This window comes from Sinohyriopsis cumingii, chromosome 8, assembly GCF_028554795.1.
Source record: "Sinohyriopsis cumingii isolate HCF-2022 chromosome 8, ASM2855479v2, whole genome shotgun sequence".
In the NCBI taxonomy this organism is placed as follows: Eukaryota; Metazoa; Mollusca; class Bivalvia; order Unionida; family Unionidae; genus Sinohyriopsis; species Sinohyriopsis cumingii.
This window is the reverse complement of record NC_142968.1, coordinates 64,260,543-64,318,149: the sequence shown is the minus strand read 5'-3', so window position 1 is coordinate 64,318,149 and position 57,607 is coordinate 64,260,543. Positions and strand designations below refer to the sequence as shown.

At 35.9% G+C, this 57,607-nt stretch overlaps 1 protein-coding gene across 5 annotated transcripts; it reads right to left on the bottom strand.

Moving 5' to 3' along the window:
* Positions 1 to 953: 953 nt before the first annotated feature.
* On the bottom strand, positions 954 to 52,310 carry LOC149793689 (uncharacterized). Of its 5 annotated transcripts, none has more exons than XM_089967665.1 (4): positions 52,204 to 52,310; positions 40,037 to 40,215; positions 7,006 to 7,235; positions 954 to 5,442 (listed from the first exon to the last, which is right to left on the bottom strand). In XM_089967665.1, exons 3-4 carry the CDS (start codon positions 7,150 to 7,152, stop codon positions 3,862 to 3,864), a joined length of 1,728 nt encoding a protein of 575 aa, XP_089823791.1. In that variant the 5' UTR covers positions 7,153 to 7,235; positions 40,037 to 40,215; positions 52,204 to 52,310; the 3' UTR covers positions 954 to 3,861. The 5 variants fall into 5 exon arrangements, with proteins under 5 accessions (XP_089823791.1, XP_089823795.1, XP_089823793.1 ...); XM_089967669.1 differs by having other exon boundaries at positions 52,173 to 52,286; XM_089967667.1 differs by lacking the exon at positions 52,204 to 52,310 and adding an exon at positions 51,839 to 52,111.
* Between the last annotated feature and the right edge of the window lie 5,297 nt (positions 52,311 to 57,607).

The window sequence follows — 57,607 nt, the reverse complement described above, 5'->3', positions numbered from 1 at the left end:
AGAATATCAATCTACACTGTATTTTATACTTATACAGACTGTAGAATATCAACCTACACAGATCAATATACACAGTATTTTGTACTTATACAGACTGTATAATATCAATCTACACTGTATTTTATACTTATACAGACTGTAGAATATCAACCTACACAGATCAATCTACACAGTACTTTGTACTTATACAGACTGTAGAATATCAATCTACACTGTATTTTGTACTTATACAGACTGTAGAATATCAACCTACACAGATCAATATACACAGTATTTTGTACTTATACAGACTGTAGAATATCAACCTACACAGATCAATCTACACAGTACTTTGTACTTATACAGACTGTAGAATATCAATCTACACAGATCAATCTACACTGTATTTTATACTTATACAGACTGTAGAATATCAATCTACACAGTATTTTGTACTTGTACAGACTGTAGAATATCAACCTACACAGATCAATCTACACAGTATTTTGTACTTATACAGACTGTATAATATCAATCTACACAGATCAATATACACAGTATTTTGTACTTATACAGACTGTAGAATATCAATCTACACAGTATTTTGTACTTGTACAGACTGTAGAATATCACTCTACACAGTATTTCTGACCTTACAGATCACATAATCTCAATCTATGAAGTATTTTGTAGCTATACAGACTAGAATAACAATCTAGAGAGAGTACTTTGTAGTTATACAAACTCTAGAATATCAATAGGTATTTTGTACCAATACAGACTATAGTACATCAGTCTAAAGAGTATTTTGTAGTTAAACAGACTGTAGAACATCAGTCTAGAGAGTATTTCATAGTTAAACAGACTCTAGAATATGACCATTTTACAGAGTATATTTCTAAAGAAATGGAATAAAATATATTGATACAAGGTAATCAATATTAGTTTTTGGCAAGAAAGGACAAGGATACATATTTGATAGATCTTTCATTTAATAGACTCCCAACAGTCCAAAGCATAAACCTGTATTGACTATTTGTAATGAATACATCTGTAGTCTTGACTATCGTACAATTTTGAAAAAACCTGATATGCCAGCGTTCATCAATTTTTATAACGCCATTCAAAATATTTTTTAAAAGTCATACATTGTCTAATAGAATGAAAACTTGTCGTCCATCTGCCATGCGATCATGAATGTAAGAACGAAGTTCCAAAGTATCTGGAAAAACCCAATGTAAACCCAACATGGCAAAAATTAAGTGTGACTCACTTCTAAACTCAAGGTCACGTCTCTTAACACTGGTACAGTCTCTTAATAATTAAATTCTAAATGTTTTATACCAAAAAATTATAAATAGTGCAGTCTTCATGTATTTACTGATTCATATGTTTACTGAAGAAAATAACATTACATTTTTTAACTTGTTCTGATACATCATAAACTTGGTGATAAGTTGTAAAGTTGGAAACTATAATTTCAAAGAAATTGAATACAGCAAATATGCAGTGGCCTTGCCCTTAGAAAGATGACACTGACTTGTTGGATATACAATCATATTTTTTTTGTCTGGATTACATTCTAACTAACCATCAATCACTCGTACTGTAGCAGGCAGATGATTATCATAAAAACTTGGTAACAAAATAATTCCAGTTGTAAAGATCAACCACATGCCTCATACCACCACCAATGTGATAGTAGTAAATGGAAAACAACTAAATTAATGATTATAAATATCAATCTTATCTCTAAAATAAAGTTCATACTTTAAAGAATTCATGAGGACATTATGTTTGAAAATCTTTTGGCCATAAGCAAAGCCAAGCTCATGCAATGTGTAATAACAATTGGTAAAATCAGTTCAATTAATTACAAAGTTATAAAAATTACAAATCTTGAGAAATGAATAAAAGAACTTTATTATAATTATTGACTATATTAAGAGCTTACAAATATATCAGTAGTTCCTTCCTGATATCATGAGCTAATCACGTAATGCACTTTCAACCATCTAAATACTTGTTGCAAAGGCTTGGTACAAAAAAAAAGTATAAAAATTACATAGGAATGTAGTTTGTGATCTAAATCTTGCAGTCTATTCATGCTTGGTAAACAGAAGTATAAAAATTACATAGGAATGTAGTTTGTGATCTAAATCTTGCAGTCTATTCATGCTTGGTAAATAGAAGTATAACAATTACATAGGATCATAGCTTCTGATATAAATCTTGCAGTCTATTCAGGATTTTACACTGAATCCATGACCTTTCAATATTAAAAATGAATTTAATCAAAACTTGAGATGAAATAACTTTTGAAGTTATTCTGGATACTTGCATCTAATTTTCAGATCTGGCTTCTTTCCTTGTAAAAGTTTGATAGCCTTAGCCAATGTGATTTCTAACACTCCAGTTTTGGGTACAGTTATTAATCTTTTTACTTGAAACATCTTATGAATTCCATGCCAGAAATAATGCAGTACTTGCTCGTTACAAAGCTTTCCATAAAATTCTTAAATTTACCGTAAAGATTAAATATCTAACAATTATACCTCACAATCATGACAAAGAAAATAATGACAAAAACATATCAAGTGCTGTATTAATACATGTGTACAAAGTCATGCAAATCCAATTCCTTCTTTCTCATTTTAGGATAATACCTTCAAACTTGAGGATAGGACTCAGATATTCAGCAGATTTGCATTATAATCATAAATTACCTATTCCCACCTACTTCAGTGAGGGAACAATAGCTTATGGAAAAAAGGTTCAATAAATGTACAATTAAACAAACAAACAAAAAATATAAACTTTATACACATTACACTGAGATAACCAAGGTAACCTGCCAGGAAATACATTTCAAGTTTTATCATACAAAATGCTTGACGATACATTGTTTTGATTGTCTTATCTTTTTAATGCATAGTTTAAACACACTATTTACCAAAGTGAACCCCACAGACACAGGCACAAAACTCTAAGCATTTCTTAACACTTATTCAAATTAGTTTGACCAATACATGAAATCAAACAGAAATGTCATGACAAACTGAGATACAAAAAGACCAAAAGAAGACAAAACTGAAAATTTTTAACAAATTCAAAAACAGTCTTAAATTCACAAAAAAATTAACCCCCAGCTCTGCTTTTAATGCCTAAAACCAATATTTGGAAAATATATATATTTTATCAAATATTTCATGAAAATCCATCAAAATGTCAAGTTCCAACTGCACTGTAAATCTCATCAAATTTATTTGTTATGTTTCCCGTTGGTTGAGGACAATTTGTCACTATGCAATGCAATTATTAGAATTTTTGGAATACTGTAAAGACTGAATGAAAAGCATTAAGCAAAATATTTTAACAAGTCTGACGTTTTATTTTTATCCTCATAAAAAAAAACACTTTTTTCTTCCGAGCGTCATTACAACTTTCCTTTGAGAGAGAATAATAGGTGGTATTCTCTTTTACAATATATTTATAATTATCCAAACCTAGCGAATCAAGAACCTGAATTTCTGGTGTCTGCATAAATTTACTAATGATAAATTATTCCTTGTCATCCGTTTCTACAATGTATAAAAACAATCTATTCAGATTATTGTCATGGTATTGATCAGTGCCTGCTTTGTCCTTCATGGTGATTAAAATAGGACTCCTCTGAATGGAACTACTTTCCACATGACTGACAGAGAAAAACAGTGACTGTGAAGAAACTGATGCAATGATGCATCGGATATGTGCATCTGACCTATGTTTCCTCAATATGTACCTATTCAGGAATTGCTGCCCACAGATTGAACTTCTCAACTTGCTTTACAAGAGCTGAAAGTAGTTCTTGTTTCTAGTGGCAATGTGATAGCTCCACTTTCAGAAGCTAGAATAAGGTTGCACCATTCTACGCAATAACCTAATTGATGTATGAAGTCTCATGTGCATGCGGAGACTAAATGAGAACAAAAATGATTGATTACACCTTCTACACACGTGTCTAGGCAAGCCAGTATGTGAAATCTGATGTAACTGTAACTGATATTTATGATAAAATGCTATGTCACAAATAAGGCATTTGAACCTGGGCTCAGAATGATAAACAGCATGAATCTGCAACTGATGGCGACTGGGAAAGGATTTGGGACATGACAGACACTGTAATCGACCAAAACAGTTCTGGTAAGTGTTGGATGAAACACTTGTATACTGTGGTGAACTAATGTGGTCATTCTTTGCTTGTTTGTCAGTTTCCTTCCTTGTCTTATTTCTGATCCTGCTGATATTGTGATCCAGATAGGACTTGACATGTGAGGTGAAGGCACCACTAAATCCAAAACTCTTATCACAGACATTATGGCTGTTGGGTTTGTCCTCTGAATGCTGCCTCATATGGCAACTCCGGTTACTGAACTCCTTCATACAGATTTTGCACATTCTGGATTGATGGGACTGCAACTGGAATTTACATTCATCACCTCGCTGCAGCCTCTTTCCACAAACTTCACATTCATATATTTTCTTTTCAGCAGAAGATTCGCTGTCAAGTGTGTCCCTGCCTGTGTTAGAATACCTAGCAGTACTTGCGTCTTCAGTTTTGTGCATCTTCATGTGAAGCTTAAGAGCAAAGCTGTGTTGAAACTCTTTTTCACAAACATCACACTTGTAAAGGAGGGGAGTCTTGTGTGATTTAACATGATGACAAAGAGTGCCACGGTCTGCACATTTTTCCCCACGAATTCCACATTTGTATGGAGTGAGGCCACTATGTGACCTGGCTGAGAGGTAGATATCTCTGGTATAGGTGTGACCACTAATAACACGATGAAAGGGATATAGCGTCTGGGATGCTGCATACATTTCTTTCAGGTCAGCGAGTACATACTCCAGAGCTCTGCACATAACTAATCTTTTGCGTTCTTGTACATCTGATAAAGCATTAGAGTCATCCTCATTTACCCCAGTCCCTTCCACATCTGTCTTCTGTTTATTATTCAAAGACTTTATGGAATTAGTTGAAGAGTCTGCATGTTCACTCCTCAAATCTTCACATTTCCTCTTCTGTCTTTTGTGTGATGGTAGCTCAGGCAGCCTTTCCTCCATATCTGAGGACAATTCAGTTTCCCCAGCTGTGATCCCTGTCTTAAGAGACATCAAAATCTCTGCATGTACAAGGTCTTCCACAGAATGCTCCACGAGATGTGATTTGTCCTCAGAGATCATGTTATCGACTTCAAAAGCAGCATTGTTGTCTTCACCACCAGAAATATATTGATTGACTTGAGGAATGAGGGATGGTGTGTGAGTAGGGATGTTTTGAGGGTTGGAAGTATTGGAGCAATTTAAACTCCAGTCTGGAGCATAGTGTTCAGTGTCAACAGTTGGACTTAGACCTCTGTCATTTGCCGGGCCAAGCACTTGTCCATCCTTTATTACTGTCTCCTCTTCAACTGTAGGACTCTACAAAAAAAAAAACAATTAGTTTTTAACTTCCATTTAAATGCAGTTTGTAGGGAAAAACACAAAACTTCATAGAACTATGACCAATCCTTTCAAAAGACACTTAATCCATTATCCTATGCTTAATGTCATCTCTGTCCCAATTCTAAGATGAACAAGAGTCTCTAAAAGAAACTTATGCTTATCAAGCAAAAAATATACTTCAAAAAATGAAGATTGGAACCAGCTTCATTTAGGACCAACAAGACCATCAAAAACTCCTCAGGGGAAACCCATTTTGACACAGCTTTCCATCTGGAGGAGTAACAATATCAAGATTTTCAAGATGGCCAAAAGTGTTCTGGTGAAAGCACAATGGCAATATGAAAAGTCATTCAGAAGAACAAGTGTAAACAAAATTTTCAAGATGGCCATTGTGACAGGATTAGTACACGTCTGAGTAACACCATTTAGGGGAAATACACGTCACAAATTTTTTAGTAAAATTGTTGGATGTGCGAGCGGCACCATTTTTATTCAGGTCCAAATTCATAAGACAACTTCAGGTGAAACAGCTATTACAATATTACTTTTGGCTAGCAACAATAAAAATTTCAAGATGGCCAATGTCATATTGGACATCAGAATGGCACTAAATTTTTAGGACCAACTAGGCATCACAAGTTTTTCAGTGGAAACTGCTATTTGATATTACCATCCATTCAGAAGGAGTAGAGCTAGAAAATTTTGAAAATGGCCACTGTGGTCAAATAGTTTAGTAGCTGATTAGTATCAAACTAGTGCTAATGAACAGATGGACATAGTGCAAAAAATGACAGGAAAAGATCCCATCCCATCAGCTCTTCTTGCTTATGACCAGCACAGCTAAAATATAGTTACTGAGATCAACATTTCTTTGGGAAAAGTAGTATTCCTCAAGGTGAATGCTGTTGTTGTTGAAGGGTTTAATGCCATTTTTCATCACACTATAGGCTATATATGGCAGTCAGTATTAATGGTGGAGGAAGAACCTGAGAAAACCACGGGAAATAACCAATGACCCATGAGAAGCTACTAGCAAGCTTTCTAAAGACAGTAAATGCAGTAATAATGTCTGTGTGATTTGGATTTTAATGTAGATTTAACAATTTTGAAGTCATATTGCTAAGATATCTAATTCTGGAATTGATAGGCTTCTTCCATATTCCAAATGTAAACTGCTACATTTGGTAATGGAAGATGGTCGAGAATTTCCTTTGAGTGGAAATGACACATGGAACAGGTGGCTGGATGGTTGGACATCATAACATGATGTCTACCTAAAAACATTTCTATAAAAAAGGGAGATGATAAAGTGGCATATACAAACAAGGTCAGCAGATGATGTTCATACAATTTCTAAAGTTTAGTTATGTACCCAACTCAATATTTTAACCTGCCATAAAATGTTAGCAAAGTCAAAGTCAGTGACTGTTATTGGTCATAGAAATGGAGTCTGCCTACTCTGAAGCAAGCCTGATACAGGGTCAATGCACTCCAATAAGACAGCAAGCTGGAGTATGGGTGATGGTGGAGACATAATACCTGAATATTTCCTCCAGAGATCCCTAAAACTTGTTCTCCAAGAACTTCAATTTCCTGCTGCAGCATGGACTTGGAATTCTGGCTTGATGTGGTGACATGTGAGACTGAGGCCTGGGCATGGTCACTGGCCTGTGATAATGCCATCATAACTTCATGTAGAAGCAAAGTGTGCTGTAAGATATCTGATTTTGCCAGGAAATGCTTTTCACACAATTGGCACAGGAACACGTCTGAAAGAGATGCATGCAATTTTCATGCTTTAGAAAATCATTAAGTATAATAAGACTGCCTAACGGCAAAAAGTCAACTACACGTATGCTGAAAAATCACCATTTCTTCACGGGCTTAAGCCATACCGATCTTAAATCAAATGAAATACGAGTTAAATGCAACTTGTATCATACATTCAAGGCATCAAAATTGTTGGCAAGATGTCAATAAGGCAGAGAAACTAGACAGCATGGTTGCAGCAGACGCATAATAAACATAGTGGTACAATCAAACAAAACAACCACCAGTAATTAAACCAGTATATTTCTGATATTCATTCTCATCTGACAACAGCAAACAAATCCACGTTGAAAATGCTCAAAATCCATGTTCCCAAATCACAAGTTTGGTTATTAAACCCCTTTTCGATAACATCAAATAATATCTGAACTCTGCTAATTTAAAAATTCTTCAATAAATTCAATGTAGTTGGTACTTCCTGTGATGGCCATATGTTCCTGTATACAAACAGTTGTTAAGAATGAGATAGGTTTCTTCATACAGATGCTTTGAAAGATGGCATCATCATGGGAGCTGCAAGGCCTTTCACCATAGTGGTTCTCCACAAACAAGCTTTGCAACATCAAACCCATCACTGGGGTGTGGTATCCCTCACACAGAAATTACGGAAATGGAGTGACATTATACTCAATGCATCTAAATCACCTATCTGGACAAGAGTGCATATTGAGCCAGTGTCCAATGACAGTGGACCACGTTCTTGTCAAGTGTATTGACTTCCATCCTCGTAGACAAGTTTTATTTATCTGAAATCAGTTTAGAATTGTTTTGATGATTACCACAGGAGAAAAGCTTGGACTTTTTGTGGGAATATTGTTCATATAACAAATTATATAAAGATATATTTTACAGAATATTATCTTGTACATATTTTAATAATTAATGTTTTTACTAAGGCATATGGTGGATTAATCTTTTTTAACTTAAATGCTTGTCGACTTTACCTTAAAATGTCACCACTACTGTTCTGATGCGCTATTAAACAAAACACAGATGTACATACATATATAGATGTCTCAGGCTTGGCCAGTGTGGGTATGTGAGAAAGTTGCCATTGGTCTCTCGCCCCCTTCTTCCACCAGTTATAGTTGCCAGCAATACAGCCTATCTTGCACATAGAAAAGGAGTAAAACCCAAACATACATACATGCATGCATACATACATAACCTGGATCACTGGGTTGATATGGCCTTGAACCAGCTCTTCTATGACTCAGGCCATATCAACAAAGTAACCCAGGACATTTCCCCTCAAGCAGTCCAGGCCCAACTGATATTACCATATACCTACTTCTTATATAATGTAATATGGACACCATTCAATCTATACATGTCTGTCATATATAAACAAAAGCAAGACTTCAGGCAATGGTCAGGGGAATTAAAAGAAGAAAAAAAGGAATTATTCTTGAGCTGTACCCTGATTTTGGAATTATGACCAGGAAGGTATCGTCAGTGAGCAGTGCAGAGAAAGACTCATCACAATATAAACATTTTAGTTTAACCTCAGCCACGAATTACAGGATTTTTCAAGAAAAATAATTTTGATAAATCGCTGGAGTGGAACATCCAAAATAATTTTTCACTGCCATCAATAGCCATTTTTAATATGATCATCAAATTTTAGCAACAATATAAGATGGATGAATAGTTGCCTCACATGCAGGAGAACCATTTTCAAATCTCAAAATATGCATAAACCTTACTTACAATATTATAAGGTGCTATTTTTCCTTTAGGAGAAGAATAATAATACAAATGATAATTTCTGCTTGAATATTAAAAAAACATCAATAGTAAACCACTGACATTGTGTGACTGTAAACAATCAACTTCAGTTTGTGATAATTATTGCTTGACAATATGAAACAAATTTACTTTGAAACAATTGAACAATGGTACATACAAGTGAATGGATTTATTTCATCTCTTGTGTGAAAAGCTCAAGTATTTTCATTTGTAGCTTTGGCACTCATAAAACTTCATTACCCACTTTATCAAATAAATTTGTTAATCACTCATCCCAAGTAAATAATCTTACTGTAATGACATTATATGCATTGGCAATATCTCAGTACAACTTAAGACTCATGATGGCACCACTAATTAAGATAGAGGAATATACTCAGAATATCTGAACTTTGAATCAAGTTATAAAGTGCTTGGATATCAAAGTTCCATTACAGTCAGATTGTTTCAAGCATACAAGCAAAATGGAGTGTGTATAGGATTTAATCTCATTGAACTGAACATTTGGAACAATCTAGAAAAAAAGTGTTTTGCATTTTCAATTTCACTGCAGGAGCAATAGTTCTTATTAAATACATGATTCTGACAAAAGTCATAATTTAAATTACTGCACTTTGTGTTAAGCCTAGCATGCATGATCTGTGACATTCAATCACCAGGGTACTAGTAACATGGAGTGGCTTCTTTATACTGATTCAAGTGGTCTTTAAAATTATGTACTAAGGGTTGTTTCTCACTTCAATGGGTAACACGTTCCATATTCAAACTGCAGAAGGTAGAAATGAATTGAGAACAAGGATATTCTGCACATTTGGGGTTGAAGCTTGTTTGAGAATCAATCGAGTATGTCTCCTGTTCTGTAAATAATGGTTGATTCAAGTCTTAAAGATATGCGCGAGCTAGACTGGTAAATTTGTAAATAATTTAAGCAGTTTATGATTGTAATGGCTAGAGTTTAGGCTCACCCAGCTAGTGTCATGATACAGTTGTGAAGGACATGCACTTTTAGTTGCACCATTCATTATTCTCATTGCCTTTTAAAAACATATTCTAGGCCGTCTTTATCATGTACAATTGTCCCAAATGTGGTCAGCAGTCAAAAATTGGAATAATATAAGATTGTACATTTTTTCCAAAGACAATCAATCTAGTTTGAATCAGACTTTTTAAGCGATTTAATTTCTCCCATGCTTTATTGCAAATGTATTTAATGTGTATGTGCCATCACTACATAATATAATTCCCAGATGTTTGTGTTTAGAAAACATTTGTAGGTTTATTTCAGCCATGCATAATAGGCAAAAGGCCTTTGACAGAGTGTGGCATGAGGCATTGTGGGCCACAATGAATAAGTATAACATGGGTCAAAAGTTAACCAACACCATCAAGCAGCTGTATGCCAAGGCTACCAGTGCAGTAATTGCCCAAGGTTCTGTGGGGGACTGGTTCCAGACAACAGTGGGAGTGCGTCAAGGCTGTCTCCTGTCACTCACACTTTTCAGCATCTACTTAGAGCGCATCATGAGCGAAGCCCTGGAAAACCACTGTGGGACAGTCAGCATTGAAGGGCGTAACATCACCAACCTCCGCTTTGCAGATGACATTGATGGGCTGGCAGGCAGTGAAGACGAGCTTGCCACCTTGGTGAAGAACCTGGATGAAACATCTTCCAGATTTGACATGGAGATAAGCACTGAGAAGACAAAGCTGATGACAAATAGTGGCAAACAAATCTCAGCCAAGACTGAAGTCAGAGGACATGAACTGTAAACAGTGAGCCAGTTCAAATATCTTGGTTCCATAATCACTGAAGAGGGATCAAGAGCAGAAATGTTGTCAAGAGCAGCCCAAACAATGGCAGCTATGTCAAAGCTAAGACCCATCTGGAGAGACAAGAATATCTGTCTGAAAACTAAAATCAGACTATTGCGAGCTCTAGTCATCTCAGTCTTTTTGTACTCGTGTGAGGCATGGACCCTGACAGCAGAATTACAATGAAGAATCCAGTCACTTGAAATGAGATGCTACAGAACCACCCCTGGTATCTCTTACATGGACCACATCACAAATGAAGAAGTGTGTTACACCATCAGGCGCGAAGTAGGCCAATATGAGGACCTCCTCACCACCGCCAAAAAGAGAAAGCTGAAATGGTATGGCCATGTCACTAGAGCTAACAGTCTATCCACAATAGTCCTGCAGGGCAGCATCCAGGGTGGCAGAAGGAGAGGTAGACAGAGAAAAAAGTGGACTGATAACATCACAGAATGGACCAGGAAAAGTTTTGCGGAGACACAGGCATTGGCACATGATCAAGACAAGTGGAGGGAACTGGTCAGATGTTCAGCAGTACAGTGCCTTGATGACCACACTAGGTCATGAGACTGATGATGATGATGATGATGCATAATACAGGATGATGGTTCTGGTTCTGTTTGTGTTATTAGCATAGATTCTGTCTTGTCTGGATTAAATGTAACTAACCAACATATGGATCATTCATGTATCTTTTGAATATCAATGTTTAAGATTCACCAATTGTGACCTGGTTATCAACTATTATATATAATGCAGTATCATCAGCAAATAGTCTTGACTGATGATACTGCATTTTCAACAATATCATTGATGAAAATTACAAATAATAGTGGTCCCAAAATAGACTGCTGAGAGAGTCAACTCTAGCATTAATGCATCAAACTACAGAAGATTAAGAATTTACTTATACTAGCTCATTTTCTTGACAATAAATAGAATTCAAACAATAAGAACAGATTTCCATTAATACCAATAAGTTTTAATTTTGAGAGCAATTAAAGCATTTTAGCCAAACTGTCAAAAGCCTTGCCAATATCAAAGAAAAGTCGTAACCTCGTTTCCTTGGTCTAGCGCAGAACAAATTGTATTGTAAATGGCTGTTAACTGATGTATTGTTGAATCGCCTTGTCAAAAACCTGATTATGTGAAATTATATTGTTAAATTCTCAAAAGCTTTAGATAAAGTACATAGTAAAGATATATTCTTAGTATTGATTAAAGGTAATTGCTTATTCTTTAGAATTTTATTATTATGGCTTGATTGTCAGTGTATTTCTGCAACAGTGCAGTGAGTTAATGAGGCACTGATGAAAAATCTCTTCGTGAAATGTGTCCCAATGCACGATGCTTTATTTATAGTCCAGCCTCTGAACATACTTTAGAATAAGATATGATTTATATTCATGTGGACAACATGTTAAGTTCAGTACTGAGAAACAAGAATACATAGTACAATTAATTCTGACCAGAGGCCATATTGCTAACACCCAAACTCATCCAAGATCTTGATAAAAATTTACATCACTGGTTTGATCAGATTATACAGCTTCTATAGAGTTAATAAGTTCTGCTAACCAGCTGCAATATTACATTGATTATTGCCATACCACTCTACTGATGATGCAATCTTACAGTGCAGTCTAATCAAAATATGGTCTCTTGAGTGTCTGCAAGCTTTGGCAATCTGTTGCGATATAACATCACGAATTCGTGAGAAATTCGCTCTTAACTAGAACTTGCTTTTCTTTCTTTTTTTAAATACAGCACAGTAACCCTCACGAACAACTATTATAAATGGAGCTGATAACATTCGTGACGCGTACGTATTTGCATGTTAATACTTCCATTTCGACTGCAAGAATTTGTTGTAGTCTTGATTTTAAAATCACGAAAGACCGCTTTTCTCGCTCATGTCTTCATGTTCTCACGTTCGTATTTTTGCCGCCTTTTTTTCAAGGTCATTCACCGTGGTCGGGATGGAGCCATTATGACTTATTTTCAACGTCTTTGTCGTTTCCCAATCTTGAATTTTCTTTGTTGTTTTCACGCGTGCTCTTACATTCGTTTATTTTTGCCGTTTGCTAGTATTTATGTTATTTTCATATCCAGCCGAAAAATTAAAACACATTGCTGACCATGGTATTGCTTACCCTCCCGTCTGTATGTATCTGCTACCAATTATAAAACTCGATGGCCATCAATGATACATATGTTAGGCAGTCAACAAACTAAGTAATTTAATCCATCAATTTATCATTTCTAACCTGATTTTCACCTGTGGATCCTCAACGTTTTTTTCTCCTGTGCGTTTGAACCAAACGAATCTTTCTTTGTTAATACGGCGCCATATTAGCGTGGACGCGTCTATCTGTTTCCTCTTCCAATAACAGATGTGGTGTCGTAGCCGTCTTCGATAAGCACTGAATAATTCATTCGGTTACGTAACTGTATGAGTAGCATCAATAGAGCACGTATATGAGATACAGCTTTTTAATTTGTTTATTTCTGAAACAAAAATACTGGATGTAAATCAGCTTGTTTGCTTTTCTTCTTCGGAAAATTAACTGTTCTAGACACCGGAAAAGGGCAATGAGCAGTCTGTCGGATTTGTGACGCAAACGATTCCAACGAATGCTATCGTTTGATCTGAAACAGGTTGTTAATGTTGAGTCCACCTGGCGACAATCACGTCAGTAATTACAGACTGACAAGTTTTGTTATTTTTTTAAAAAATATAGTGTTGAACTTTATATATATATATATATATATATATATATATATATATATATATATATATATATATATATATATATATATATGATCAGTGGGTTGAATGCAAATAAACAAACTAGAGAATGGCGAGTCAAAATACTTTCCTGAACTCTTTTTATTTTGTTAACTACTGGTAGTGCAGTGCTACAGTCTAAAACACACATCTTAAAAGGAATTATTATTACTGACTAGAAAGTACTGCCAAAATAAAAAGTGAGAAATCTCTGATTATTTGCATGATTTGTGTTAGCTATGCTTAAGCTATTTTGAAATATGCATTTCCAATGAATAATCTATACATTTTTAATATACTGGTATTACATATTTATTACTCTTAAACAATAATCATCAAGCTATCACACCAGGATAAAATCAAAAGCTGGATTCAAAATTTCAGAAATTTGGCTATCTACGTTCTTCTTTTCAGGACGGGAGATTGTTGTTGTTGTTTTAGGGTTTAACGCCATTTTCAGCACATGATAGGCTAACAGGATGGGAGAATACCTCCAACTAAATAAATGCTGTGATGTTAATACATATGTATAAGATAATAACAAAACATTTAACCCTAGTTGTGTTTACTAATAATAAATAAAGGCATACTCCAGCAGAATCCAAAAATATAAATGCAGGCTAGTCTGTTAATTACTTTTACAATTTCTTCCTGTACCTGAAAACATAAGTGTATATTAAAAGCTGAAAAAACATCTGACCACATGGCTACAGTACTGAAACTACTCTTCTAAAAGTAGTTAATGACATTCTCTCTGCATTGGATAGCGGAAAGATTACAGTCCTCACCCTCCTTGATTTGTCTGCAGCATTCGACACAATAGACCATGATATATTACTTCACCGTCTCCAGCATGTATTTGGCATTCATGATACAGCCTTACTGTGGTTCAAGTCCTACTTGGTCAACAGGACAGAAATTGTATCTGCAAATGGAATATACTCCAGCCCAGTTGATCTATGTTGTGGTGTTCCACAGGGGTCCGTTGTTGGCCTGTTCTCTTCATTCTGTACACTCAGCTGCTCTCAAGTGTCATAGATCATCATCCAGTGTCTCACCAGTTGTACGCTGATGACACCCAAATATACAAATCTAGCCACCCAAATGAAGTTGATGCTACCATCCAAGGTGTAGAGAGGTGCATTTCTGATGTGAAATCATGGATGACTTGTAACAAGCTGCAGATGAATGATGATAAAACTGAGGCCATTCTGATCACAAAACAAAGACTTTCTCCTTCACATCCTTTACCTCAAACAATAAATATCAGCAACGCCAACATTAAATTCACACAATCAGTACGAAACCTAGGTATTACTCTGGACAGTACTCTCACATTGCACCAACATGTCATGAACATATGCAAGGCTGCATATCTTGAGCTGAGATGCATCAGCTCAATTCGCAAATATCTTTCAGTTGATGCCACTAAAACACTTGTGTGTTCATTAGTACTTTCAAGACTGGACTATTGTAATTCAATTCTGTCTGGTTCATCTCAATATCTACTCCAGAAACTTCAAAAAGTTCAAAACACAGCGGCTCAGATCATACTTAGAGTACCACGATCAGAGCACACCTCCCTGCTGCTCTGTACCCTACACTGGCTATCCATTCAATCCAGAATCAAACACAAAATTTGTTTTGTGTGCTATGTTTCACTGTCGGGCTCTAGTCCAACATACCTATCTGACCTCACCCATGTGTACACACCAACAAGATACTTACGCTCCTCTTCTGACAATTGTATACTCATTATTCCCACTATGAAAACAAAGTCATATGGACAGCGTTATTTTGCATACCAGGGCCCAGCAACGTGGAATGAATTGCCCAATGAACTTAGACACAAAAACAGTGATCACATTCAAGAGGGCTCTCAAAACTCACTTATTTCGACTGCAAGAACAAACTTAAAGACCTAATAATGTTTCCTACCTGAAATATTCTCAGCATGTTTTTTATTTTTTTAATGTTTTTCTAATTTCATGTTGTTTGTTTTTGTAATAATATTATTATGTTTTTTATCTTATAGGTGTTGTCTAATGTTGTAAAGTGCTTAGAGCTTCTGAAGATTAGGCGCTAATCAAAGTCCTCATTATTGTTATTATTATTACATCTGCATTCAAAATTCAAAGAGATTTACAATATTTCTGGTAATGGAACCTACAGATGTACCAGATTACTTTTTTCAACTCTTTTTCTGTTATGATCATCAGTGCTGTACAAAATGCACCTCTTACGACAGCAAGATAAAATGTCAAAAAAAAGTTTTGTTCTCTATTTCAAAAATACCCACACATTCACAGCTTAACAAATGTGAAATAAAATTACACACATTCTGACACTTATTCAGTGCATTCCTTTCCAGGAGAAATTTGCTTACTTTGTCATTTATCATTCAGTTATTTCAACATTTGTTTTCCATTTAAAAAATTTAAAATTTCAACTCTTTTGCTTGATTCCAGCTGTCCCATTTTGTATTATTTATCAAACTAGCCATCTTTCTTAAAAATGCATAAATGATAGCAAAAGTCATCATGGCACAAATAAACTTAAGATGAATGCTTATTCAGAAACCGGTAACCTGTAGGACAACAGGACCTCTCACCCAGCTTTGCTTTCATTGTTACTGAGAAGTTAATTTCTTCAAACTGATTATAAAATACAATATACATGAACAAAGTTACCAGTATTTGAGTGTTTGGTTGATTATATGACACAGAAAAATGACAATACTTACATGTATGTTTCTATGCAATGAAGGCTGGGATGATTACATGACAAAATGTTATGAGTAATGACATGGTTTCAAACATTGCTTTTTAAAAATAAATCTCTGTGTTAAGAGCATACTTTACAGATTAGGAAAATCAAAATACAATGTGGACAGTTCACCAGTATATTTCTCATCTCAATGATGAGGCCAGATATGCATGGTTTGTGGTATATGCTTTCCGTAAATACTGATAAATTCATGCAACCATAAATCTGAGTGCAAATTTTAATTTGTGGAAAAGATAGACCTTTCGTGAAATCCAGATCTAATATTATTTGCAAAAAGGCTTTTTAAAAAGATTCCCCAATAACCATTATAAAATACTTCATCAACAATTTAAACACAAATAAAACAACACAATGCAACATTTGCTGAGCAATTTGTTGGTACTAATATATACAGTCAACAGAACAGCTGTTCTTTCAAGTCATCATGTCAGAGAAGCATTAAGTATTAAAAAGAATCAATGGCTGTGTCATGATGTGTGAACTCCCATACTGCTAATGGTTTTTGTTTATGGTTATCTAGGAGATGATCAACCATGCTGTTATTGCCTGGACTGAGTAAACACATAAACATGTAAAATTACTGGATGAAATAACATAGACCTGAGCAAAGATAAAGAATTCAATAACATAAGCCACCATAGGTAAAAATCAGCAAATTAATCAATTACATAAACAAAATGAAATTGAACATGACGTGAATGATTCACTTTGTCTCAGAAATAGAGTTACAAAAATTTAATTAGCCATTCTATTATACTGATAGAAGAAATGTAATAATATGATCAAGTGACTGATCAAACTCAGATTGCTGGCTGAGAGCATCACCTGGCGCTTCCAGTCTTTTCCAAATCACTGTTGGTTATTTCCATATTTCTTTCCTTGTCACTCTCTAGGTTATTTCCATATTCCTTTTCTTCTCTTTACTAGCCTCTTCAGTCATCAACCTATTGGTTGCAGACTGTGCACTTTTCCCATTATGCAATACAGGCATGGAGTTACTTTCCACTGTGTCTTCCCATGTCATAGCTCACTTATCATCAGATCTCGGAACCCTTCAGACTTTCCCCCTCAACAGAAAAAGTTGGGCTGAATAATATGTGGGTGATTTTATTAAAACCCTGAATTCTATCTGTGAACACACACATCCTTGTTTACCTTAGCTAATCAAGATAACTCATTTAAGATTCAATTTTTGTTTTATCACTCCCAACTAAGAATAAACCTCTCTAGTCCACCTTTACTAATTTACTATTCTGGAAATTATCATTTTATGACAAATGGACCACAACTTCCTAAAATTCAGCTCTTGTCTTCTTACCACAAGTGACCAAGTGTTAACATGGCACTCTTATCTGGCTCTAACCATTAATCAAGCAAGCCCCAATTCAAATTCAATTTATGTCCAAAGCAGAACAGATTCCATCCCTCACAGTCAACAATTTCTGACGAGTCTAATCCATAAATCAAACTTAATGTTTACGTGTCATGCTAGCCCTGACAGAATGTAAAGCGAAATTATCTCTACAAAATTTTGCACCATTACAGGCTTCGTGCCTAGACCTAGACATTACACAAGAGAGTGGACATAACGGACTAAAACTTTGAAAAAGGGAGCATCAATGAGGAACAGGAACTTTCAAAAAACAAATTTAATCATGTTTGAGATTTCTTTATCAGATAGAAAGCAAACTCTTAAATATGCAAAACATTAATACTGCTGATCTTACAAATTGATGGGTTGCTCACAGAATATGGAAAAAAATATTCTATATGGTTGGCCACCTTGTCACGTGTTTGGAGTAATAAAAGGCAGATAAAGCAGCTAAAAGCTGCCATTCCATCATGCATTTTTAAATGGAGGATTCAATATACTGACTTGAAATATTATTGACATGTTTAGCATACTTGGCAAAATTTGTGAATGAAAATTCCATACTAAGCTTTGTTACATCAAACCCATCACTGGGTGTGGCATCCCTCATTAAGAACAATTTACGGAGATGAGGTGACACCATACTCATCATAAATGCATGCATGACATTTTTTGACAGGAATGCATGTTGGGCAAGTGTCAACTGATAGTGAACCACGTCCTTGTTGAGTGTATTGACTTCCATCCTCTAAGAAAAGATTTATATGAACTCATTATAATGATGTACATGAAAAAATATTCAACTTTTAGAGGGAATATGGTATACTTAACAAATTGTATTTTAATGATTTGATTTTGTTAACTTTATGTCTTATCTTTCATATTGTTGTAATTTATGTTTATATGGAAGGATTTATCCCCCTGAAGTATAATGAGGCTGAATTTCTTCATTTTTACATTCATTGAAATTTACTTTTAATTGCCACCATAGAGACACTATTGTGTTCATGTGCTACATACATACATACACAAGTAGTGGACTATGCAGTTGATAGGGCCTTGAATCTCAGCTCTTCTATTAATTATATCAACCAAGTAGTCCAGTCCATGTGCCACAAGAATTCCAGTCCATGTCCCACAAGAATTCAGTCCATGTCCCACAAGCAGTCCAGGCCCAACGATATTGCCATCTTGACACATATCTACTGCTTAAGTAGTATGTTAATGTTAATATGGACACCAGTCACTCTATACACGTTTGTCAGATAAAAAGAAAAGCACAGAAGCAAGAATTAAAGCAAGGGGTGGGGGAGATGAATGGAATTCTTCATGAGCTGTACCCACTCTTGACCAGGTACATGCCTTCAGTGTTATTTGTAGAGAAAGATTCATTACTAACATAAACATTTTACTTGATGCAAAGCCATGATTTACATGATTTTCCATGAAAAATAATTATAATAAATCACCAGAGTGGAACATCAGAATTGTGTTTTCACTTTCATTAATAGACATTGATTATGGTATGACCATGAATACTTAGCAACTTTTTATGTTTACTTGGTCTGGAGGTAAGCATGGTTGCCTCAAATGCAGGAAAGCCAAATTCAAATCCCAAAATGGGCACACTTCTGTCTTCAATTTTTGTAATGTGTTGTTTCACCTCTTAAAATGCACATTTCTATGACCAGAAGTGCATGACAAATTAAATACCGAATTTAATGCAAAAAAACGTTAACACTGCATAAACATGGATGGCAAAGTGCAAGGGCGATGTTACAGTGGAGACAGTTTGTGGTATTTCTTCTGGGTGTGGTGTGCCAAAGGCAACACCCACCAATGTGCTCTGACCTCCAGGGCAAATCTGTGACAGCCCTGCAAAGTGATTGCTTTATCTTTCTTCTGCTTATAGCAGGATCAACGAAAAATGGACATCCATGTCTCACTTTTCCAAAAATGGTCCTGTAAAAATAGTACAGCTCATCGGACCTTTTCCTTCATCCAGATGTCAATTAGGCCTGGTTTACCAAAGTCATATAAGCACCATTTTCACTCAGAAATGGCTACATGTTGCTACACCAGAGTTTTAATCAAAAGCACGTGTCAACAAGATCATCTGTTCAGGACCAGCAGTCATATAAGGATTTTCAAAATGACCATCAAAGTAACTATTCTGGTGGTTAGATCAGCATTTTAATATAGGAACAAGTATCTATTGCAAAGAATAATTGTTCAGAAGTATCTGTAAGGAGATTTTCAAATTATGAGAGCCACTGATTTTCATTCTGGCCAGACTACATATTGGTAAAAATATTTTTATTCAAAACCCCATGTAAAAAAAACAATCACTTGAGTAGCAGAGGTAAGACTGTCAAGATGACCACTATTCTTCGGCACCAGTTTTATCTAGTACCAACAAAATATTATAAGCTTCTTAGTGAGATGCCCATGTCTACAGGGCCATCTGTAAATCAAAAGTAATTTCCAATATCTTGGCTATACTGTAGATGGATTTACACCCTTCTAGCTTAATTAAAACCAGATACACACACACATATTATATGAAAACTTTTGCTGGGTAATGTAAACCCCAAATTGACTGTCCACACAGGAGTACCTATAACAATATTTTCAACATGGCACCTGTGATGGCCATATTAGATATCCAACAATTACCATTTTTATATGGGACAAACTAGACCTTGGAATGAATGTATGTAATATTTCATGGCAATTCTTTGAATAGTTGCTGAGTAGTGTTATCAATTTTGTGGTAACATAAAGATAAAAGACAGCAGGCTATAGTATAAGCTCTAATGATCTATGGCCAATAAAACTATCACTCTTGCCCCTGGTGACTAGGCTCAATAGAAATAACCTAGGAATTTATTCACCATCAGTACCATTGAAGTATATATAATAGGGCATAACCGATTAGCATTTTTCTACTGATTTCCGATTCCGGATTTTGGGCATGAAATTTTTCCGATTCCGGATACGATTCAATTAATCGGAAATGCTAAATTAAAAGGTTTTTCAAATTAACTTTTTAAACCGTGTAACACATGTTTTGCATATCACACCGATGTCACAAGGGGAAGGATATGGCAGGACTATAGCAAAATGCAACGAAGTTCAAAGCCACAAAGAATCCATGAAATTTTTTATTTTTTTGCCAGTTCCGACCCATTCTTTGTTCAACAATTAGTTGATCTTGCCGCCAGGCTTTTATTTTCCCGCCTTAATCATTTACGTCGGCAAGCGGCCAGTTCCATCCTGTACTTTATTCAACAATTAGTTGATCTTGCCGCCATGCTTTAATGTCGCGGTCAAATAAAAATAAAACAGGCTTTTGTTTGGTCCTATAAAGTTGGCCTCTTGCGGAATCATTTTCTTTTAATACCTCATTAGCATGTGTCAATGTATTCAATATTACGCCTTCATTATTGAGGATGTTGACATAAACGGGTAGGACTGTATTATGTATTTTAATAAATTTAAATCTTTCGGTCTAACTCAAGTATTATCGTTTCACCCTGTTGTGTTGACCATATTGGACTTTTCTGACTTCTTATTTAACTTTATTAACGCACTATCGAATGACATGCAGTGTTAGACACGTTGCTATAGAAATTCAACTTTATTATTTTTATTATCCGAATCGGTCATTCCTGCCTTGTCCGACTCCGATTAATCGGAAGTTCATCCTATCCGGTGGAATCCGATTTCCGGATCAAAAGTCGGTTATGCCCTAATATATATATATATATATATATATATATATATATATATATATATATATATATATTCAAGGAAATTTAATCTGTGCAGTCAGCATTGATCCCTGTGATTTTTCATACTGCCCTCAAGCAATAACATGGAAGCATCAAAGACCCCCCAACACAAAAAAACTGTGTAATGGTGCAATGGTTAAAGCACAAATACAAATCTGAAAGCGATCTATTCAGTTTTTATGCTTTAGAAAATCATTCAATATAATAAGACTAAGTAATAAAATTGAGAAAATACATTAGCACAATGGGAAAAACTAAACTTATGTGGAAAAAGAACCATTCCTTCAGGGGCTCAGACTGATCTTAAATGAATTACTAGTTCAATGCAACTTGTAACATATATTCAGGGAACCAAAAATGTTGGCAAGTAGCCAACAAGGCAGACAAACTAGACAGCATTATTGCAGCATATGCCTAATAAACAGACACAATCAAACAAAACCATTGCTATTATCCAATAATTAAACCAATATAAATTTCTAATTTGAATTCATTCCCATCCACGCTGGAAATGCCCATACTCACATGTTTCCAAATCACAACCATGGTTATCACATGCCCCTCTAATAATATCAAATAATATTGGAAGTTTGCTAATTTTAAATTATTCAACAAAGTCAATGCAGTTGGTTGGTACTTCCTGTCATGGTCATATGTTCCTGTATAAAGACAGTTGTTAAGCGTGAGATGTGTTTCTGCATACAGACACTTTCAAAGACGGCATCATCATTGGAGCTGCCTGCAACCAGTGTGCTCTCAGCGGCCTTTTACCAAAGCAATTCTCCACAAACAAGCTTCGTAACATCAAACCCATCACTGGGGTCTGCAATCCCTCAAACAGAACCAATTAAAGAGATGAAGTGATATTATACTCATTGTATCTACAACACACATATCCTGACTAGAGTGCATGTCATGCCAGTGTCCATTCTTGTTGAGTTTATTGACTTCCATCATCTGTCTGAAATCAGTTCAGAATTGTTTTGATGATGTACCACATGGGAAAATCTCCACTTTTTGAGGGAATATTGTATATGCAACAAGTTGTAGCCCCATCTTTTAAAGCTTTTATTTTGCTATGTTAATAGTTTATATAGGTATATTTTACAGAACTGTATCATCTTTACATGTTTAGTAATTCATGTTTTTTTATTTGCAACATTTATCCTCCCATGCTTTTTTTCTTCGGCAAATGAACTGTTCTAAACATCGGAAAAGGACAGTGTGCAGTCTGTCCGGTTCTTGACGCAAAGGATTCCAACGAACGCTAATCATTTGATTTCGAACGTGAACATGATGCTAATGTTGAGACTACCTGGCGACAATCACGTCATTAATTATAGACTAATAATAATAAAAATTAATAATAATTATAATAATAATAATAAAGACTTTATTTAGAGAAGGTAACTCGATTAGTTGCAGAACTAATCTACCTTGAGGCCTTCTATCTGTTATGTACTGATGAATGCTATAACTAAGTGTTGTTAATTTCATTTTATTATAAAGTGTTGAAGTTTGTTTTAAAAAATAAAATCAGTCTGAGGGTCGGATGCAAACAAACTAGAGAACAGCTAACCCAAATAGTATATTGCATAAATAATATATAAAACAATGATACAAAAATCTCTTACACAAACAAAATCATGCTTAATGATAAATGTTACCTTTTCCCCACCAGAAAGTATTTATACTTACATGTATGTTTCTATGCAATGAAGGCTGCAAGGATTACATATCCATGGTTAATGTAATGGTATGGTACCAAACTTTGTATTTTTAAAAAAATGTGTGTTACGTGAATATTTTGCAGATTTCCAATCAAAATACAATGTGCATGCTTCACCATCGTATTTCTCCCCTCAAAACACATGCTAGAATTATAACACATACAGGTACACAAAGTTTGTGGTATTTGCTTTCCAAAAATACACAAAATTTCATGCAAGAAACACGCACAAAAACAAATTATAGTGAAATCATAGACATTTTGTGAAAACCATATAGAATGTTATGTTCAAAAAGCTCTTTAAAATGATTCCCCCATTGTCATTTTATACATGGTTCATCAGCATAAACACCAATAAAACAATGTGTTTGATGAACAACTGTTACAGGTGCTAACATTAACATTCAACACAATCTTTGTTCTGGGAAATTATCACATTAAAGAAACATTAACTATTAATGAATCTTACAGGCTTCATGCCTAGACCTAGACATTACACCTGAGAGTGGCATGACTGACTAAACAGTTTCTAAAAAAAGACAGCATCACAGTGGGAATAAAACTGAGAAATAAAAAAAACCCCACTAAACAAATTTAATATGTTTTGAGATTTATTTATGAGACTGAAAGCTTTGCAAACTCTTATATTTGAAAACTGTTAATACAGCTATCTTACAAAATGATGATTTGCTCACATCTGGAATAAAATATTCTATACTTTTGGCTGCCTAGTCACACGGGTGTTACGAGTAATGAAAGGGAAGATAAAGCAGTGACAAGCTGCCATGGTGTCATGCATTTTTAAATGGAAGAATACTCTGTTGACTCAAGTTATTATTGACATCTTCTATGAACTTGGCAAACTATGTAAAGAAAACACAACAAGCTTTGTAATAGCAAATAGATCAATGGGGTGTGCTATCCCTTGCACAGAACAATTTACATACATACATACATACATACATGACCTGGACTATGTGGTTGATAAGGCATTCAATCTCAACTCTTCACTGTCTCGGGTCACAGCAACCCATTAGTGCAGGCCATGTCCATCAAGAAGTCCAGGCCCAATGAAATGGCTATCTTGATAAATACCAACTGCTTAAGTAGCATGTTAATGTAATCTAGATGTTACATGTCAATCCATACATATTTATCAGATATAAAGAGAAGAAGACTTCAGGCAATGGTCAGGAGAAAAGGAAAAACAATGGAACTTTCAGTGTGATGTATAAAGACTCATCACTAACATTTTACTTTATGCAGACCATGAATAATAAAATTGTTTTTTTCACTTCCATCGATAGACATTGATAATGGTATTGTGGTAAACATTTAGCAGCTTTATTATGCTTGCTTGGTCAAGAGGTAAGCATGGTTGCCTTACATGAAGATCAACTTAGTTTAAATCTAACAATATACATAAACTTCAAAACAAATTTAATGTGGTATTTAACTTTTCAAACACAGAATCACATGTTATGGATCTTTAATTTGTGTTATATGTTGGCATTTCTACATGACTATATGTTATGTATATCTATCTATATTGACTGGTTGGTTAGTAATTTAGTTAGGTCCTAGATCCTACCTGACTAACAATATTAATATTTTAAACAAAATAATACATGTACATAGCTAATATTACTTTACTATTATAGATTAAATATTTCAGATCATTAATAATGGAGGTAAACAGGTTTACTTGTACAAAATTTTATAAGAGTTTTTCAGTTGAAAATTTCTGTTATTGTTCATAACTTGGAGTGCTCTAGGAAGGAAGCTGACCACCATGGCTTTCTTATTTTCTTGTAGCTTTTTTAAATGAATGTTGCATAGTTCAAAGTTACTCATTCTTACCTTAATGTCTGAAGTGAAATCAGTCTTATTGTTGTGCTTAGCTTTTAATTTGGGAGGATTTATTATTTAAATTATTCACAGGAATTACAAAGAACTCTGTTGGTCAAAATAATTATTTCGAACTATTGTGAATTCATTCAAGGCAATTTTGGATTATATTATTTGTGAAATGTCCAAACTGTTGGCACATAAGTACATTCGATGCTACTGGCACATGAGCACGTTCAATATTGGGAAGTATTCAGACCTGAACACCACTAGAATACATTTGGAACTTGCACATTTTGACTTGGGATACAACCTTTAGGACTATTTGGGATTTTATTCGCAATACTTTAAGTTTTTTTAAAAAATTTGAATTCGAGGGAAATACATTATCTACTGAACTTTACAAAACTTGTTTGTTTTTGCTCTTTTCTGTTACATAGTTCAACATCTGAGTTGTAACACATGTTGCTGTGACCAGAAATGCATAACAAATTGCATACCGGGTATTGAAGTTAATATAAAACTTGAAACATCGCAGTACATCTAAAATGAATGTACAAAGATGCAAGCGTAGACGTCAAGGAGCAGGGCTAAAGTAATAGATGTACAATGCTGTGGTGTAACAAAAAAGTTTCATCTCTGTCTCATTTTTCCATAAATGATTCCATAATATTCTACAGTTCATGATGCCTTTCACTTCATTCTGATGTCGATTTGGCCTTGTTTTTGTGAGTTATATAAACACCATTTACATTTAGAAGCTGCTACTAGTACATATTGTTGAAAGTGTGATTTAGTAAAAACACAAGATCTGTTGATGATAATCAGTCATCACAGAATTTTTAAAATGGCATCAAAGTAGCTATCTGAGGTTGGATCAGCATTTTAATATAGGAATAACTATATGTTCCAGTGCGTAGAAGTAGCTGCAGTGAGATTTTTCAAATTTTGGGTGGACACATTTTCTCTTTTGATCAACTACATATTGTGAAAAGCATTAATTGAGAACCCCATATCAAGACAATCATCACTTCACTGGGAACAGAGATAGAATTTTCAAGATGGCCACTATTTTTCAGCACCAAGTTCTATTTAGTACCAACTAAAATTTTTAAGTTTCTCAATGAAATGCCCGTGTCTACAGGACAATTTGTTAATCAGAAGTTACAAAGATTTTTAATATGACTACCATAGGTATCCATACTGTAGGTCTGATTAACACCATACTTACTGAAAACCAAATATATGCATTATATGAAAACTTTTACTGGGTAGTGAAAACCCCATGCTGACACAACTATAAATTGTGAAGTTATGAATTTTTCTTTAGTCAAGCGCTCTTTTTTCAAAGTGGGTTCCAAAATTATGTTTTTGGGTGGGGGCCAAACTTCTTACTACACCACTGTACTACTGATCATAATTATTTACATACTATATCTGATCCAATTAATAAATATGGCCTCTTGAGCCTTAGGATGCTCAGCCAATTTAGTGTAAGGTCACAGCATTAAAATCAACTAAAAGGTCACGGTAATATTCATGATGGCTAAAAGCTTTAAGTTAAAGAACCCACACCCATGTTGCACAAAAAAAAGAAACAAACTGGAGAATTACACCTCTCTGACATACCACATGAGATACCTTGAGAGGCTACAGTAGAAACGTTCGAGACAAAACTCAGTATCAAGGTGATTTAATCAAGATTAGCAACAATTCCCCTGACATAACAATCTGCAATGGAACAATGATTTTTGTGATAGAAAAAAGCAAATTAAAAGAAGTGGAACAAGCGTTTTTTTCTACATGGGTTTTTGATTATATTATGGTATAAGGGGTGTATTTACCATAGAAAATACAATAGATGTGAACAGACTGGTCACACTCCACATAAATGCTCTAAAAACCAAGAGACCCCAACAGAGATGAGAGAGGATAACAATGAACAGAGAATATTGAGGGCAAAACAATAACAACATGAAGAGAAGCAAACTTCAAAGCAACAGCAGAGAGAACAACAAAATGCAAGTAAGGAACAAAAAAATCCAACAACAAGAAGAAGATAAACAGAAACAACAAAAACAACAGCAAAAAAACCCACAAACAAACAAAAGGGCAAGAAATCTCTCAACAAGGAAATATGAACCAGACATTACAAGCACCACCACCAACAACAGGAACCACAACAACAGAATATTCACAATTAGAATCAACAACATCAACAAAGGCAGGAATAATCAGAAACAAACAATAAAATGGAACCCATCAGCAACAACTAAAACAACAACAGCAGAACAAATTGTAACAGAGAATGGAGAAACAAAAGAAGCAGCAAATAACCAGAAGCAAACAAAAATGCAAGATAAATCCACAAGAGGAATAAAATAAGGAAAAACAAGTACCCAAGATATCAACAACATCAACAGGGATAAAACCAACTGACTTGTCAACAAAGTGTCTGACGGAAAAAGGAAAAAATACTAGAAGACAATCAGGAGAGAAAAAGAAGAGAGAAGAGAACAACAAAATACAAGTTAGGAACAAAAAATACCAGAATACTTACTACAGTAGTTGGAGAACACCTACTAGCAGATTATGAATGTATTGAGTGAAAAATTTTATATAACAAAAATGTATATACTGTACATAAATACATAAAAGAATTATAAATTACAAATATATACTTTCAAATAAAAACAAAATAATACAGAACAACTCAATAATTATTGCATATTTAAAATTAGGGCAGGCGAGAGCACCCTCCCAAAACAAGAAAAGAAATTATTTCTGTTTCAAATGCAAGGGTTTTGCTTACCAACAGCCTTAAACCACAAAAATTGTTATTAATGTATTGTCTAATATATTTTTAAACCAAGAGAACCGCTCTTCTCACTCAGGTCTCAGTTCTCACATTCATAGCTGGGCTGCCATTTGTGTCAGCCTTCTTCACTGTTACACTTTCCAAATTTTGAGTTTTGTTTGTTGGCTTCACTTGTGCTCTTACCTTGATGCATTTGTTGTTAGTTTGTTTGCATTCTTGTCATTTTCGTGTGATAGTTGCAGGAAAATATAATCAACGTTCAAAAGCATTAAACCTATCTCATGAAGATGGACAATAGCATTCCCGTTTTGTACCACCCCCACCCATTTTAAAAATGAAAAGCAGCAAAGCAGACTAAAGAAAGGCACAAAAAGGTCATTGATTTTATGATATTATCATATCAAACCTGATTGTCACAGAGGTGTCCAAAACATCATCTTCTGTGCTACTACTACTTCGAGAAGAAACATTACGCATATACACTTTTAGGTGATGCTCTAACGTTTTAGTATTATGCATATGGTCAGATTTTTAAAGAAAAAGAATTTCCCCCGTTTTCCCTCACTGGTTATACTGGCTATTAAAAATATAACTTGTATATCTTAGGTATTGTTCACAGAACTTTTACTTCCCTTAATTTTGGCATATGATTGATTGGTGTAGTATGGGTTATATAATACACAGCTTGGCCTTACTTCAGATGTGTACCTGCCACAAAAATGCTATCTCTGCTTGGTCATTTTCATTGTGCACTAAATGACTTCTTATGATGCCTAGCTGGACATCTAGGTGGACCTAAATGAAATTGGTATTACTATTACGTCCAACATGGCCAGGACCACTGTGGCCAAATCCAAAATCTTGTTACTGTTACTGGTCCTATGTGGATGGTCATATCTGCATGGGGTTTTCACTAAAAGCCTTATTTTGATGGCTAACTGGTCCTAAATAAATATGGTCTCGATCTAACATCCAATACGAAGGCCTTGGTAGCCTGCTTAAAAATCTTAACATTTCTATTTAAACAGAAAGTCATACTGGCATGGGTTTTCACCAGAAGGTTCATTATAAGTCCAGTTGGTCTTAAATGAAAATTGTGGCTATCTGACATCAAATATAGCCATCAAAACAGCTATATTAAAAATCTTGTCATTGCTACTCCTCCTGAATCCAAAATAAGGTTTCAAAAATACTGTTATCTCTGCTCTTCACCAAAAGGATGCCTGAATATCAACATTGGGTTTTCATCATGATACCTCCTATGACATCTAGTTGATTCTAAATGAAACTGGCAGCAGCCATACATCCAAAATCACTGCCATGATGGCTGTCATAACAACCTCATTGTCACTTTTCACCCTAGACAGATTGATCATTCTGACATGGGGTTCTCACTAAAAGACTAACATTCCTTCATTAGTAAAGAAACATGCACGTGGCTATCACTTATAAGGAAACAACCTGTTCCTATTAAATAATACATTTTCTCATCTCTCCTCACTGTTTAGTAAAATCTTTCTGCTAAATCTTTTCTCACACAAATTGTATCATTGCCTTGAAAACTTGTACCGTAACATCATTCATTAGGCTGATTCATTGTAACATCACACATCCAACTGATGTACCACTGTAGTACAGATCAGGCTATATACCACAACACTGCACATCAGGCTACTTACGACAACACTGCGCATCAGGCTACTTACAACAACACTGCACATCAGGCTAATTACAACAACACTGCACATCAGGCTACTTACGACAACACTGCACATCAGGCTACTTACAACAACACTGCACATCAGGCTAATTAAAACAACACTGCACATCAGGCTACTTACGACAATACTGCACATCTAGGCTACTTACAACAACACTGCACATCAGATTACTTAAGACAACACTGCTCATCAGGCTACTTACGACAACAATGCACATCAGGCTAATTTACCACAACACTGTACAGCAGGATAATTTACCACAACACTGTACATCAGGATAATTTACCACAACACTGTACATGAAGATAATTTACAACACTGCACATCAGGCTACTTACAACAACACTGCACATCAGGCTACTTATGACAACACTGCACATCAGGCTAATTTACCACAACACTGTACATCAGGATAATTTACCACAACACTGCACATCAGGCTACTTACGACAACAAAGCACATCAGGCTACTTACGACAACATTGCACATCAGACTACTTACAACAACACTGCACATCAGGCTAATTTACAACACTGTACCTCAGGATAATTTACCACAACACTGCACATCAGGCTAATTTACAACAGTGCACATCAGGATAATTTACCACAACATTGCACATCAGGATAATTTACCACAACACTGCACACCAGGATAATTTAGCACAACACTGCACACCAGGATCATTTACTACAACACTCACATCAGGCTGATTTATTATAACACTGAATGTCAGGCTAATTTAGCACAACACTGTTAACCAAGCTTATTTACTACAAGACTACAAGACTACAAGACTGCACATCAGGCTGATTTACCACAACATAACATATAAGGCAGATTTACTACAAAATCCTGTGTGTTTGTGAGAGACATGTAGCATCATGTTCCACCCAGTCACATTATCCCAATACTAGGCTAGCTAGTCCTAACACTAACCTCTTAGTGCTGAGTGGCAAGTGAGGCAGCTGCTAGTAACATTTTCATAATTTGCAGGTAAGATTTGGGGTTTAAACTTGCTGCATCTGAGGCCGATGCTCTAACCACTTAGGACAATAGAGCGGTTATAATCATGGAGAAATGCCAACACACAATACAAATTAAATATACGTAACACATCCCCTTGAAATGAAAAAGAAAGATGTATACAAAGCTACACATCAGGCTGAGTTACCATAACAGAACATATCAGGCTGCTTTACCACAAGATTAACCCTCAGACCAACAGTACAAGACTGCAGATATGACTAATTTACCATAGTACTATATATACCACAACACATCAGGATGATTTACCACAATACTATACATCAGGATGACTTACCACAACACTGCACAGAAGGCTGAGTTACCACAAAATTACACATTAAGGTGTTTTATCTTAACATTACACTGCAAATCAAGCTGACTAACCACAGCAGAACAATTCTGGCTGATTTACTACAACACAAGCCAATGAATCAGCGACAAAACTGTAATGATACAGACTGAGATCTTAGGGGCTGATTTTCCTTATCCTTTAGTAAGTGAAATTATGTGCATTTTTGTTTGCATATAATGGTTCTTATGTCACTTGTTTAGGCTCGAATAAACAGTAACACAAGAAAGAGTGAAAACAACAAGCTTTGAAAAATACACTAATTTATTTCCATGGAAAAATTCTGTAAAAATGAAAAAAATATATGAACTTACAGTTTTATAGAATCGAATCCAAAAGTAATCAGAGAATAAAATTTTAGTAGTCCTAATAACAAAATGTTCTACTGATTTCGAATTCCGACAAAGAATCCCAGATGGAAGACGATGACGTATGCTACAATATGTATTGTTGACGTCTACGGTTCCTTGTAGAAATAAGAATTATCACTCCAGTTTCTGATAGCTGAATAAAATACTGTCCTTGTACTACAATATTACATGAGCACACATACTTTCCAGAAAAATAACAGAATTAATCCTTTTGAATCCAAGTAATTTGAAATAACTCCAAACCAAGTAATTTGAAATAATCCAAACAGCACAACATACAACAGTTCAACAGCCCAACTTCTACTAATTCTCCAAAACATGGGTTATATGGGCTTTCTAAAACATGAACAAGTGTCATGTGATCATCTTCTAGAAGTTTATAGAAGCTAATACTTGTTACAGATCATGTGACCCTGACTAAAGCCAATCATTTTTAATCTAAGAAAAAAAAAAATTAAAAGAATTGTTTATATTTTAAAGACAAGGTCCCATCATGACCTTGGAAACAATCAAGCCATTAAAATTAAATAGAAATTGTTTACGAAGTTTGCTACAAATTCTGAAACAAGGTCAGGATTTAGATCAACACCTGGTGTTTATAAACAAACAGTCAAAGTCAAAGTATTTTCTAAAAAAAGAATCAATTCTAGTGAATAAATTTACATTACAATATCATGTAATAAAAATATAAAAAATTTAAACTGACAAACAATTAAATTGAAATAAATATGTATTAAATCAGATATAATTAAATCAAATATACATAACATGGTGTACATTTAAGAGCAATACATACAAAATAGCTCTGGATCAAATCTGATGTTTGACAATTTGTAAGTCCAAATGGACTACAAAAATTCTACCTATTGCATCCATTTTAAATTTCATGTTTATGTTAGATGACAACTTAAACTAAGCCTTTTCTAAGAAAAAAGTGCTCCAACGACATGGAATTCCAAATTTGTGCTGTCTTTATTGAGAAACTATATGGATTAGTTTTTGGCATATTTTGAAGTCAAACTTGATCAGAAAACATCTTAAGAGATTTTCACCAGAGTACACAAACAATGTAAGTCTCACACAAAGCCCAATTTCAGTTATTGCGAACAAGTGTACACATTTAAAATGATGCTGTTACAGCTGCACGTAAAACACCACTAGAATGCATTGAAATCAATAAAATATCATGAAAGACATCTAACACACTGAAAATAATAGTAATGCATCATTAAGCTGTATGTCAAAGAGCAATTATATATGTAATGCTTAATACAACTGATGATACATATGAAGCTAAAAAGCTAGTGAAGATTGAAATAGTTTGTATTTGTACACTATGACTGAGACAAGAGTCCCATGAAGACACTATTGCTCTGCTGGCTGAAACAAATTTCCAGGAATTCAAGATAAAATAATTTCTACCTTTTAAGTGCTCAGTGCAGAAAACTCCTCTGGCATTCTACAGCAATAATAATAAGATTTTCATATTAGCTGCTGTTGTGGACATTATAGGATTTTACATCAGCACCATTATTATTTCAGACCATGAAAATATCATAAGACATATTCTGGTGGAAATTCCACTTCAATACAACTTTGATTTTCTGTTTTTAATCAGAAATGATAAGATTTTAAAGAATAAATGCCCTATTAGCGACATTGGATTTCAGATTGGCACCATTTTCATTCACTACCAACTAAACATTCTTACAAGCCTTTTGGTTAAAGCACGTTGTCAACGTAATCAACCCCCTAGAAGTGATGGTAGTGAAAACCTGATATTCAAGGCAACCATTGTGGCAGCCATCTTAGTCAGATTAGCACATTACAGTGAAAACCTGATGTTTATATAACCATTTATGCAGGAGAAATCATGATAACAAGAATTTCAGGATGGTCACTGTAGTAGGTATTTTGGCCAACAAGACAAAAAGTCATTTAGTACTAAAACCCAGGTTGACTGATCATTTTGGGGAAGGAGTTAAAACTAATTTTAATAATGTCACTATTGCCTTACTACCTCTTCAGAAATATTAGGTCACCATCTTCAACCTCCCATCTGATAAAACATTTTGGAAATATCCAGAACAAAATGAACCAAGAACCAGTCTGACTATGATGTCACAGGTTCATGCACTGAATTGCAGGAAAGAAACATGGAACAGTGACAGGTAGTTTTATATTATTATGTTACATTATTTGTCACTATTATCTTATCAGTTTGGATGCAAACTGAGGGCCTCAAGAAGAACTAGCAAAAGAAGTATACTCACCATTACAGTCTGCTACTATGTCAGCATATTGAGCTTATTTTGTGCCATAACTACAGGGTCCAAGGAAAATATGCATTTGCCCTATGTCCCAAAGACGGAAGGTAAAAGGAGAAAGCAATGGTCAATTGTAAAACACAGCTCTCATAATATCCTCTAATGATGAATGATTGAAATGGGCCCAATGAAGTAGCAAAAGCCTTACTTCATGGACTTTAAATGATAAATCTCACCAAAGAAAATTCCATCTAACAAAGGAAATTAAAAGTTATCTTGATAATGAGGGTTATCTACCTGGAATTGATGCCAAGATATCAGAAAGAACCATAATACCCTAATTGAACTGAGAAGTTTATCTTGATCATCTCCATCACAGATACACTGAGATCTCTAAAGGAAGTGGAGTTACCAAAGGAAGTTGTTGTTTGGATAAAACACCATGTTGACAAAGAAGAAAAACATTCATAATTGCTGCTGAATGGTAAACAACAATTTGCTACAGACAAATCATAAATCTTGCTCCTTCTTACAGATGCTAATGACAGCAGGAAAGGAGTTTTATGGAAAAAGATCTGAAAAGAAACTTGACACAGTGGTTCACAAATGGGTTTTGACAAAGATCACAACATGCCCAAGATTCCTTCAAGGTATTAGTGAGTGAGATACCATAGGAGACCATCACACATTACTTGGCTGAAATAACCTGAAGAATAAATACTACTGCCTCATTTCCAAATTGTTTCTATGAAGGATAAGTTCTTGATGAAAAATGATCCCTGATGAACTAGACCTTCTGGCTCCAAATGACAATGCCAACCTTAAACCATCATGTCAGTGAACAGATAGGATTTGGGTTTGGGGACATGCATTGTGAATCGGATCAGAAAAAAGGTTGTGATTGGCCCATCAACACAAGTGATGGCAAATTCTGCTCCTAGAGAAAACCAAGCTGTCATGGGTTCCTGTATGCTTTCAAGTTAGAAACTGGAGTGGGTGCGGGGAACTAGTTCTGCCACAGAGTTCAAGGTCCCCAGGAGGGATCGATATAGGTGAACTAACAAGAAAGCCTTGGCATCAAGTGAATCCAAAAGCATTAGGATTCTGTATTTTTCTGTCAAAAGAGACATCAACTCATCCCCATATAAACTAATTTTTCTGATGGATTAGCTCCCAATTTCTCAAATAAGATTTTCAAGATGACTAGTATGACAGCCACACTGGTTGTCAGATCAGCACCATTGTGACTTATGAGGAACTAAACATTATAAGGCAACTTTTACTGAAAACCTCATGTTGATTTGATCATCAATTCAGGAGTAGTGATAACAGAAAGTTTCATCAATTTATCTCCAATGGCCACAAACTTAAAAGAACTGAAAACTGCTTTGAAAGAAACTGCCAAGACTGAATTGTGACCTTGATCCTGAAAGTAAGATCCCACCTGCTGAATGTAATACACATTCTAGAAATGCTTCTCCTGTAAATCTCTATCAGCTTTGATACAAATTGCAGAAAAAAAGAAAGGAAAGTCGGACAGAAAAATGAAAATATTTTCCTGGGACCCAACTAAAGCAGGGTGGTGGTGGTATTACCGTGTATACTCACATATATACCCATTTGTGTATAAGCCGACCCCCAAACTGAACAGGTATAAACACTAAAAAGTGCATGACCCGTGTATAAGCCGACTTACAACTCCGAGGCATCTCAAGATGCACAAGGTAAGTTTTAAATGCATTTATTTAAGCAAACTTGTATTTAAAATAATTACATGTATACTTATTCTTGAGGTTCGCATGCATGATTATTAAAAAGAAATGGCATAAACTTGTTTGAAAAGTAATTTATTTAATTTTCTGTTTTTTTTTAGAAAAGTTTTAGATATAATGCTTCGAAAATTATGCTAATACCATAAAAGCTGAAATGAAGTTTGCTTTTATGTAAGTGTTCTTATACCATACCTGTCAACTTTCACGTCGGGAGAAGAAGTAAAAACTCCTGATTTTTGGGGATGCTCCACGCCTACCTCCCAATTTCATAATAAGAGAACTCCTGATTAATACATTATGTCTTCGACTTTCATTTCTTCTAAACAAGAAAAGTCCTACATGTTCTGTTGTATCACCTGTGAATTATTGTTGTGACAAAATAATTTTTTTAATATAAAGCATTCACTTCTTCACTAAATAGAATGTTAAGTTTAAACATTATTCATGTAAATTAATGATTATTGTTACCTCTACAATAATACAAAAATAAAAACATAAACTGGAACAAAAAAATAAACCACAACAATAAAATAGTCCACAAATAATTTAAATCCCAAGAATGATCACTACGAATGCTGTAACTCCATATGCTATAGCTCCATTCCCACGAAAGAAACTTACACGAGTGAACACCTGGCATTTTTGTAATGTATATACTGGTATAGTTACTGGTCAAAATTTCCTCTTATCACAAGCCGGTTTCAGGGTTTTAATGATTAACTAATATGTACTGCTGTCACAAAATGAAAGACAAATTCACCGACTATCAACATAGGAAAGACCGAAACATCAAGCATTCCATTGTGTGGAAAGTTATGTTTGTACAGCTAAAACACAAAACTAAAATTGACTGATGATGATCTTCGTTGATCTATATGAGAATTTTAGCCTTTATTATTACACTCTTTGTGAACATGTAAATTATGAAGGTTATGTGCCATGTATAAATAACTGTGCATACCTAAAATACAAAACTAAAATTGATTGATGTTGATCTTAGTTGATCTATATGAGAATTTTAGCCTTTATTATTACCACTCTTTGTGAACATGTAAATTATGAAGGTTATGTGCCTTGTACAAATAAATGTGTGTACCTTTTTAAAACTATTACCTTAACTTGTAGAATCACTTATATCATTGAAAATGAGTAACTTGTGAGCATGTGATTCAACGTAAATGAAACAGCTATTAAGGGCTAGCTGAAATGTTATCTGGAAGAATGCAATTTGGTCAAAACAATGAATAAAGCAAAATCTGCATCTATGTTTGGAATAAATAAGGATTTAAGTGATGCTATGCACACTTCGCACTGTCTAAGTACTGTACATTATAGTTCAGCCTGGTCTCCCAGGTAAATTCAACCGGCCCACGAATTATGAATTCTATATTTACCTTTATTTAACTTCGTGTTGGAGAAATCAGAAAATATGCACATGCAAAATAATAACAAAATCAATCATAGTACTTTAAAACAGTTTAATGATTGTCAGGTCACCGAAAGTTACTTTTTTTAAACATGCCTATGTCTTAGTACATGGATACAATTACTGTTTTGTGTCCCAAGATTTACAGCCATTACAGCAGTCAACAAAAAGACCTAAAATTCTGTCAAGTTTACACACTGGCCTGTGGATTAACGGACCCACCTTTTTCCAGGCCTTTATTTTTTCCTAAATTATTACAGGAAAAATGAATGGGTCCATTTCAGGTTTTCTAGGTCTATGGGATATGTAAATCAAAAGATTTGGGAGTTTTGTTTCTCACACTTATATTCAATCCGAGAAGTACGCAGTCCTGGATTGATTGAGACAGGGCACTGAGAAAAGCATTACTATTCTTTGGTGCAGAAGTCTTTCACAGAAATTATAAAGTCTTGATGATGGATGGATGTGTAGAGCCATGTACATATATATATATGCTGGAAATGTTCAAAATATATTATTTTTACTAAATGTAAGCTGCCCAGATTAGACATTCTGAGTTTCTCCTAAGAAACTCATGTTCAGACTTCATTAATAATTGGCATTTAAGTGCATAATCTTCAGCAAGGAGCTAGTTCACTGCCTCAATATACAATGTAACCTCAAGTAAAGAACTAGTTTACTGCCTCAGTATACAATGTAACCTCCAGTACAGAATTAGTTAATTGACTCAGTATACAATGTAACCTCCAGTACAGAACTAGTTAATTGCCTCAATATACAATGTAACCTCCAGTACAGAACTAGTTCATTGTCTAACCATTTAGCATGTGAACCATTTAATTACATTAGTAAAGGTGAATCCCCATATAACAGTTAAGTCATTTTATGAAAAAGATAAAAATAAGAAGATAAAAACCAATACAAGTTACAACATATTACATACTACATACTTTGTACTAATGCGATGCCTGAATAGGAAGTAGCAAGTCTGATTTTTTAAACAAACCCTTGGACTCTTGGTTCTGTTCCAAAGTCAGTGTTCCACTACATTACTTGGAACATATTTCTAGGCAGTACAGTCAACCAGCCTGTGTACACACATATCTCTGGTATCATGGTTGTATCTTCATATCAATTTGTATAAAATCAGGATGTCTGATCAGTAATTTTACTGTTAATCAGACTGGCTACATTTCAAGAAAATAAAGAAGAATACTGTGAGAAAATGATTATATGCCAGTCTTGTGACCTTTTTCCTAAAACTTCTGACCCTTCAAATACTGACAACATGGTAAGTTGCTGACCTGGGTCATCAAAATACATTGGCTATGGGATTAAACGTTGACAAGCTGGCTAAAGAAACAGGCCACTGATCTACACTATCCCAAGTTGTGACCTTGAATTTAAAGTAGGGGTTATCAGTGTGAATACAAACACTAACAAGTCAAGGTATATACAAAGGCATAAGTTTCATTATAATATTTTTCATTGGTTTAAATGCTATACCCTTATTTCTGTACAGTGGTCACTGATTTATATTTTCCCTTAAGGTGACTTTGACATTATGTAAGAGTATGGCTAAGCAATATGACACACTGTCAAGTCAGGATTAATAACTGGGGGGCATGACTATGGTATGAGACACCATCAATACATCATTTATACCTAGCTAAGGCTCATTACAATATGTTCATTGGTTCCAGAGTTGTACCTGGACATGCATATAAGTAATATTATTCCATATTTTCTTCCTGCTACCTTAACCATGTGTGTGTGTGTGTGTGTATGTGGTTTAAAAATGTCCTTAAAAGAATCCTTGCTAGTTTGTACCAAGTAAACATAATGCTGTAAACATAAGGTAAGATGCTGACCAAAACATAGAAATATAAACCCTTTCACAACAAACATCAATCACATAAAAGATAGAATGTATAGATGCTAAAAGTCTTTCATTTAAAACAAATGACTAAAGTTATAAGAAGGTAAAATCCTTGAAATGCAGAGATAAAATTTGTTATATAAGCTGCATTATTTCTGAAAGATCTAGATTCTCTTTGAAGGTACACAGTAAATGGCCAGCTAATTGAGTAAACATAAAAACAACACTTTTGTCAGTACTCAACAAGAAGGTATTCCCCAATCAGTGGACACTGGCGTATTATTCAACCTGGCTATGGCTCACCCATCTGAAGATATACACAGGTCTGATAAGCATGTCCTATATGCAAGCAAGACAGTACCACCTCACCTCTAGGATTTATTTTATATGTGTGTCACACTCTGATGATTGATTTGATGTTCAGAAGCTTGTTTGCAGGGATTTTACTCCACATACTGTGCCAGGTAGACGGAATGTAAGGTATATGATGCAAAGAGTATACCAGGTTTCATCATGTGTCTCAAAATCTCAAACAACTTAGATGTTTTAGGGCAGAAACAATATTACAGATGGATGGGACTGCACAAAGATGGAATAATTGATGAACAGATGAAAATGCAAATACTATGTCAGACTTTTTTCAGAAAAGGGCAGGGCACAATAAACTGACTGAAATATATCTGGCATTTGATGGAAAAGGGCAGGGCACAATAAACTGACTGAAATATATCTGGCATTTGATGGAAAAGGGCAGGGCACAATAAACTGTCCTCCACCCATCTGGCATTTAATAGAAAATGGCAGGGCACAATAAGCTAACTGAAATTCATCTGCCATTTGATGGAAAAGGGCAGGGCACAATAAACTGCCTCCATCCATATGGCATTTTATGAAAAGAGCAGGGCATAATATATTGATTGAAAACCATCTGGCATTTGATGGAAAAAGGGTTGGGCACAATAAGCTGGCATCCATGTGGCATTTGATAAAGCATGACGTATATCTCTGTATGACACAACAAAAACACTTACATGTTTTGTTTTGTTGGGTTATTTTCCACTTAACACCTGTAATATATCACAAAAATAAGTCACGACTAGTGGAATACTCCTCCTTAAATTGGGCCAGTTTACTGGGATGTATGCCCAATTGGCTTATAGTTATTATATCAAATATTCTAAATTAGGAATCCTTAAGTTTTAAAACTCCAAGAAAATGTACTTACAAGCTGTGCTAGGAGTCAGTAGGATGGCTAGATTCTTATTTCCCTAGTGCCAGCTGAATGCAAAGTTGGGCCAATAGGTTCAGGCCAGTGCTTGACCCCCCATTTGAGGTTCAGGCCAGTGTTTGATCCCCCATTTGATGCTGACTCTTATCTTGCTTGTGTCTCTGTCTTTACCTCATCTGAAAAGAAACAAAATTAAATATAAATGCATGTTAAAGGATACTGACCCTTTCACAGACACAACATTTCCTGTGGAAACCACACTGTTATCATCAACATTAAGATTTCATACTTAATGTTTAGTCATACACACAGCAAGGGTCTTAAATATGTCACAGTATCTGCAAAAAACAATATGTTTGGTTATTTTTTAAATTCTTATTATTCTTTAAAACATTATTTATGAAAATACATTTTCAGCAAACTGTACCTGATACAAGAAGTTGAATAAGTAGGGGTTACAGTCCTCTAATAATTCTTGATTTATGAGATGACAGAACTTGTATTCATAACTAATGGTCACTATTTTCAATAGCAAGTATTGGTCACTGTGATAAAAGTTGATAGGCAACATCACTAAGAAGCAGCCAAATGAACTGGGAATGTACATGATCTCAGAGGCATAAGCTTGTGAAAGCTATCTTTGCCTTCCATCCACAGCTTGTACAATTTCTGTTAAGGAAAACTTGCACTTGAATGCTAGGCTTGTGGCACCTGGCCTAACCAAGAGCCAAAAATGCTCAAATACTTCATCTGACCTTCTGTCAGTTATCTATATGTGATACAAATAATCTGTTGTATCCAGGAACAAACAGCCTGGGCTGTGACATTAATGTCTGGATCTTGCAAAAATATTAATGAGCAATATCTCTCACTTTGGAGCAGTTCATTTCAAGTACCAAAAATAAAGGTCCTCACTGGGTCGTTTAGATGACCCAGTAGAGAAAGATTTAACAACAAATGAAGTTTAATGAATGACTGACTGCCTACAGAGGGGAGTTTACTTTAATAATGAAACTATTGGCTATCATAATTGAATTTAAGCTAGTCAACTGGAGACGGTTCAGACTGATCGACAAACTATGTATTTCCTTGATTATGTTTGCTGTGGCTATAATAACTAGGAAGCAGGTCTTATAAAAGACATGAGCCACTGATGCTCTAGACAATACGGCCTTATTCAATTTAAAGCCAAAGCTGTAATCATGATAGATTAAAGTCAGAAAGTCAGAAAGGTCTTTGTTCTATTCTATATCCCTCTTTTCATGATGCTAAAACACAGAGATTGTAGAAACCATATCCTTTTCAAATACTGGGGGCTAACTTGTTTGCTTCATAAAATGGAGCTAACTGGGCTAACAATGCTTTAAGTATAGTGATGCAATCCCATTCGCACCGATGTGAGAAAATGATGGGCTTGTTTGTACAAGAGATTTGTATAACATGTATTCTGCAAAAGGTTTGCCTTTTGCTGTTGTGTGATTTGATCAAGGCATCAAAGTTCAATAGATCAAGGTTCAAATTAAACACCTGTCAATGAGTTTGTCTAAAGAGGTAAGGAAAGACCCCACATTTATTTGAAATTTCCAGTGCCAAATTTAACAAGTTGTTTATCTGTGATTTTGCTAACTTGAAGGAAGTAGTCAGGATAAGATGATACTCAGATTCCATTCCTTATTGCAGGATCTTTGGGATCAGAGGTTCTGGAGGATAAGCATAACCATCCATACGATTGCAATCCAAGGAAAGAGTGCTGACCAGTGGCGTCGCTAGGGGGGTGCAGACCACACCGGGTGACACTATCTCAGAGGGGTGACACCAAAATGAAAAATTGCAAATTTTACAGAGCACACACTGCTCGGTCTAGTCGGATTTCATAAGCGGATAACCGATCATAGTTAAATACATAGCTAGCTGGCACAGGGTGCCACCGTGCAATCTGCAGAGCGTCTGGTGCTTATTTGCAGTGGCATCGCTAGGGGATGCGGGGGGTGAGGACTGCACCGGGTGGCACCATCAGAGGGGGTGACACCAAAATGACATTACTAAGGATTCTGTATGGTCTGTTACGGAAGGAGGACCATGGGGGTGACACCATGAGCTACTGCACTGGGTGACACCAACCCGAGTGATGCCACTGGTGCTGACTACACAGGCCTTCAGAGTTGGGAACTGGAGAGAAACGTTTGGACTCTTTTCATTCCACTATACCAAAAACTGAAGCATGAGTGATTGGCCCCAGAGGGCTTAAATTTGACAGAATAAAGAGGGTCAATTGACCATTTGGTTTACACTAACTGATGATGGTAAGTCCATCAATACCTCAAGCCTCCTCAGAATGTAACAGACTTGAATGTAGATTCATCATTGATGACACCATCTGAGAAAATCCAAAGTGAAATTCACAGGCCTGGAAATTTAGTCTCTCTCCCCTTGCTTTCTGATATAATTTACCACACTGATATTATTAGACAGAATAAATATGCCCTTTCTGTGCAGTATGTCAGGTCACCATGATGTAGCTTCACTGTGACCTTCATTTCTAGGAGACTGATATACAAAGTCAGACTGATGAGGCCACAACCCATAGGCTTCCCTAAAACAATTGCAAGAAGTGGGTACCCTAGCCCTCAGTGCTATCCTCCTTGGAGTCTTTACCTATAAGGAACATCTGCCATGAGTCAAGTGAGCTTCTCTCATTTGCTGAGATGGGTCCTCACTGAATCAGACATTAGGGCCCTCTTCTATCTGGTCACCACTGGTACAACAGGATCATTCGCAATGGTCTCATGTACAGGCATTCCAAGACTAACAGATCTACTGCTACATTAAGAAGACCCAGTAGACAGAGGAATTCTCTGTCTTAAATACATTATTTTGCTTGTATTAAAGACAACATATAGGTGATCTTCAACACTCCTTCTTCAGGAAAACAGACACCATTTATCATGTGCTCTGAACTCCATCACCAAGTGGGCAAAATGTTGAGATGGGATGTCAGGTTTTTTTCTTGTTGACAAGGCACACAGACGTGAAACAAGGAAATTCATGAGCTGACTTAAAATAAAATCTACTTTGCATTTTTGTAGTGAATCATTGCTGGATGTCATGGATATGGAGATGGTCCTGAAGTGCGATACTATTCTGTCCATAATTCTTGTGAAGATCAATGTTATGCCCACAAGGTAGTGCCATGAAATGGAATACAGTATTCCTGAAAGTGAACCAAATGAAATTCCTGTAGGATTTGTGTACTGGAGCATGGAGGTATATTTCTTGCAAATCTAGATTGATTACAAAGTCTCCATAATGAAGAACATTTAAAACTAGTCTTGAAATATCCATTCTGAACCATGGTGCCCACATAAAAAGGCTGAGAGAGCTGAAGTCTATGACTGGCTAAAGTGTTAATCTGGCATTTAGCAATAGGAATAGTCTTGAATAAAATGTCTTGACTACGCATTTCATAACATCTCTACCACCCTATTCTGACCAGATTTCCTATTCCTGCTAGTGTTGGTCCTGAATGGATTTTTGGGACATATGAAGCAGTTGACACAGGGTGCTAATGTGATCTGAAGTCCTTATGAGATGACTTGAAGAATTCATAAATCATCAGGGCCAAATCTTTCCCAAAGAGGCTTCCTCCAACAAGATGTCTGCTATTAGTGGCATAACAATGTTGTCATTTCTTTTGGGAACAGGGCTGGCACAGAAAAAGAAAACCAGGCAAACACAATAATCCACTCTGTTTATCCTTTAAAACTGTCGTGCTGCTGAATGTGTATAGGGAATGTAAGACTGTTTTCCACTGGGCATGCCCTAGTAGGGGTTTTTCTTCCAGACTCCATCCTGTTCAGGAAAGATCACAGATCTGATGCAGAACCTGTGCATGTTTTGACTCTATGGAGGCCTGCTTATATCCTCTATTTGAGAACTGAATAGCAGGTTTCACAACAATGGCATAATTAGGTGACCATCATACCCATGCAGGTTATGAACGCAGGAGTTTCTGTTTTACTTAGGTAAATTTGCAACTGTACAATGCTTGGACTGTGTGCTGCTCCTCTATACATGCCAGTAATATGACAGTGAACGCATACTTTGGTATCAGTAGAGATAAAAGTGTAATCAAAGATTAAAACAACCTGTGAATGTTATAACAGATCACAATTATGTCTGTAGGGGAAAACAGCTGTTGTCTGAAAAATGTCAGCATAACCTCAAACAATTTAAGAAACACCTTAACTGAATCCCGATTATGATACATTGCTGGTGATTTAGTTTGCCCATCGTATGTAACTACAGTAGAACAAAACCTTCATGGGACTTGTTGCACTACTTGTGTTGTATTTGACTGAATGCTTCTCACCGGAATGTTCAAGCATTCAAAGTCTGCCTACATGATACGCAGTACATTTTTTTTTTATGATGCCACTGTAAATTTCAGAATGTTTCCAATGGGTTCTGACATAACAGTGTGCTGAAACTTTTCACCGATACCACCCCAGAGAAGGGTAGGCTCATCAAATAGCAGATGGAAACAAATTTGCAAGCAACATCTGCATGGAAACATCTTGCCCTCGAACTTACTATGCCAGTACATTATTCACAGAAAAAATCTTTTATTCATATGTAACACTAAATTAGCGAGTCTGGAATGTGCAACAATAACAACTATATATTAAAGTGCCTACATGTGTATATTGTTTGCCAAATAGGCCACATGCCTTTATGCCAAACAATTATGTTAAAAGTGTTGCCACAATTAAATTTCATAAACTTGCTGATGTCAGTAATTTGTATGGGCAATCCAAGATTACCTTCCTGGTCTGGTCCAAGTTATCATTCATGGGATAAAACAGAGCACCAATTCTAAACTTCAATTGTCAGCACTTTTTACATTGATTACAGTTCACTGTGGAAAACATACTGGTGTTGGAACATATTTAGCTTGGAAATATATACTGCTGAACTTCTTGCATCTGTCTACAGTCTATTCAGATGCTGCATTGGTGAATTTGTCCAACATTTCAAGAATCCTTGAAAAACTTTCATTTCCTCATTCATCATTGTGATTTGGGATCAGATAAGCACTGCTAAGAATCCACAGATTTGAGATACGAGATACATTGTTAAGTGGCATTATCATATAAACAAGGACAATAATTTTAATTTCAACAATGTAGATACTGGTGCTCTGTAATACTGATATGATCCCTGGACACATCATTGAAATAAGTTTTACTGCATCTTTACCTGGCTCATCTCTGATTAGAATAATTGTCTGACACACACTCATGTGAGATACCTTAGTTGAACCCCATCTGGAAAGGATATAAATTGGAAACCACTGTATGAGAAACTTTTGTCTCATTTTTTTCACCTTAGCAAGATTAGAAACTGCAATCACTTAAATCCCAGCTATTGTTTTACTAACTTCTATATCATTCTCAGTAGGGTCAGATATTTCTACAATCACAATTTGGTGGGTCTTTGCCAGTGCATGCACTAATACTTATGAACAAATCAACATGGCTTGCAGTGATTGTGTCCTAATGACATGTATATCTATCTATCTATATATATAGGAAAGTTTATCTAATGTCTTCATTATTATAAGCTGCAATGCTGTGCATGTATGTTGTAAATATAAAGCTGTGCAGTTTTAATAATCAGAAACAAACAATAAATTTATGTAAATGTGTTTTAAGTCATTGTTTCTCCAAATAAGCTCAAATGATCAATGAGCACTGCAACAACACATACTGCTGTTAACAAATCCAATAATTTTTAAATGGTTTTTGCTTCTCCGGATTTAGAAATGGGTTTATAAAATCTCACCAACTGGGATGCCATTATAATCCTTAAGATACCTTCCAAATTATGGTCTTCTTCATTAGTAACTTAACTGTATTCATTACTAACTAGTTTGAAGTTTTCATGCACAGTGTCAAATAATGACTTTTCACACTTTTTATTGTATTCTTACCATCATTATATTGTATTATTTTGCTACTGTCCCAAAGTAATATGCAAGTCTGATAATGTATCAAGATGCTCTGGATACATATTTGATAAATCATACATCTTTTGACAAATCTGTATTACTTATTTACATGAAATAGCGATTTAACTTTTTCTGTTATGTTAGAAATATGCCACTAATTTGGTAATATAATGCCAGCATTAGATACACTCATAAATCCATTTAAAATACATGTAATTCAATCAGTGATCTTTCCACCAAGTGTAATTGCAGTAATTGTTTAAAGCCCCAGTGTTGCCGTTTTTCATAAATTTCACCATTCTTCCAATCTAACTAAAGTTTAGAAGTAAGAAAATTTGTTAAAAATGCTGACATAATTTGCTCATTGAAATAACCAAGATGTTAGGTTTAAACAATGTTCAAATATGCAGTTTAGAATTAAGAGGCCCCACCTGTTGATTCAGTCTCCAAAGTTACTCATAATTCCATTCTTTTTTGGGGAGTGCTCCGTAAGCAGTGATGTGATACATTCTACAAATTATTCCAATAATGACTAATCTAATATGAACAATCGCACTTGATCCAATATGGAATGAAGATAGACATGCCCACTTTTTGTAAAACAGATATGAGAAGAAAAAGCATGCATTAGATAAAAATAGGTCTCACTCAAATATTGGTGATCAACTGGGGCAAAGAAATACTTTGAACATTGAACAATAGCTGAAGAGGGGCCCCCAGTGGCCGAGTGGTCTAAAGCGCTTTCCGTTACGGATCACTCTCATCTCACCTCTGCCTACGTGGGTTTGAGTCTCAGATTCGGCTAATGTGGGTATGTGAGAAAGCTTGTCAGTAGCTTCTCGTGGGTCGGTGGTTCTTTCTGGGGTTTTCCCTCCTCCACCATTAATACTGGCCACCATGTATAGCCTATCGTGTGCTAAAAATGGCATTAAACAATACAACAACAACAATGGTTGATGACAAACCCAGCTATTGCATATTTCCATATTAATTGGTAAGCATATGACATGGGATTGTAAATTTTTTTAATGCAAGTAGTGCTTTAAAGAAAAAATACTCGTAAAAGCTAGGCCAAGTACAGCATCATATCAGACACAAAATGAGAATGGTGTATCGTATAAGAATCTCTTCCTGTATCCAACATAGCATGGGGTGTTGGTTTCTTATATTCATAACAATGATGTCATCAAATCTTGTGGTCCAGCTTTTGACTGCAAGTGGCTGACCCATGCACATTGCCAATCAACATCAGATTAATTTGTACATGTGAAAAATGGCCAGGTTTCTCCGTTAGAAGAAATTACATGGTTTATAATGTGATGAAATATTGATATTATGTGGTTTTCATGGAACCCTACATTGTTTAGGGCCAATATCTTTCAAGATTCAGTATTATTCAGATGATTTGACATATACCTTTTGCACACAATGGCAGTATTAGGGCTTTAATATAAAAGGATGCATCTTACTTGGGTTGTGCTTGTGAATTGGTATCTTTGAGATTATAGGCACTGTGCATTTTGCACACTATTACTGTATTATGGTGTATAACGTTCACTGCTATATAATGTATACCCTGATTTTTAACTCAGAATGAGGGGGACAAAAATTATTTGAGCCATAACATGTGCATGTGATATAATACATTTTAAAATCATGATAATTTCCAACCGTTTTCATAGTGTAACAACAGTTGGGCAGTTTTGTTAGTGACTGATAAAAGTGGAAATATTGCAAGTATATTATGATTGTTTGAATGCAACCTCAAATAAAACCCTAGTGTGCCAAACAACAAAGTAGAAGACCCAGTGGTTGTTCAAACTAAAGTACCTCTCAAAGAATTATGTGTGCCTCATACTTGTAACTGACAGCAGACTTAGTGTCAGAATGACTTTCATTTTCATGTTTAACCAACTGAAGCCTTGATGTTTCCTCAATTATTAAGAAAATTATTATTTTTCAGAAATGCGAGTCAAACAATATATTTATCAGCAACATAATACTGACTTACTAAACCACTGAGCATAATTAGAAAACAAATAAAAGAACTCATACTTGAAGTTAGGAGGCTGATGAAAAATTTGTACCAACAACTTCCCTATACTATGCAATTCTGAATTAGTATTCCATGGTTTATTATGCTCATATCTATACATGGTCCCATACAATGGTGAGGCCAGACAAAAAAAAATGTGTTTCCAAATGGCCAACTGTAACTGTTTCTCACTGCCAACCCAAGCACTTTTTCCCCACACGAGTAAAAGAATATCACATCAAATACATATAATGTTAAAAAATACCTGCCTACACTTATTTTAAAACCTGTGAAATAGGAAACTTTGGAGGGGGGTGGGGCTAAGCATACATAGCCTTTGAATAGTAATTTTTAGGTCACTCAGATACTGCCTGTACTTCCACCTGGCAATAACTTTAGTACCTTTCCTAATGACGAGAATCAATTTGGCAGACTCATGTTTAAAGTTTAAAAAAATACATGATTTTGCTTCGAGATAATAACTGGCACAAGATATATTTCTTGATAAAGTCTATTTTTCATTCTAAATGGCACACACACAAAAAAACAGAATTTAATACACCTTTATACAAGACTGAACCTTGCTATACTGGCAAATACAGAGCCTGGACACAAAATATTGAGTGGTCTGTAAAAGCATGGCTGCATTGAAAACACACGAGCATTCCAGAAAATTGTCTGCAACACATTTCAAACATCTGGGGCTACACTTGCATCCACAATCAATAGAATTGTTTCTCATCCAATGTGTTGTTGTTGTTGTTGTTCTAGGGTTTAATGCCATATTTCAGCACAAGATAGGCTATACATGGCGGCCAGTATAACTGGTGGAGGAAGAACCCTGGAAAACACAAGGAAGAACCACCAACCCACGAGAAGCTACTGGCAGGCTTTCCCACATACCCACGCTAGCTGAGCCTTGGACTCGAACCCACGCAGACAGAGGTGAGATGGCAGTGATCCATAACGGTGAGCGCTTTAGACCACTCGGCCACTCGGGGGCCCCCACCCAATGTGTAAGTTATCCAAATATTTGTCTAGGCATATGGTAAAGAACTGAAATTATTCTGCAGAACCAATTTTCTTCATTTAGTCATAATGACTATGTCCTCTGATATGTTGGCCCTAAAATTAATAAGCTTCTTCATTACCTAGAACTATTTTAGTCTTCCATTAAAACAATACTGAAAAATAAATGTGCAGGGAGTTTGGGGGTCCTCAATGTTCACATAGTAATTGAGTCAAAATAATTTGTCAATTTTTGCAGCAAATATTATAGTACACTTTCCTCTTTTCAGAAAAAAAATCTGTAACATAAACACCCAAATACTATATACAAATAATCATATAAATTCACTTGTCTCTCTCACCACTGGACATAACCTGTTGATATTGATATGCCAGTGTTCCTCTTTTTGCAGCCTTGACAAATATTTATTTTACCTTCCTTATTATCACCACCGACATTTTTGGCCCATGATTCAATCTTTTTTTTATTTCAACCAGTTTTTTCCCTCCCTTTCAAGCACCTACTAATACTGGCTGTAATTTTTGCTTCTGATATTCAATTTCACTGCATGCAGCTTCTTTTGGAGGTACTAGCTGCAGTTCCAAACTCTAACAACAATGATTTCTTGCAAAGATCACAAAATTTAAGTCCTCTGGCACCAAGTTTTCTTATGAACTGACAAAACTACATTTCCAGTGGCTTTCCATTGATGCTATTCTCATTTCCACATCTTTTCCAAACCTTTATCTAACACCCAGTGTGTCCTGTTCTGTCTCAAAAACTCACGATGCCATGTTTTGCAAGTATGCTTCTTTTCATTTCCATAAATTTTTTATACACAAGGATTCATTGGATGAGTAGAAACCTTTCACCAATCAGAACACTCTTTACAAAGATCATGTGTTAAATAATATAATGAAAAAATACTTTACGAGGATTTTTGTTGAAACCAGATCAGAGATGATATAAAATGTGGACTACATTGAGAATCTGATTTTCTCTTCTGGAGAAATCATATCTAATTAACAATGTTACTGTGGGGAAACCATCTGTCTTCTTTCAATCACTGTTCTTAGTCACTGACCTTGACCTTTGATTTTCTAACCAAATACTGAAAGGGTTCTTTCTTATTCCATGGTATGGCACCAGGTCGTCTCATGGTATAAATCTCTCACCTTTACAGATTACTGCCATCTCACCTCTGTCCACATGGATTCAAGTCTTGGGTTCAGCCAATGTCAGAAACTTCACCAGTATCTTCCATGGGTCTGTGGTTTTTCCTGCATTCTACCTCCACCAGTTATATTGACTGCCATGCATGAACTAACTTGCCTTGAGAAATGTCACTATAGTAAACCCAAAATAACAACTTATTCCAAGCACAAGGAATCCACAAAGTTTTGTTAATGGAGGTATGGACAAATTATGAAACAATTTTTAATAGATGGCCATACAACATAAAGGAGGGTGCACAAAAACAAAACTTTTAGCACAGCTATGGTCATTATGATCTCCCCCATAATGGTTTTTGTTGCAGTCTATCTACAGCATTCTGTCCACCCTTATTCTCATACTTTTCTTCCTTAAATAAATACAGTGCAACTGAACAATAAGACAGTTGTTTTGACTAACAACCCTCCAGACAAGTTTGCAACATCAATTATGTGTGTGTGTGTGATTTGGATTTTTAACATAGCTTAAACATTTTTTCAGTCAAATCGCTAAGATGTCTTCACAGGGCCAGTGCTACCATATAGGCAAACTAGGCAGCTGCCTAGGGCACTGACTTCAGGGGGCGCATTTCTCCAAATCAACAACAGTTTTGAAAAATAAATAAATAAATTTCAGTTTTATTGAGGGTTGTTTTTTATCCTGGTTTATTTTATACAGGGACAAATAATCGGGAAGATTCAGCCTGACCGAAACACCAGGCTGACAGGAACAAGCAAAATGAGTGAGTAAAAATCGCGCGTATAGGCAACTTTCAAATGTTGAAGAAAAAAAATTAAAAATTTATTGTTTATAAATTTTGAAATTTATATTTTCGGGGGGGGGGGGGGCACCATAATCTAACCCTGCCTAGGGCGCCAGATAGTCTGGCGCCATCCCTGTGTCTACATTGTGGCAGTTTACAGTGACATCTAGCACTAGGACATCATGCAATAGACACATCTGCATCATGTCCCACCCAGTCATATTATCCTGACACCAGGCAACCGTGCTGAGTACATAGCGAGGCAGCTGTTAGAACCATTTTTATAAGTCTTTGGTATGACTCTGCCAGGGTTCAAACCCACAACCTCCAGCATCTGAGGCAGACGCTCTAACCACAAGGCCAATGGAGCGGTCCACATCAGTTATGAAAAGGCATCTTTACTGTTTATTAATTGGGGCTGAATGAATGTTTTCTTCAAAATTTAAGCTATAAATTATTCGTTCTATATTTACATCAATTTGGGTCAAGATAAAAATGTACAATGTATTTTAGTTCGTATAATGCACACATTTTTATTTTTGTTACCTAATTCCCTTATCTTCACAAGAATTTTTAAAAAAAATAGCAGAACCAAACAAATATATCCTTTTTTCATGTACTGTATACCTGAGGAAAGGATGTAGGCTACTATACTACAATGTCGGCATCACATCCTTGTGAAATGTAACATATGTTTATTTTGTACTGTAAGTCAGGTGTTTACCGGCATTAACCTTATTAAAGTAAAAAAAAAAAAAAAAAAAAATGCTTACAAACATTGAGTCTGTTTTACATCGTGGGACTGTTCGGGGCTCACCTTTACACAAGCGACATAATCTCTGTCCGCGTGGGTTCGAGTCTTGCCGTGGTTAAAATGGGTATGTGATAAAGCTTGACAATTGCTTCCAGTGGGTCGATGGTTCTTTCTCCACAAAATACACTGGCTGCCATTTATAGCCAAACGTGTGACGAATTATGGCGTTAAACCCACAAAGCCAATTCATTCACGTCACTCTGTAGCGTTTTGACGCAACCGACCAAGGGTAATTTGTTTTAAAATTCTGCAAAGTTCCGCACTGAAGCGGAACAAACATATGATTATCGTACCAGCAGATATGAAGTAGAAATTTATAAATACTTTCTAAGTAAAAATAATTGCGGACTGGAATCATCCAAGAGAAAGTGTTGTGTGCGCGCAATCAGCGGAGAGCTTCAAGACAGCTCTTGAACAATACTACTAGCTTTCTAGTTGGCTTTCTCTTCCGGTGCAAATTTATGTCGTAACTAGGCCTGCACTGTATAAATTCACATACAGATTCAGTATTAAAAAAGTGCGTATTAATAAAGTTCAACTTCCTTTCTTTACTGCAACGTAATATTTTCGAATTCAAGTAGTTTCAATGTTCTCATCAGAGGCACATTTAGGAGGCAACTTTTCGTGACTACGGTTTTGTTACAGTAACGTGAACACGTACCGAACACAAAATTTACAACAACAAAAAATAATGTTTGAAATTGGCAAATATATTTTTCCTTTGGAAACAGTATGTTTCTTCTTTTGATTTATCATTTAAAGTCATGGTATTCTATATTTCTTTGTGACTGTATAGCAGGGACGTCATTTCACCTTTTTTTTCAAGGGGAGGGCAACACTTTATGGGGGGGGGGGGAGACTTGATTAATGCAAATATCAACGTACTGGCTCAGGATGAATAAAATATTAGAAAGATATTAATAATGGGGACATCATTTCAGTTTGTTTTTTTTTTCAGGGAAGGGGGCAAAACTTGACAGGCTTGTTAATTTTCGTATTTTGCTACAGCAATTTTACAGCACATGCAAATTCAAGCCCCCCCCCCCCCATGACGTTCCTGCTGTACAGTGATCAATGCTACATTGACAATCACAAACTTGTTTTGACCAACAATCCTCCAGACATATTTTGTACCATAATTATAATACTCTGTGGATATACACTGATCAAGGCTTCATTCATGTTGTGTGGTCTTTCAAGAGACAATCAGCACAGGATAAAACTTTGATGTGCTAAACTAGTTACGTTATGTCAAAATACATTTGGATATTTACTTTCCTTCAGCGAATAACCATCTCTTCTTTTTTTTCTCTCATCTTAACTCACAGTATTCTATACCTTTTTTTTACAGTAGAGTGAACAATGTTAATTACCTCATCGGGTTGATTTGAAACCAGCACCCACTGAAGCTTTGATGCGTCCAGGGCCGGCGCTACCATATAGGCAAACTAGGCAGCCGCATAGGGCGCTGATTTCAGGGGGCGCATTTCTCCAAATCAACAACAGTTTTGAAAAATAAATAAATAAATTTCAGTTTTATTGAGGGTCGTTTTTATCCTGGTTTATTTCATACAGGGACAAATAATCCGGTAGATTCAGCCTGACCGAAGCACCAGGCTGACCGGAACAAGCAAAATGAGTGCGTGAAAATCGCGCGTATACGAAAATTTCAAATGTTGAAAAAAAGTTAAAAATTTATTGTTTATAAATTTTGAAATTGATATTTTCCGGGAAGGGGGGGGGGGGGGCGCTAGAATCTAATCTTGCCTGGGGCGCCAGATAGTCTGGGGCCGGCCCAGGATCATGCGCCAAACAAAATTTAGTAAATTCTTGTTTAATCACGGATATGTCAGGGGATGTCACGATGGTGGAATCATTATAACGTCTTATGTTCAACCATGACTCAGAACGATTATAGTCAAAGTATTGTCTGAAACTCATACACTGCGATAGGCAAGTTAACCATCATCACAGACTTTTGTCAATAAAATACGATAAAATGTGTGACAGGAGGAAATAATAGGCACAAATTTCCATCGTACTTTATCCATAAAATACCATACACCTGTTCCATCGTACTTTATCCATAAAATATCATACACCTGTGTCATCATTGTCCGTACAGAAGCACGTGGTAAAAGAGCCGCTGGGAGGGAGTTTAATGCCAGGAATGATGACACCAAAATTAAGACATAAAACACCACATTTTTGTTAGCCAAGGTTCCGATATGATAACCATGTCTACACGGTTATCACATCAGAACCTTGGCTCGCGATAGCACACCAAAAATAAAAGTCTTTACACGTAAGGTAAAACTAGATCTGCTTCTAATCCCTTGAATTCCTCTTCGTCACCATCACTATGGAAAAATTGCTTTATGCCCTCGTCTGTCAATATTCCTTGCATAGAACTCCCTCTCAGCGGCTCTGTTACCATGTGCTTCTGCATTGACAATGGTGGTTAGTTATTCTTTTGAAGTGTACAGGTGAATTACATGGCCAATATTGATACTGATTATACTCGTTCAGATTCAACGAACGAATCTATATGTACAGACCCAGTATTTATAATTATATGGGTCATCGTGAGTAGTATAAGGGGTGAGATTAGCGACAATGGGAATTAGCATTAAAAACACCCCCCTGGGTAAGATTAGCGACAATGGAAATTTAACATTAACCACCCTGGGTAAGATTAGCGACAATGGAAATTTAACATGGGAGTAGTAATAGGGGCCACTTTACGTACAATGACAATTAGCATTACAGACCCCCCCCCCCCCGGGCCACTTTACGTACAATGGAAATTTAACATGGCGAAAAATCGTGGGCCACTTTACGTACAAGGGGAATTAACATGGGAATAAATCGTGGGTCACTTTTACCGACAAGGGGAATTTAACATGGAACTATAGTGTGGGTCTGTTTAGCGACAAGGGAAATTAACATGGGGAATAGAGTTTGGGCTTGTCTAGGGACAAGGGGAATTGAACATGGGATTTTTTTTTTTAAAAAAATTTTTTAAAAAAAAAAGGGTAAAAGGGTAGGCAATTGAAAAGTAATTCTCTTTTCGAGAAATATGCGTGGCCCTGAAAAGGGCCTTTGGGATTATGTTAATGTATCCATTAACATAAAGGGCACCGCATTGGTCTTCTTCTTGTCCTTAGGCTGCGTCTCACTGCTGGCCCGTAAATCAGCACTCTTTTGAGGCATCATTGTCTTTCTACGTAGATCCTATGTATCCACAGACTGGTGTTTGTCCTGTGTACAACGGTCCACTTGGATCGGACATACATGAGCATGTCCCTCCTAAACATCATGGAAGACACAAGGGTGGATGATTCGACTGTGGTCCACATCTTGAAGCGACGAGAACAGGTGAATCAATGCAGTGAACTGCGCTTATTTATAGGTAGAGGAAGGATTGAAACAGATTGAGTTCATTCACCAATCCAAACACGCGTTACAAAATTCAGTCAGCTCGCATCCAATCCAAAGAGAGTAGTCTGTGACGTCACGTGGTCTATATAGATTCGCTAGCGCTTGTGTGCAGTCAATCTATGCGACAGTGATTCAACATGACGGAAACTCAGAAAACGATCCATTGGGGTGCACCAACAGGGGAGACTGCCCAAGGGAACCCGGACTTACTTTCAGAAGAGGTGAATTGGGATTTTGTGGATTTTCTCTCCTCGCAAGAATTTGTTCCGGAACCTTCGTTACCTTCTTCATTACCGCAAGTGGAGAATTTTAGACAGAGACAGAAAGAAGAATTGGAGAAATTTATACAACGACAAAAGGAAGCGGAACAAGCTTTTCTCCTACAGCAACAGCAGCAAGAAGAAGAGGTAAGAAAAAAACAACAGCAACAACAGCAAGAAGAAGTAGCAGCAGCAAAGAAACAAGAGGGTGAAAATCAAACGATCACGGTACTGTTGGACATTTTAGCGGAGTTAAGAAGTCTGAAACAAATGTATCAGACTTCTTTATTACGACCGAAGAGAATACGACCTTCCCGAGCTAAACACGTTAACCCTGTGACTAAGCCTATCGTACCACCCTTAGTGATTTCAACCCAATCATCATCATCAACATTACGCAGTCCAGAAGTAGGCCTTGGCCATGGCAAAGGCTTAAGGCAGTTAAAGTTGATTGCTTAAACTCACCCCTACACCAAAAAAAGGCCCTTTTCAGGGCCACCCACATTTCTAGAAAAGAGATAGCCTTTCAATTTGCCAATAACTAAAAAAAAATAATAATAAACAACCCATTTTACCCCTATAGTACGTGTCTGTGTATGAGTGCTTGAGTGTACGTTCTTATTTTAAAATCATAACTCAAAGACACTTACCTTATATAATTAATTTATTCTTTTATCCATTGTTACAATCCAATTCACAATTCACAACAGAACACTTTTAAAAAAAGTTCATTGACTTCTTTCTCCTTGTTTATTCTCTCTGTTTTTTAAATTTCTTCACCGTCTTTTCCTCACTTTCTTCCCTTCTTCATTTCTTCTCCTGTTTCTTTGCCTCTTGTAAATAGAATTGTCTTCTTTCTTCCTCTTCTTCCTCTGAAGAATCCCTCTCTTCTTCTGAAGAATCCCTCTCTTCTTCTGAAGAATTCCTCTTTTCTTCTGACTCCTCTTGTTTCTTTTTTGGGCAATCTGACAATAGTAACAGGTATCTTTACTTTTGTCTTTTTTAGCCCCTGTTTTTGTTCTTTTTTGACGGTCTGGACACTCTGAAGACCAATGCCCTTTCTTCTGACAGATATAGCAAGTATCTTGACTTTTATCTCGAAAGGAAGGAGAGTAGTCCGTGGGCTGGTCTGAAAAGAATTTTCTAATGACCCCTCGCAAAGCTCTGACGAAACGTTCGATTTGGTTAGTCTCTTCCATCGTTGTGCTCGGCTTGAGAGTGAAATGAATAGTGAAAGGACAAGACACACACCCTTTTATATACGCTGGTCTGCCATGACTATAAATTAGTCTATGGTGTTTAAACTTGAGTCATTTGACGTTTTTCACTCAAGATGAAACGATCCTATTCATTCGAGAAGAAAGAAGAAGAAAGTAAGAGGCAGAAACGTGATCTATCGCCTCGTACCAGGGCTGAAATCTTGGCACAAATTCATGCCAGTGATTTTGAAGAGGACATGAGTGAACCAGAATTTGAAACCTCTAAACCAAGTTCACCACCCTTAGTCAACCCTGAAAAATACTATTCCATTCGAGAGACGGAAAAGCGCTCCTCTAGAAAATTTAGAACCACGGCTTACAAATACACGGTGAAGTTTAAAGATTTCAAGGCTGAAGTGCCGTTAGAGAAAGCAGAAGTGTTTATCACTGGGGTGTGGGATTCTTTGCTCACTGCGCTCAAGCGACAATGTCAACCCAAAGAAGACGATCGCTTGAGACTTTCCATACAACACGACGGTTTGAAATCCCCTGTTTGGATCGAGTTTAGCACCCCTGCAGAATTGACCGCTTCCAAAGTCATGGACAAGATTCAACACGTACAACAATCTAATGACCAGTTTGACATCACCGATGGAAAAGCCACACTGGACATGACCCACGTCTCTCCTCCTCAAGGGACTGGACGCAAAAAGATGTTATTGGTGGACGACCTTCGCAACACCAAAAAGAGTCTCGTCTGAATTAACAACACTCATGACCAGATGTGTTTAGCCCGTGCCATCGTGGTGGGACGAACCTATGCCAACA

What these genes read in the sequence shown, in the direction of transcription:
- LOC149793689 (XM_089967665.1), bottom strand. Translation starts at nt 7,152, where the DNA reads ATGATGGCATTATCACAGGCCAGTGACCATGCCCAGGCCTCAGTCTCA. An exon ending in TCTCTGGAGGAAATATTCAG is followed by an intron (nt 5,443 to 7,005) that starts GTATTATGTCTC and finishes TTTTTTTTGTAG; the next exon opens with AGTCCTACAGTTGAAGAGGA.